Raw genomic sequence first — 72,089 nt, 5'->3', positions numbered from 1 at the left:
GCTCCTCCCAGCTGCCGCCCCTGGCCTCAGGCTCAGGGTGGCTCTCAAGGTCACTGCCACTGGCCTGGGACTCGGAGTAGCTCCTCCCGGCCCCCACCCTGACCTCGGACACAGGGTGTCTCCTCCCAGCCGCCACTGACCTAGGACGCAGGGTAGCTCCTCTCAGCTGTTCCTGCACCATTGCAGCCTGGCACTCTAGGCCACTGCCCCTGACCTCGGATAGTGTATATATACTTGAGGATGAGATGGCTGGATGGCATCACGGACTCAATGGACGTGAGTCTGAGTGAACTCCGGGAGTTGGTGATGGACAGGGAGGCCTGGTGTGCTGCGATTCATGGGGTCGCAAAGAGTCGGACATGACTGAGCGACTGAACTGAACTGATACATATTATATATATACTTACACATACATATACTTTAATATGTGTGGTGGGTAGGTGGGTGGGTGGGTGTGTGCTATTTTCTTTCTGTGGGCTTAATGTAAACTACCCCTTTGGTGTATTGTTACTTTATAAGGGAAAGCAGGTGGAATCTACACTAGCAGTAAGGTGTACCTTCCACCATAGTGAGGCCAAGCCAGGAGGGGAAGAAGCTGGAAACTTCTCCTATTTCATAGTTATGTACAAGCTAGACCAGGGCAAGACCCTAAGACCAATTGACTCCTTAAAGATACAAGTGATACCCTTCCTGTGCAGAAAATGTGCCCGAAGGAACAGGTTACAATGGGCAGGGCTGCCATGTTGCTCTTGGAGATATCATTCATGTTGTATTTTATGAGACCTGCTTTCCTTAAAGCTGTGTGACATGGCAGCTCTGCCCAGAAGTGACTGAGTCAAGGTCCAATGGGAAAGACTGCCAATGACCCACAACCTGGGAGAGCACATGGCCCCGGGAAGAGCCATCTCAGGCCAAGACCAATCTACCCAGTGATGAATAAAACAGCCATGTCTCCTGTTTAGCTGTCATTGCCCATGTGTCCTGCTCCCCAGACAGGGGAGGAAGTCAGGGAGGAGTCAGGCCCCCACCCCCCACCTGCAGCCTCAACAGATTCTGAAGCTTGACTGCAGGCAGAGAGGGGAGTTGCTGACTAGCCTGCAGACAGCCCTCTATTATCACTTCCCCACCCTGGGAGGACTGACAGCCCCACGCAGCCACAGCGTCACTCCCAGGCCAGCTGCTGATGTACGGTGTGGCTCGGATCCAACCATCAAAATGTCTTTTTTCCTTACGGCTGAGGTGGCAGACTGAGTCTTCCTGTCCTATGGGAGGTGAAATGGTGACTCAGTCACTGTTAACCCCGCGTTTAACCCGTCTGTGCTCCTGACACACAGAGCCAGCCCGTCTCTATTCATTGCAGCGCCACCTGCTCCCTAAGGTGACTGTGGTGTGCGAGCTCATCTGCTGCCACTTAGCCCTCCATTCCTCCCGTGGCTCCTCAGGGACATCCCTTCCCTCCCCTCACCCCCGCCTCCCTGCCTTGGAACTGGACCTGAAAAAAAAAAAAAAAAAAACCTCCAAGGACTTTGCAAGTTTCCATCCCATTTCATTCCCCGATTCTAGACCCAGCTCCTCTGGGCACTTGTTGATAGGATGAATCCCATGTCTTGGCTCTCCCTCTGGGTTGGGTGTCGAAAAAGTGATGAAAGGGGGAAGAGGGGTGTTTCTCTCCAGCACCTGGGCACCGTGTATTTTCTGCCCTTGGGGCAGGATCAAACTGCACAGAATGGAGCATCCTTCTTCAAGTCCCATTTGGCCTCTCACCGAGAAAGGTCCAAAGAGGTACTAGGCGAGGTCACGGCATGAGCAGTGCAAGGGGGCCACACCTGGAACTGGATCCCAGATAGAGAGCCTTTAGCATCTTACCAATATATTTTGGCTTTGATTTGTACCAATTAGGAACCACTGAAAGTTCTTGAAGAGTGAAGTAGATAAGCAGAGTGAAATTTTAAGAAGACATGCCAGAGAAAAGCCTGGAGCCAGAGGACCAATGAGGGGTTCCACATTAGCCCGGAAGAAAGGAGAAGAGGATCTGACCTACGGGAAAAGTCTAGAAAGCTCCAAGAGGCAGGAGCAAGCTGCAAGGCTGGGTAAGCAAAGAAGTCAAGACGGTGGTCTCCTTCTGAAGCCTACCCAGAATAAAACGTAGATGCGTGGTAGTGATGCACCCTTAGAGAGCATCCAGGCCAGTCACCTTGTCTCAGGGATGAGGAAACTGCCCAGAGCCTAGAAGTGACTCTGTTGAGTTCTGGGTCTGCGCCAGAATCCACTGAGCCATTTTTCTGGGATTGTGAAACTTGACACACAGAGGTTCACAAACTAGCCCTGGGCCAGAGCTAGAAGCCAGCCTGCACTTCACTCCACACCAGGCCATCTCTCTGAAGGAATAGGGTTCAATCTTCTGGAAACCAACAGTGTCTTGAGAGAAAGGGCCTTCAGTTTTAGATCAAAGGGCCATAGTGGGGGGCCAGAAGCCTGGTGCCCACCAGAGGTGGAGAATATAAAGGAGGACCCGGAGGCAGGATCATGAGAGCAACTACCAGTTGAAAGTCTGAAAAGAGTAGTGGCGTGATGAGTCACCAGAAAACCAGAAAGCTCAGTTCAGCTATGAACTCCTTTCATGAGTATGGGAGCCCCTGCCCGCAGCCCAAAGCACTTATTTGTGAAAACTGGCCAGCACTCAGAGGGTCAGGACCAGGGGCAAAGGGGTGGGGCTGGAGTGGGGGCGGAGCTTGTGCACATGATTTATTAAAGGCAGGCTCTCCGGAGAAACCCGTACAGGAGTGAGGGCAACAGGCGAAACAGAGATGTGCTTAGTTGAAGGTGGGGGCAATTAACTGTCCTGGTTTGCCCAGGAAGGAAGGTTTCCCGGGATGTGGATTTTCAGAGTGAAAATTGACAGTCCCAAGGAAACTGAGACAAACTGAGCTCCGTACCTCTCTCTCTTCCCACAGGGAGCTCAGGACCAGGAAAGTCACTATGGAGTTGTCCCCTCCCCTGAAACCTGAGTCCACACTTTTACATCCCTGGTAGAGGTCATCGGCTGTGCCTCTCCCCCACCCCCAGGTAGGGAGTAACCTCCCAGATACCGCTGGGAAAAGTGGATCCTATTGACTGAGAACAGTCCCCCAAGAAAGAGGCAATTGTGAACTGATGATAGCCGACACCGGCCCCTACCTATGGGCAGGTGCACCAACTACATAAAGGGGATCTGGGCAAGGCAACAACAGTGTCCACTATTTGAAGAACATGGCTTCTGAAAAACAACCTCTTCCCGTGGCCCCTCACCCCTTGAAGTCACAAGTCACCCCCCTTCTCCCTTGAGAGACAGCAAAGTTGACAGAGGTGCATGTCCTGGGGAGCTGCAGGGGGCATGTTTCCAGGTAGGCTGGTTCAGTCCCTTGCCTCCTGTGGGAGCTAACAGCATTGTTGGAGGCTTTCACCAATGCCTCTTTGATGCAGGTGACAAGGCTCCAGGTGAAATATGTGCTTCTGTGAACTGTCAACAACACGGATCAGAATAGCACACCAGCCACAATTCTACATTTAGCTGAACTTTAAGAAAATTGAGAAAATCTTCAATCATCAATAACCACCTATCACCTGTCATATTTTTTTTTTCATACTGCGAGGGTTCTTAGGACTCCTTAGCAGTGTATCAAGTTTGATGAAAGTTATTAATTAATCCCCTTAAAAATATAGCTTTTGTGGAATGAATAAAGATGCCAAATACAACATATTCCTAAGGTTCATATTAGATTTTTCCGGGAATTTGCTCAATAAGCATTTATGGAGCACCTACTATGCACAGCTGGCTCAGTGCTACATGCTGCGGGGAGAAGATGAATAGCGCAACGTCCCTACCCTCAGAGAGTTCACAGGCAAGATACAAAGACAGATAAATCCCAGAGAAAGTCCTGAGGAATTATAGAGTACAAAGCACCTGCGGGATGTGGGGCAGGGCATTAGGGGTAAGGGGTCTTGAAGGTTTTTTTTGAGAGTTGATCTTTAAAGATGAAGAGTTTCTCAGGTTGAAGCAGACACTGTGTACATCCTACCAATAATGGTCCTACACTTTTTCCTGACTTTTGGTTGAAAAAAAAAGTCATCTAGAATAAAATCTACATGTCCCAAACTCCTTTCCATCTAGGGCTGGCCATGTAACTAAATGTGTTGGTCAATGGGATTAAGTTGCCCTGTGTGGCTTCCAGGAGATGTCCTTAAATGGAAAAGCCACACCTTCTTCATCTCTCCCTCCTTCCTGTTGATTGTTGGACTGCAGAGCTAATGGCTGGCACTTTTGCCACCATCTTGAACCGTAAAGTGCACTTATACGCTAAAGAGGGTAGATCAAAAAGCTGGAAGAAGCGTGAGTCTCTGACAACTTTGTGAGACTACTTCAACAGCCTTGGGCTGTATAACTCCAGCTTCATTGACAGAAATCTACTTCTACTGTGTTGAAGCCACCATTATTTGGGGTTTTCTATCACTCTCTGCCAAACTGAATCCTAACAGGTAAAGTGAAGGTAGAGTACTTCTATTGCAAATGCAAAGGCTGTGGATGACCATGTTCCTGGCTATGGCTTGTGTGAGTTATTTTTCTTTCCCCTTCCAATTTCCCATTAGTACTTCTGCTTTTTCTCTCTTAACCCTTGCAGTGGGTTCCAGGGTATACTGACCAGAGCTCTTTTCAGGAGGGAAGGACTTGCTGCCCCAGCCTCTGAAAGTGGTGTCAGCAAATAGCCTTTGACTGTCAATCTTCTGGGGCTTCCCAGCTGGCGCTAGTGGTAAAGATCCTGCCTGCTAATGCGGGAGACCTAAGAAACGTGGGTTTGATCCTTGGGTCGGGAAGATCCCCTGGAGGAGAGCATGGCAACCCACTCCAATATTCTTGCCTGGAGAATCCCATGAACCTGGCAGGCTACAGTTCATAGGGTTGGAAAGAGTCAGACATGACTGAAGTGACTTAGCACACATATCAGTCTTTTAGGGGCCAGTGTCTCCCCTAAGGTCATGCTTCTTACCAGTGTGACTGACCAGTGCAGAAATAGGGAGGCCTCACCATCTCAGCCCAACTGAGGACCCGTCCAATGGACCATCCCTTAGCTCCAGAGCTCCCTGGGGCATTAGCCAAGGCTGTTTGGGAGTTTGCATTGCACATCAACTTCTGCCTACTCCTGTTTTCTCCACCTCCCTTCCAGGGGAGGAGAAAATCAAGGGTCAGTCTCAAGGGTCCTCCCTAGTTTTGTTGTTCTAAACTTTTAACTCCATCTCGGAGACTGATTCCTAGACCTAAGCTGCAACAACCCCGGTTTCTTGGCCGCTGGCCTCTGTCCCAATCCTTCAGCCTCTCCTTCCCACTCCATCTCTTAGTAGCAATTTAGGGCCAGTGACACCAACACCTGCCACTGGGTGCAATTAACACCTAACACAATTAGCTCTTAATATGAGCTTCCCGGGATGCTAATGGAAGCTTCTCAGCTGAGCGCTATGTTAGTATTTTCTCTGGCCTTCTCCAAGTGGCCCACAGGGGGGCAACTTGGGTAACCTGGGAAAATCAGGATATCTGGGTTCTTTACCCCACTTTGCCTCCAGCATGCTATGTGACCTCAGAACAGCCACTCAACTTCTCTGAGCTTCACATGTTTGAACCACACTTTGACTGTAGGGGGCATTTTTGTTGCTAAATCAGGGGTTGGCAAATTATGGGTCATGGGCCAAATCTGGCCTGTCAACCTGTTTTTATAATTAAAATTTTATTTGGACATAACCATGCCCATCTGTTTCAACATTAGTGGTGACTGTTTTTAGGCTATAATGGAATAGTTTAGTAGTTGTAGTGGAGATTGTATGGCTCACAAAAGCTAAAATTTACTATCTGGTCCTTTGCAGAAAAAGTTGGCTGCTCCCTGGTCTGTTGAATTAAGGTGCTGTTGTATGTCTTGCCTCAAGAGTTAGGGCTGGAATCTGCCCACTCATTCAATATTTATTGAACACCTACAAGGCGCAAGTCCCTGTTGTAGATACTGGGACTGCAGTAGTGAACAAACCTGCTCCCTCAGGGCCTATACTCCAGTGAAGGGGCTAGACAGTAAATAAACTAGTAAATATATGCCATATGTCAAGGGGCCATAAGGGCTATGGAGAAAATTAAAGCAGGGCATGGGAGAGAAGGATAGAGGTAAGACAGGCCTGAGATCTTAAGTTGAATGGTTGGGGAGGACTCCTCTGGTGGGATAGCATTGGAGCAAGACCTGAAGGAAGCATGAGAATGAGCCATGTAGATATCTAAGGTAAAAGCATTCCAGGCAGAAGGAACAGCCAGTGCAAAGGTCCTGAGGCAGAGGCACAGCTGGTTTGTTCATAGCACGTAAGAATCCCAGTGTGGTCACAGCAGCACTATGTACGATAGCCAGGACAGGGAAGCAACCTAAGTGTCCACCAACAGAGGAGTGGATAAAGAAGATGTGGTGCATATATATCGTGGAATATTACTCAGCCATAAAAAAGAACCAAATAATGTCACTTGCAGCAACATGGATGGACCTTCAGATTGTTATACTAAGTGAAGTAAGTCAGAAAGAGAAAGACAAATATATGGTATCACTTATATACATATGATATAAAAATGATACAATCTAAAAACTCTTTTTAAAAAATGGTACAAATGAACTTATCGACAAAACTGAAATATAGTCACAGATGTAAAAAGCAAACATAGTTACCATGGAGAAAAGAGGGAGAGATAAACTGGGAGATTGGGAATGACATACACACACGACTATATATAAAATAGACAGCTAATAAGGACCTGATGTATAGCACAGAGAACTCTAGTCAATACTCCATAATGACATATATGGGAAAGAATCTAAAAAGAGTGGTTATAGGTATATATGTATAACTGGTTCACTTTGTTGTACAGCAGAAACTAATACTACATTGTAAATCAACTATACTCCAATTAAAAAAAATTTTTTTTAAGGATCCCAGCTTTTCCCTTTCAGGCACTGGAGAAGGAAATGGTAACCCACTCCAGCGTTCTTGCCTGGAGAATCCCAAGGATGGCGGAGCCTGGTGGGCTCCTGTCTATGGGGTCGCACAGAGTCGGACATGACTAAAGCGACTTAGCAGCAGCAGCGGTGTGGTTGGAACAGAAAGAGGGCAGAGGGTGACAAGGAGGAAGTGAGGCCAAGGTGATCACAGGGGCTCACATCCCAGAGGGTCTTGCAGGGCATTGTAAGGGCTCTGGCTCTTACTCTGAGAGAGATATAGTGTCACAGCAGGGCCCTGAACAGAGGAGGAACATGTCTGACTTGGGCTGAGGGATCCTTCTTTCTGCTGTGTGGGAACCAGACTGTAGGGGTCACGGGGGAGCAGCAGGCAGCCCAGTAACAATTCAAGTGACAGATGATGGTGTCTCAGACCAGGCAGGAGGAAGCAGAGATGAGGAGAAGTGGTCAGACTTGGGCTGTTTTGAGCAAGATGTGGAGCCAAGAGGCAAGCATGCTGGTTCCAAGAATGGGGCTTAGAGTGCATTTACCCACTTTTGCCCTTTCCCTCGTTTTTCCTCCAATAGAAATATTGTGCTGGCAGGTCATTTTCGAGCTGCCTGGCATGGTAAGCACTTACTGACTCTGGAAGCCCACCTTGTCAGAAATTATGTACATGAGCGCCAGCCACGAGGGGGAAGGTCTGCCCCCACCAAAGGGGTTTTCAGCAGTGAGGGATGGTGGCAGAAGTTCCCCCTGGTTCCCCCTCCTTGCTTATTCACAGCAAAGTTCCTGTGGGGTTCAGAGCCAGTTCTGGAGCAAACAGGCAGATCGGGGAATCCTTAAATTGAAGTCAGACATGTCCTTCCTCGGCTCAGTACCCTCTTGTGACCCCCTAGGTCAGAAGGTAGGGCCTAGGCCCCTCTTTTTGGACTTGCACAAGCCTTAGTTACTCACCATAGCCCAGAGAATGGAGCAGAAGTAACATTACATGACATCCAAAGGCAGGTCAGAAAAGGCCACGTGGCTTCCACCCTGCTGTCAGAACGCTCACTCTGGGGGTTGCTAACTGCCATGAAGAAGTCAAACCACCCTGAGACTGTCATGCTGGAGGGTCCTCGCAGAGGTGCCCCCATCCACAAGGTCAACTGAGCTCCAGGCTGACATGCCAAGTCAACGCCAGCCCTGGGGGTGTGCCATCTTGAATGTCCAATATGGTCCAGCCTTCGGATGACTCCCAGCTGGCAGCTGAGTGTAACAGTATGAAAGACTCCAAGTGAGAACTGCTCAGCCAAGCCCTTCCTGATTTCCCAGCCCAGGAAACCATGAGCAAAGAAAAGCTGCAAAGTTGCAGGATGAATTGTTGCCCAATAGTAATAATTGAAACATCCTTGATTTTGGAGCCTCACCACCAAGGATCTGTAGGTAGACTAGGACTGGTCACATGACATCCCCAACACACGTGTTCGGGATAGAGGCCACAAGGGCAGCATCCATTGGGGGCTCTTCTCCTCCAGCTTAATCCCCATTGAGCACCCAGGGTGATGGGGCTTTGGCATTCTGTACCCCAAGAGACAGTAGAGATTGCTTGGTTTTGCCCCTTCCTTCAATCAACTCTTCTACAGGGGTGGTGGCATGGGAGGGGTGGGTCCCAAGCCCCAGAAAACTTCCCCCATGGGCTGAGCAGCGTCTGATGCAAAACAGAGAGTGGCGGGCCACAGAGTCCAACGAGCAAGAGATTTATGCCTCTTACTCTCCATCTGCAAAGCAAAACAAAAATAGCTGAAACGCCGGTTTTCTGCTTTATCGGCTCTGTGAATAAGCATATAAATTTCTATGACATTTCTGGAGGCTTGCTGAAGGGGAAAAAAGCCATCCCCCAGGACGTGGCCAGCAGCAGCGGCAGCATATGGTTTGCTGAGAGCGGAGGCAGAGTGCGTTGTGTGTCTGTGAGCACTAAAAAAGGTGACTTTGCGGGTAATTTCAGACTCAAGGCAGTGTTTTCACCTTTTTAAAGTAGTTTTTTTTCCCGTTTTTTCATTATCAAAAGTCTTGCTTAAGCTCAGGCAGTCGTTATGGCCAGTCAGTCCTCAGCTGGGAAGCCAGATTGTGCTGGGCCATAGGCTCCAGGGAGCCCAGGGTACCATGTTCAGCCTCTGGAACAGAGGGAGAGCATCCCATGAAGAAGCTCACATAAGAGAAAGGAGGGGGCAGTCTGCAGGACCCAAATAACTGAAGAACAGAACAGGAGTCTGGCTTTTTGCCTCACTTCAGTGATTCCTTCTACTGGTGAGGACTCAGGCAGGAAGTTCTGCAAAGATGTCTCCAAAATCAGCCTGGCAGGGAGACAGGTCCCACTGCTCCTGCCAGGAGGCAGAAAGGGCACAGTTGCATGGAGTTAGGGAAGTCCAACAAACTGTTCAGCTCATTCCGTTCTTAAATTCTACTATAAGATCGATTCTTATGGTTCAAACCAAACAAGGGACTTGTCCCCTTTTAGGTTGTAATTATGCTTTTTACCTGATGTACATTAATATGTTGGTTTCCTACCAGTCATTTACACTTTAGTATACACGTCTCTAGTAGAAACAACCCTAAAAGTAAATTGCATGGAAAGGAGGAAGAAAGAGAACATGAAGACATTGAGTGGAGGGAGGGAGTTATGACAAAGGATGAGCAGAGAGGTTCAAGGAAGGAATAGAAAAGGAAAAGGTATCCTGCAGACACACCTAGCTTTTGTCATAATTTTATCTAGGACTCCATCGTGCTGAAGGGAGAAAATGGCTAAAAATCCTCAGAAGAAGGAAGTAGGGCAAACAGAAGCAGTGTGTCAGGTGTAAAGAAACAGGCTGTCTTTTCTCTCTCTTTTCCAGGAGCACCAGCCAACAGTCGGAGAGCAGGCTCCATCCTACTCCTGCCTGGATACCCACTGCAGTCACCTAGACCCCACGTTCAGAATATTTGCAGGACAAAGTGAACACATTTGCACAATAAAATGAAAACTTCTTACCTTGTGATGGGCACGTGCCCATCACAACTTGGATTTGACCTTTTTTCCAGTCTTAATCCTACAGCCTCTCCTCACCTTCCCAGCTTTATGCACGTGCTCTGATCCCCACTTCCCTTCTCCCAATTCCCTGTCTATTTTGATATTTCCCCCATCTCTCTCTTTGCTGTCCCTGGACTTCTGCTCTCCCTGGACTTCCCTTCCCATCCTTGATGCCTGTCGAATTCCTACACCTCTCCCAAAACCCAGATCGAATCACACCTCCTCAAAGTTTTCCCAGATCTTCCCACAGACTTTCTTCCTCCACTTTCATCATTCCTTGGCAAGCTATTTGAAGGTCCCTTGTCATACTTTGCCTGAGTCATAGTTTGGCTCCTCCTCAAAAGCAGAGCCTGAGTCAGGATTTGGATGTAGGTCATTTATTTGAGAGATCGTCCCAGGGATTACAATGAGGGAGCAGGGAGAGTGAGATCAAAGAGAGAAGGAGGCCAATAAGAGATGACTCCTTATGATGGTTCATTACGTGTGCCAACTTGGCTGAGCCATCGGGTACCCAGATATTTAATCAAACATTAATCTGGGTGTATCTGTGAGGGTGTTTCTGGATGAGGTTAACATTTGAACCTGTAGGCTGAGTAAAGCAGTGGGCCTGTGGGTGGGCCTCATCCAATCAGCTGAAGGGCTGATGGACCAAAAAGGCTGAGTAAGAGGAAACTCTCCCTGCCTGTTTGAGCTGGGGACGTTGGTCTCTTCCTACTTTTGAGCTTGGATGGAAACATCTGCTCTTACTATGCTGCCAGCCTGCCAGTTCTCAGGCTGGAACTCACACTCTGAACTCTCCTGAGTCTGGCTTGCCGACTGAAGATCTTGGAACTTCTCAGCCTATGTAATCATGTGAGCCAATTTCTTACAGTAAATCTACCTTTATATTGAGAGAGCTGTCCTCTTGGTTCTGTTTGTCTGGAGAACCCTGACTAATACACCCCTGAAGGCAACTGGGGCTCAGTCCCCCTGGAAAGCCTCTAGGAAAATAAATGACACAGACCTCAGAATCAGCCCCTGCAGTGGATAGTTCCAGACACTTCAAGGGCTTCCTATCTTAGACATTCACCTCTCTGCCTCCAGGTTTTCTCTGGTGGCGGAAGTGTGCTCAGGCCACACGCAGGCAGCCCGGAAGTGCTGAGAAGCCATACCCAAGGAACAACCCTCAACCAATGGGAAGTCAGTACAGAGGAACTGCAGCTTCCTTGCCCGTCTGTGGAGGGCAACTGGGGCATGTTCCTCACAGTTCTCCCAAAGGTACCAGCCACCCTGAGCCCATCACCCACCAGCCCCTCAGCACACCTTGCCTCTCTTCCCTGGCTCGTTTCCACATGCCCTCACTGTGAACCCTGGGATCTCTTTGTCTCAGGGTCTGTTCTGAGAGAACACAGACTGGGCCACTCACTGTGTGCAATGTACTGTGCTTGGAGCTGGAGATTCAGAGCAGAGTAAGCCCTGGCAAGGTGCCCAGAGTCACAGAATGATGGTCCCAACCATCGAGGAATCTGCAAAGGCGGCTCCCTCGGAAACATGGCACTCTTTCTGGCAGTGGGTATCGGTGCTATGAACTCCAGGGCCGTGCTAGAGAGCTGACATATCACTCAACTATTTTCTGAAAACTTCTTCCAGGGCCATCAACCAGCCAAGCAAGAAAGTCAAGGTCATCCAGCTGTGGTAATTAATCACACCTCACTGTGGATCCTGGAAACGTTTGTTCATTCCTTGATCCCATAAACATCTCCTGGGAACAAGCCAGGCAGACCCAGATTCTAAGATCTGCCATCACTGAAGCCACATGGAAGCACATGGCATGGGCCCCAAAGGCACGTCCTCGAGTTGTTGTTTAGTCACTCACTCCTGTCCGACTCTTAGCAACCCTATAGCCTGTCGGGCTCCTCTGTCTATGGGATTCTCAAGGCACGAATACTGGAGCGGGCTGCTATTTCCGCCTCCAGGGGATCTTCCCAACCCAGGGATCAAATCCGTGCCTCCTTCATTCCAGGCGGATTCTTTACCACTGAGTCACCAGGGAAGTCCTCCAATTAGCTTGCCCTGGGCTAAATGCAACTACCACCAGGTGAGAGCCAATTCTCCCATCCATCCTTGCCCTTCCGTTCCTTCTCCTGCAGCTTCATCCTCCAAAGGGCTCCAGGTGACTCTAGGGAACTGTTACCTTCTGAGCCCCTTCACGTGAGCTGCAGGCAGAAGCTGTAAGGGGAGGCCCAAAATCTCCTCCTGGCTTTCTCCCAGCACCATGGTGGGTGCCTTCCTGCACTATTTGGACCACTTGACTTTCTTCTTGTAGAATCCCCAGCTTCTCACCTTTTGTTTAATTCATCAGGAGCCGGTGGCAGGAGAAAGGCTCCCAGAAGATCAAAGGAAGAGGGAAGAGCTCCCTGGAAGGAGCATCAGGCCTCTATAGGACAGAAACATGTTTTTAATCCAGAAAAGAAAAATCCTGCATTTTAGGCAGTGGTTAAAGACAGGATATTCTGTGTCTCCCAGGATTGGGGAGGAGGAAAGAGAGCAGTTATTTATTTTTTGAAATGCCACCCGGTGCAGAAGGGGGTATTCACACTCTGAAATTGGACAGCAAGGTCTGAGGAGACCCCGAGGCAAGCAGCCCTGTCTTGGAAATTCACGTCTTCTCCCTGGTGAGTAGGGAGGAGGAGAAAGGGGTGGGGAAGGTTCTTATGTAACAGCACAGATGTAAGATGCACTCCTGGGACTGACTGCCCAGTGCTCAAAGCTACTGGTTACTCCATGGAAAGGGAAGGGTCTTCCATGGGAGCCTTTCTGGGCCCCCTAGCAGCATCTCCTGTGAGCAGGCACGTGGTCCGCCTTTGGATGGACACTCCTGCTGCCCTCAGGAGTATCTTTCCCTCATAGATATGTGCGAGTGGTCCCCTTAGCCTCTAACAGAAGCCCTAGCCATAGTTTGGGTTTTCCCAGAAGACTCAGGGACAAGGACTCTGATGCAAGTCATTTATTAGGGAGGGGACCCCAGGAGTTATCATAGCCGAGGGAAGACAGCAAGTCCAGGTTGTGCTCTGAACAGGTCGCTGCTGTGGACAGCTGGGTTTATCCCCTGGAGGCAGTAGAGAACACACATCAGGGTGTCCCACCCGAGAGAAGGAAACTGGGAGTGAGGGCCCATCAGTTCCCACCTGGTCCAAGCGGAGCCCTGCTCCCAAGGGCCATGCACGCCATAGAACTTTGAGACCCCCCCAGCCAGGACCCAAGCACATTTCTAAGTGGAGAGAGTGCTTTCAGGTAGAAACGTCTAGGCTTCTAAGGGATGAGTGCTAAGGGGTTACCCGGAAAGACCAAGAACACCAATGCAGCCCTCCTAACTGAATCCCTCTTAGAGATGCATCTGGACCCTACCCAGGCTGGGTGCCTGCTGCCTGTGATTCACCCACCACTGATCCGCAGCACCACCAGCCCCCACTCGGGTAGAAATATTGACACGTGTGGGATTTTAGTCCACAGCTCCCAGATCACTGCTGGGGTCAAGTATCAGCATCACCAGGCACTCCACGTGGAGCACTTACGTCATTCTTTCTAGGCTCTTGGCTAACGCTCTTCCCCCATTGCCCTGTCCAGATATTTTTACCTTCTTTTTTTGGTGGGGGCTCCCAGCAAGAGACCAAAGAAATCTGCCCATGGAACATCCAGTGTACCCTCTCTTCCCCTATTACATTCTTTTCTGGGTTTGAAGTCCTTTAACTGGTTCTTTGATATTTCCTTTGAAGATATCTGCATTTTGGTCTCATGTTGAAATTTCTTAGCTATTGTCTTTGGCGCCACAGGTGAAATGTACAATTTAATGTTCTAACTGGGCAGCTCAGCTCTGGAGGCAGAAGGGTGCTGCCTACCCCCCTGTCTCCATCTCACACTGGGCTCTGGAAAGGGGGAGGGAACATGCCCTCCTCCCCACCTCTGGGCACCAGAGCCACTTGCCGGTGCCCCTCCTTGGGAGAATCAAACCTTTCAGGAGAACAGCTTCTCTCCCATCAACCTCAGTCCAAGCTCAAAGGGGCCAACATCAAAGACTGTGGTGGATTGAATGGTGCCCCAACCCCCATAAAAGATGTGTACACTCAGAACCTGTGAATGTGATCTTATTTGGGAAAAAAGGTCTTTACAGACCTAATCAAGTTAAGAATCACAAGATGAGATCATCCTGGATTAGGGTGGCCCCCAAATCCAATGACATGTGTCCTTAGGAAAGAAGGGCACAAGGACATGTCGTACAGCACAGGAAATTATAGCCATAATCTTGTAATAAGTTTTAATGGAGTGTAATCTGTAAAAATACTGAATCACAGTCCGTACCCCTAAAACTACTGTAACACTGTAAATCAACTGTACTTCAGGGAAAAGAGAGTGAAGAGAAGGCGAGACAACACAGAGGACAAGGTGACATGAAAAAGGAGGCAATTGAAGTGATGTGTCTAAAGCCAAGGAAATCTTTGGCTTTTTGTCTAAAGCCAAAAAAGAAAAAAAGATTGTCAACAGCTACCAGAAGCCTGAAGAGAGGCCTGGAATAGATTCTCCCTCAGAGCCTCCAGAAGAAACCAATCCTCCCAATATGTGAATTTCAGACTTCCAGCCCCCAGACCTGTGAGAGAATACATTTCTATTGTTTCAAACAACCTCGTTTGTGACATGCTACTGTAGCAGCCCTGGCAAGCGAATACAGGTGCAAATACCCACCCAGTATGATGGTTTGATGAGACAATAAAATTAAGGGGGCAGCTGGCCCAAGGCGACCACCAAAAGGCAAGGTGGTCAATGGAAGAAGATGTGAATCCCTGCGGTGGGCTACCTTGAAGGTCAGGAGTTTGTGGGCCCATTTGTCAGTGTTCCCACTCATGAGGACCAGCTTTTGATGCAGGTAGCCCTGCTTTCAAATCTGGACTGAACCAAGCCCCAGCTGTGGGACTCAGCTCAAGATTCTGTGCAGACCTTCCTAATCTGAGAAATGGGAACGCATTCCATTTCCCAGGGTTGGGAGGATTAAATGTAGCTAACACAGGTCTTGGTCCATAGGAAACCCTCTCTGTTAGCTGCCTTAGATTGTTTCTCCTAGAACTCTGGAGGAGATTGTGTTTCCTTGCCCTTTCCAGCTTCTAGAGACTGACCATATTCCTTGGCTTGTGACCCTGAATTATTCTGATCAACTCTTGTCACCCCTCCTCCTCTGCTTCTTTCATGACATCCCATTTTCTGACTCTGACCCTCCTGCCTCCCTCTTATAAGGACCCACCTGGATAAGCCAGGATAGTCCTCCCCATCACAAGATCCTTAACTTAATCACATCTGGAAACTCCCTCTTACTATGGTGGTGGTAGTGTTTAATCCCTAGTTGTGTCCAACTCTTTGCAACCCCATGGACTGTAGGCCTCCAGGTTCCTCTCTCCGTGGGATTTCTCGGGCAAGAATACTAGAATGGAGAGCCATTTCCTTCTCCAGGGGATCTTCCCGACCCAGGAATCAAACTTGAGTCTCCTGCTTGGCAGACAGATTCTTTACCATCTGAGCCATCTGGGAAGCCCCCCACTTCCTACCAAAAGGTATGGTAATCACAGATTCTCAGGATTAGGATGTGGGCATCTTTGGGAGCCTTCACTCAACCCACCATAAGGGGACTTTCTAGAGCTGCCTTCTGGGGCCAGTGTACAGACAAGCTCTCAGGTACAGACAAGCAGATACACTGAAAGTTTCAAGGAATACGAGCAGGGTACTGATCCTGAGAAACGTACCTGTCATTAACAGTAAACAGCAGAACAGAAAAGAGGCACAAGCAAAACCACTGAGTGGGCAGAGGTTGAGTAGGTGGCCATGGCAGCCTCAGAATTTCTTAGTCTGAAGGTGGTGAAGAGAAAACCAGTGGCCTGAACAATCAAAAAGGCCAAGCTCACACATAAATATCTTGGATCCTCCCAAGATTGTGTGCTGGGGAGGGCACCTACAATCTTTCCCATCATAGAACCAAAGAAACTGAGGTCCAGTGACTTGCTCCAGGTAGGGCTCTTGCTGCCCTACCTAGCTACAGCATGGCTTGGAATAATCTGGAATGAGCCAGGGAGATGCCAGCCCCTGGGGTGATTCAGCCCCTGGTGGGATCCCATGATGTCACATCGTCTTCTACCTCTGAGCCTTTGAGGGTCTGGCTGAGCTTCTGGAGTCAAGAGAAACCCAGCAGGACTGTTGATGAATGTGATCACTTTACCAGCACTTTTGAAACATAGCTACTATAGTTGAGCATTGTTTAGAATCGATCTCCAGTAATTTGCCTCCCACATGCATACATTCAAGATCAGATGCCAAATTCTGTGGAATCTCTCAGTCTCTCTCTCCCCATCTGTCGCCTCTTCTTCCTCCCCACTGTCCCAGCTCAGACCCCCAACGCTTCCCACCTGGACCACAGCCAAAGCCTTCTTGTGTGTCCCAGTCCCCTGAGTCTCCCTACCCCAATCCATCTCACTCCCTGCCTGCCTCTAACTTCAGTGGAGGAGGGGCTGACGGTGCTATTTCACATTGTTCCAGACTTTCCAGTTTACGTGTGTTCCAGCAAAGTTCCAGCCAATATCAGTATCTCTGATCCTGGCTAGCAGGCAAACTATTTACTCCACACAATAACCCCAAGAGGGAGCTGTTATTTTTACCTGCAACTTAACTGAGGCTCACAAAGATTAAGTGACAATCCCAAGGCCACACAGCCAGGAAATGGCAGATCTGGGAGAGAAAGCATGGCTGGCTGGCTGCTTCCTCATCCCTCTTCCCTCTACTGTAGGATCTCCTGGAAACTCTGTTTCTGGTTCTCTGAATGCATGAGAAGTCACCCCCCACCCAGATCTTCACTGCTTTCCCTGAAGAGGGCTTGGTGCTCACCTGAGCAACAGAATGCCAGGCCCGAAGTCTTTCTCTTCATAGTCACGGGGCTTGGCACCCAGGCCTCCCCAGCCCCACTGCCCCCCACCACACAACACCTGCAACCTGCAGCCTTCCCAGCTGGCCTCATCTGGCCGGGTGGATTCAGCTGCCCCCAGCATCCTCCGACCAGCCATTCCAGGCCACCTTGGGGCTGCAAAGGAGACCCACCAAGGGGTGCAGGTGGAGTCCCCTTGCTGGGTGCTTCTCCAACACTGCCCATCGCCTTCCCAAACCAGCTCTGCATTCTGCAGTAATAACACAAACCCATCAAGAGAAAAAGAGAACATGAGGTTGTGTGTGTGTGTGTGTGTGTGTGTGTGTGTGTGTGTGTGTGTGTGAAGGATTTGCTTGGAAACGCCAACCCCTCACCAAAGATGTTCCCAGCCCTCATTTGTACACACAGTCTTCAAACATCAAAGTGTTTGTTAAGTGTAAATATTTTTATTCGCTCCCCTTCTTCTCCTCCCTCTCCTCTCCCATCCCGGCTCTGAGCTCAGAGCCAGCAGGGATGGTTTTGAGAAAGGGCACTTCCAGGTCCCAGTGGGCTGCCGGGCAGCTGTGCCTGACAGCCGCCCAGGACTCGGCTCCCAGCCGCAGGCTCCTCTCTTGGCGCCTGTTACCATAGGAACGGGCAGGCCCGGGATTGGCGGCCGTGGGAGCGTTACCCACGCTGGCTGCTTTTCAAGTGGTCCCTCCATGTACCTCCCCTCGCCTCCCTTCCCTGCGCCCAGGTTTGCCCTGGGAAGGACCACAGGCCCAGAAACATGCCCAGGTATAGGGGAGCTTCAAGGCTCCCCCCAGTCCCCTGAATTCCTCCACAGGGTACTCAACAGCATGCCCAGGTTAGCTTTCCCAGCCTGGCCAAGAACAGAGAGCCGATCCAGAGAATCCTCAGGGCCAGGTTCAGAGGAGGTGGTGGCAGCCACTCATTCCCATCTAGGAAAACCCTCTTATTAGGCACCTCTCTGCTCCATGGCTTCCTGTGCCCTACAGGTCAAACTGCGTTCTGCCTCTTCGTTTAACTGCCAACCCAGTGCTGTGCATCTCACAGTATTAAACAGAAAGCCACAAACAGAGGACCTCCCTGGGTCTCCCACACCAGCACAATCATGGCTGTACCAGAGACCCCAGAGAATGAGCACACGGATTACTGCCTCACTCCCAAGGCTGAATCCCCACTGCCAGCACATCTCCTGTGCCCCTCCTTTGAGGATTCCCCATGGTGAGGGGTGGGGGGAACCTTCTTTGATGCTTGTTCCAGCTTCTGGCTGTCATCACACTTTGAACCCTAGTCCCCTGTTGTGGTGGATCTTCTCGTCATTATCAGCCTAGCCCACAGCCTTCTTAGGCCTCCCCCAGATGGGACCTCTCGAGGTAAGAGTTGATCTGAGCTCTGCAAAGTTCAAAGGGCACTCTGGGAGAAGCCTGGGGTTTTGCTGATGGGCTTGAAGAGTCTGAAAACTTCTGCGCCGAACTAGAGGTTGAAATGCCAGCCCATCAGCAAGGACTAAACAGCTCTTAAAGCAAGAGGACACTCAGAACTATCGATCAAGGATGCACAGACTCCATCTATAATTAGACCTAGAAAGCTGCTTGCGCATCAGAAAGAGCGAGAAAGACATGACCGTGGCTTCGCTGAAGCCAGATCTGCATCAGGATTGCACAAAACAAACAAAAGCCCCACAGCTGAAAGTGCCCGTGCTGTTAATTCCTCCCTCTAAAAGGTTCGCTGTGAGTCACACACTTCAGTCCTATAAAAGCAGGCAGATGTTATAAAGATCCTGTTGATGAGGCACCAACAGCTGACTCTAGCCTTCTCAGCTCCATGGTGGCCGTGACCTTCCAGACCAGGGCAGCCCAGCAGGTGGTGCCCTGGAAACCCCGGAAGCCGAGTTACTGTTGAGAAGTTTAGTCTGTTTGTTGTTTTTTTTTTTTTTTTTTTCCATTATTAAAAGTGGCAGGAAAAGGCTCAATTTCTGGGCATTTTGTGGCCTTCCTTTGCTCCTTTGTGTAATGAATCTGATTTGGGAACTGCAGCTAAAATTTGGAGGGGGAGAGTCCATTAGAAAGAAATACTGTTTGTTGGGGCCGGGGAATGCTGGTGGCAAATTGCCCTTCCTAAGTGCTGTTTTTTGAAAACTCATTCCTGCGGTAGGAAAATAAAGCAGATTTCCAACACTTAAGAGATCATTTTCGGAATGGTCTAGATGCGCGCTGCTATGCTGGTACATTTGCTTCTCATTGTTTTTTAATCACTATTTTGTCAAGTTTAATTGCTGCCATGCTAACAACCCAAACGGGAGTGAAACAAAATAGGGGATATCTATCACTGGTGAGAGCATTTTGATGGAATCTATATCTATTTGCATCTTCTCCCCAAATTAGGAAAAAGGAAAATAGAAAAGGTTATCTCCATTGCTGGTAGAAGGATTCTTTTCACTGGTCTGGGTGGGGAAATCCCCAGAGGAACAGGCGAACAGGGCAGCTTCCCCCCAAATCAGTTCAGCCTCGTCAGAGCTCCATCTGGGGCTTTCTTGCCTGGATTTCCCTTCTAAAGATATTATGAATTCTGACCAGTTCTACTGGGTGGTGAGAGCCTGGAAGGCAGGGAGGGACCTTGCCTTAATGATGCATGCATTTCCCAGGACTGCTTCTAATTTTCCACTGGGGTCTGCTGACAGACACCGAGGCATCACTCAGAGAGCCTTCAGGAAAGGATTCCGCCCAGCTGCCCTGAGTAGGGTGAGCTGACAGCCTCCAGCTGTTAGCTTGGGTAGGGTCAGCCTCAGCGGAGGCACTGAAAAATAAAGTGAAAATGTTTGTCTTTCAGTCGTGTCCAACTCTTTGCCACCCCATGGACTGTAGCCCACCAGGCTCCTCTGTCCATGGGATTCTCCAGGCAAGAATACTGGAGTGGGTTGTCATGCCCTTCTCCAGGGGATCTGAACCCAGGTCTCCTGCATTGCAGGCAGATTCTTTACCGTTCCATCTGCGCCACCAGGGACGCCCTTAGGAGGTGAAATGACCTCCTTTTTAGGGTGGCCCTTTCCAATGGCGACTTCTCTGGTGGCTCAGAGGGTAAAGTGTCTGTCTACAATGCAGGAGACCTGGGTTGGATCCCTGGGTCGGGAAGTTCCCTGGAGAAGGAAAAGGCAACCCACTCCAGTACTCTTGCCTAGAAAATCCCATGGACAGAGGAGCCTGGTGTCCATGGGGTCGCAAAGAGTTGGACACGACTGAGCGACTTCACTTTCACTTTCCAATGGCTGAGCAAGCTGGTGGCATTTGGGACTGGCCGTGTGCACCCAAATTGGGGCTCTAATGGGCACCCTTCACTGGGAACTCCTCCTGGGAGGGCAGAGGCTCTTTAGATGGCCTGCTGGCTCCCTTGCCTAATCTTGCTTCTCCTTTCAGGGGCGCTCCCCGTGTGTTATCATTCATGCCCAATTACATTCAATCCTTCCCAGAAGTCACCGAAGAATTAAAGCAGCTCCCACGATCACTCCATCTCCATGGAAAACCCAAACTGACGACTTTTTAGAGCTCAACCGGCAAGTCTGGGATGGCCTTTTCCCCCTATGTACTAAGAAAGGCCAAAGCTATTTTCTGAGTAAAGCCTTGGCTTGGCCTAGGACACTGCCTTAGGACCCCTCCCCATGGCTCGACTAATTCATGCAAATATATTATTAGGTACTTTGCTGGGTACCAGGAACACAAGGGGGGTTTGCCCACCAAGGGCCAGTGCCAGGCCAGATGTTTGGAATGATTGGAGGTGAAACCAGTGTGAAGTTGGGCCACTCTTTAAGGAATTTCCAGGATGGCCAGTGCAGGGCTTATATCTGATGAAGAAAAAGTGCCTCAGTACCCAGGGTCCACTCTGAGAAGGGGATTTTGGAATTAGGGTTTGTGTTCCCACCCACAGGGCTGGCGCTTATGATCACCTGAAGGTTTAGCAAGTCCTCGGCTCCCCAAGTAGACTGCTCATCAGCAACTTGAAGGCCAAGACTCGACAGTCTTATTCACCACCTTTTATCGGCAGGGTCTACAACTGTGCGTGGCTCACAGTTGCCGCTCAGTGAATACTTCATGAATAAATGAATGAAGTAATGATCAAAACTAGTACATATCACTTCATCACTACCACCCCAATGCTGCCCTGTGGCCTTGAGGATAAAGTCCAAGCTTTTCACGGAGTAGACAAGAATATTCTAGATCTGGCCTTCATGGACCATTCCTCCCTCCAGCCACAACTCGGAATTTGCAAATGTGGTTTCCTCTTACTTGGCCTCATTTGCCAGCAGCTGCCTCCCCTACACATTTTGGAGACGCTAATGCCTGTTCATGCTGAGACTTCCCTATGTCTTCTCTTTCTGTCCTCAGCCCCCTGCCCTCTGACCCCTGGACTTTGGGATTACCTAGGACAGTGCCAGTGTGGGAGGTTAAAAAATCCCAGGGCCCCAGGCAAAAAAAATAATAAACTGAATTCTTTCCCAGGCCACGTCCCAGGAAGTTCTTGGCCGAAAGCCCTCACCAGCACTCTCTCCCATGCTGAGCAGTAATAAAGCTTCACACTTTTATGGGGATTTACTCTCTCCCGTGCGGAGAAGGACATGGCAATCCACTCCAGTATTCTTGCCTAGAGAATCCCGTGGACAGAGGAGCCTGGTGGGCTGCTGTCCATGGGGTCTCACAGAGTCGGACATGACTGAAGCGACTTAGCAGCAGCAGCAGCACTCTCTACCTAATGTAGGTTAAGTCATTGCAGCCCTATAGCATTTCCACGCTGCTGCTGCTGCTAAGTCACTTCAGTCGTGTCTGACTCTGTGAGACCCCATAAATGGCAGCCCACCAGGCTCCTCTGTCCCTGGGATTCTTCAGGCAAGAACACTGGAGTGGGTTGCCATTTCCCTCTCCAATGCATGAAAGTGAAAAGTGAAAGGGAAGTCGCTCAGTCGTGTCCAACCCTCAGCGACCCCGTGGACTGCAGCCTTCCAGGCTCCTCCATCCATGGGATTTTCCAGGCAAGAGTACTGGAGTGGGGTGCCATTGCCTTCTCCGAGCGTTTCCATGAGGTAGGTCTTATTCTTACCTTCACTTGGCAGGTGAGGAAGCTAAAGCACAGAGGGGTTCAGTAACTTGCCCAAAACACACAGCTACTAAACAGTGGAGCTAGGATTTGGGTCTGGGCAATCTGATTCCCAAGTCTATGCTACAACCAGGTCCCCATCTCCACGCCTGTGTGGCTGGTGGCTGCACTGAGGCCTGGTTCACGGAAGGGACTCTGACCACACAGAGACAGTAGGATGAAACGAGCTTTCCAGACTGGCCTCCGACCAGACCCAGCTTCATCTGCCTTCATCCTGCCAGGCCTCCTCCTGGCCACACACACCTGGCACCCGGAAACCTAGGCCATCGACTGACACCTTCTGCCCTTAGGGAAAAGAGGCCAAAGAGGAAAGACGTGGGCTACGTGGGAGAAGTGTAATCAAGGATAACAGCCACCATGCTCCCCTTCTGCCCAGGGGTCCTGGTGTGAAGGAGAACTTGGGAGGAACGCCTGCTAGGCATCAAGCGTATGACCAAGCACATTTTCCCCTCACATCACCCCCCATGAGGGAGAAACTCTTAGCATCCTCTTTATCTCATGGATTTGCACTTAGGTGGTGGCAGGACTGAGGTTTGAGCCCTGGCAGGTCTGGCTCTGGGCTTCTCAGGTGGCACTAGTGGTGAAGAACTCGCCTGCCAGTGCAGGAGACACAGGAGATGCAGGTTCCATCCCTGGGTCGGGAAGATCCCCTGGAGGAGGGCATAGCAACCCACTCCAGTATTCTTGCCTAAAGAATCCCCATGGATAGAGGAGTCTGGTAGTTTACAGTCCATAGGGTTGCAGAGTCGGACACAAGTGACGTGACTTAACATACACGCACAGGTCTGGCTCCATTACACAACTGCTATTCACTGCGTTCTAACAATAGGGGTGACCAGCAGCAGCCCCAGCTGCCCTGTGAGACCAAGCCCAGCCCCCTCCCCTACTCGCTCCCATCTCCCTTCACACCTTTACCATCCTTGTTCCTGTCTAGCCAGTCTCTCTTGTTGCTCTCCTAGCCACCCCCCACGCCCATTCCACTGCATTTGAGTGTCCTCTGCTGACTTTGGGTCCCAGCTGGAGGCTGAGCACAGTCCCCCTAGTCCTCGTTGCCGCACAGCCTCCTAAGTGACAGCTGGCTGGCCCTGCTGCCCTGCTGCCCAGCACTCTGTGACAGTCTGGCAGGCGGACACACCCTGGCTCGAGCCTGGGGAAACATTTCGCCTCTGCCCTCAGATGAAAGGAGAACTAACATCTATTGGCTCTTCTGCACCTGGGGAGGCATGCGCCTTCCCAAGCTTTTGTAGATTTTGCAGATTTCATTCATTCTTTCAGAAGCAGGTGATGAGGCTCCTGCTGGGTGCGGACTAGGAATCCTAGGAGCTTGCAGAGAATCGCAAGTCCATTTAAATGTGCTGGCAGAACCCAGAATCAGAGACCAACACCCATAAACCCGAAAGAAGGCAGCATAAAGGCACAAAAGGCTCTGCTTCAAGAAGGGGGAGACCCCTACAGCAGCTCCTGCTGACACTCCAGCCCATTTCCTCTCTGGATGCCCAAGTTCACCTACATCTGTGATGGTGAATCTGCACTCTGGAAGCTTCCCACCTGTACTGCCTGCCTCCTCTGTCTCTGTCTCAGAGCTTCCTCCAGAATCAGGGGTGAGCCAGCTACATAATTTGTAAGACGCGGTACCAAAAGAAAATGTGGCCCCATGGCCTCATCTCCAAAAAGCATGACACAAACTTTTGATGAAGTGCACTCGCTCGCTCTCTCTCTCTCTCTCTCGACCTGTCATAGTGATTTTTAATTGCTATTTAATATTGCATTCCCTCTGGCACAAGTGTTATTCTCCAGACAAGATCAGACCTAAGTAAAGCCTTGCTTCACAACCTGGTGCAGCACAATCTTTCCCATGTCCACGCCAGGCTCCAGCCGAGGCAGAGAACAGCCAGAATGCCAGGGCCGGGTGATGGAGCAGGCGGCCAAGAACCCATTTCCATGAGGTAGGAGGTGGGGAGGCGGGGAAGCGGACAAGGTAGGATCACGATGAGCATGTAGGCTCTGTTGTCCCACCAGACTTCACTTACAAAACCTACTTTCAAAGGTAAAACTGTTAACAATTGCAAGATCGTGACTGCAAGGCTCAATCCCAAAGTGGAAGGAAATTGACAACCATGAGGGCAATCCACCACCCATGGGGGCAACAGTCAGCAGGTGAATGCCAACCTGCCGTCCAGGGGAGCAATTCTGAGGTACATTCTGCTTATTCTACTCCGCAGGTCGTGGTGGGATGGAGCCCAGCTGCCCACAGCAACAAATTGCTTATGAATAGATCCTGGTCTTCCCATCCTCATCGGTGCTTCCCCCAACCTGTGGCCGTTGTGCTTATTTCGGTGTCTTCTTTAGAGCAAACTCAAACTAAGCCCCCCAGCAGTTTGGGGACTTTTTTGGTTTCCTAGGGCTGCTGCACGACCTGATAGTCTATGTTTTTATCACACTCCTTTTTGTTGTTGTTGTTGGCTGCTCTGGGTCTTTGTTGCGAAATGTGAATTTTCTCTAGCTGCAGTTCTCTCAGGCTTCTCTAATTGCAGCACACAAGCTGCTCTTGTAGACTCTCAGATCTCAGAGAGTCTCAGACGCTCAGGTCCTGCCCAGACATCCCAAATGAGAATCTGCATGTGGGCACAATTCCCAGGTGCGTCACCTGCACAATAAAGAGAAATATTGCTTGGAGACATAGGTCAAGTTTTCCTCTTCCATGAAGACTTTTCTCATGACCTCCTGTTAGGAATGAATAAACAGAGAGGAGAGCAGCTGGGTTCTGTCCACTAAGAGACATAGATGAGCCTGACATCATTTTCCGCTGGGCATTCCAGAAGATGCCATGGTGAACCACTGGTGGCACCCCACTGGAAGGTGCTGGTCAAGGTGAGCACCCATGGACATCTTCTCCCTGTATGTCTCTGAGTCTCTTCTCCTCTCCTGGGGACATCAATCATATGGAATTGGGGCCCATCCTACTCCAGTAAGACCTCAACTGAACTAATGACATCAGGCAAAACCCTATTTCCAAATAAGGTCATGTTCTGAGGTACTGGGGTTAGGACTTAAATGTATCTTTTTGGGAGGACATATCATTGGAGATCATAATCCCAGTGGTATGCCCCATGGCATATATGATTTTAGTTCCCCCACCAGGGATCAAACCTGCATCCCCTGCATTGGAAGGCAGATAGATTCTTAACCACTGGACCACCAGGAAGGTCCCCTTTATCACACTCCTTGATGATGTCGATGCACCTTTCTTATAAGGCTCAGAGAGGGAAAATGGTAGACAGGCCTGTATTCATCTGCCCTGACTTAGTTCTAGTAAATATCACACTCGAGGGCTGCTACATCCTCCCCACTTGACAGGGGTAGGGAAGCTGTCGCTTGTCGAACCACGAACAGAAGACGCCTCTGTCCAGTACCACCTGCCCTTCCCACTCCCTGGCTCCTTCCTCTCTCTTGCAGTTTGAATGCTAGTAACCTACTAATACTGCTGGTCCCCCAAAGAACTAAAACCTCTAGAACCCCCATATTCACTGGGATTATTTAAGGCTCTAAGTGATCTCACGGCAATTCAGGCCAGGTTTTCCCATCAAATGAGTTTTTGCCAAAACTTCATGTTCGGGGCTATAGGGATTTTAGTTCTTTGGGGGACAAGTTGTATTAGTAGGTTACCAGCATTCAGACTGCAGGTGAGAGGAAGGAGCCAACGAGTGCGAAAAGCAGGTGGTGTTTGGCAGAGGCGTCTTCTGTCTGTGGCTCAACAAACACCCTTTTGGGGTAGAAGCTGAAGGAAAGTCAATGCGAAACTGACCGAGGGTGGTGGGAAAGGAGCACAGATTGTTCCTGCATTTTGAGTAGCATCATTTTGCCCCCCAGAGGCCTGGAAAGTATTCATTCCCAGACCCCTTCTATCAGCCACTGAATAGCTGAATAAATGGATGCAAGGCCATGAATAAATAAACAAACAGAGAGGACAGCGGCTGGGTTCTGTACCCTAAGAGACGTAGATGAGCCTGACACTCATTTTCCACTGGGCATTCCAGAAGCTGCCATGGTGAACCACTGGTGACACCCCACTGGAAGGTGTTGGTCAAGGTGAGCATCTCTGGATCACCAGCCCTGGGGCAGAAGGAAACAGAGCTGGGATGACTTCTCAGCCAAAGAAAACTGGCCTGGGGGAACTATCTGGCCCTGGAGTTTCATAAGCCCCAGGCACTAAATAATTCTATTATCCTGGGTTTTGTTCCCAGGTTCCTGATAACAGCCTCTGGTCGATTGTTAGTAGTGACTGTCTGTGCATGGTGCATGCATGTGTGTGTGTCTGTGTGTGTGTGTGCGTGTGGTGTGCCTGTGTAACAACAGAGACACACGGAGAAAAGAAAACAATGGTTTTTCTCTGAGCCCCAAAGGGAGCAGCCCCGGTGCTCCGGAGCTGAGCCAAGGGAGAGAGAGTTGCGTGTCCTCCTCTCCGTGTCTTTTCTTATTTTGCATTTCTCATTACATCCGCATGTCACGGGGCTGCTGGCTGATTTATAATTTATTGGTTTAGTGTCTCGCGGCAGGGAAAGGATGCTACGCTATATTTTTCAGGGACACTCAATTCAACTTTGCTGAAGCAGCCAGGGCCACAGCTGTGAGGGGCACGGGAGAAAGATGTGTGAGAAGAGGAAGACCGCGAGCCCAGGGCTGCCCAGGCTGTCCTGGTTAAGACCCGTTTGCCATCAGAGATGCTGACCTGCGTGCGGGTTTTATTTAAGTGGAGGTTTTCTAAGTGGGTTTGAGATATTCCATCTCAAGCAGGCCTGCAAATATGCATCTAGAATGCGGGGCACCGATGGAGCCCTGCTTTCCTGGGTTTCCCATGTCAGGTCCTGATGCAAGGATTCATGTAGGAGTGATTTTATTAAGAAATTCTGCCAGGAAAAGGAGTACGGGAGTGTTTTCATTTGCTAGGGCTGCCGCAACAAAATAGCACACACTGAGTGGCTTAAACAATAGAATGTATTGTCCCACGCTAACAGAAGTTAGAAGTCCAAGATCAACGTGTCAAGGTGTTGGCAGGACTGATTCCTCCTGAGGGTGAGAAGGAGAGTCTATCCCATGCCTTTCCCTTAGCTGCTGGTGGCTTGCTGGCAGTCTTTGGCATCCCTTGACTTGTATTGAGTTGGCCAATGAGTTCATTCGGATTTTTCTATCTGATGTGATGGAAAAACCAAAAAGAACGTTTGGGCCAACCCAGCAGAAGCGCTGCCTCCATCTCTGCCTTGGTCTTCACTTGACGTTTTCCCTGCACAAGTGTCTGTGTCCAGATTTCCCTTTTATAAAGATTGGATTAGGGTCCATCCTAATAAACTCTTTTTAACTTGATCACCACTGTAAAGACCCTACCTTCCAATGAAGTCACATTCTGAGGTACTGCAGGTAGGGACTTCAACATATGGATTATAAAGGGACACAATTCAATCCCTAGCAGCAAGTGAGGAAGTGATACAAAGAAAGGAGGGTGACCAAGTGAGGATGTGAAATCAAGCATAGCCCCTTAGAGGGGGACTGGGGCTTAACCTTGAACAGCATTCTGGGGCAGGGAAGGGAGGCCACCCTCAGAGGTGCCTGATGGGGGTACAAGGGAGCTGGAATAGCAGTTAGAGGAGGCCCCCAGAGGGACCTCGATTGCCAGGTACTTCTAGCCCTCCTAGGACATGGATAAAATGGGTGCTGGCTATTGGGAATGAAAGCATATAGGAAAGGATGCGCTAGAAAATGGAAGGGGAGTGGGCAGGGAGAGTGCTGACATTTGCTGTGAGCTTTCAAGTCCCATTTCTACCCAGAAGTGACTAGTTGCCTCTTTGGTGTGTTGACATGCCCACAACCAGGATACGAAGGGGAGGGGAAAACGAGGAGATGAGAGCATGAAGTCCCAGAAAAGCCCAGATTGATATTGAAAAACCAGTTGTTGTTCTGCTAGATTTTTGTCAGTGGTAGATTTTAATTGCAGGGAGGTGACCTCGGGTAGTAGGGGTGTGGGGGAGTGGGGGTGGAGGATGGGGAAACAATGTACAGAGAGGCAAGAGGGCCCGGCATTCTTGTGGGAAACGTGGAAAAGGAAATACACTTTGGGAAAAGTGGTCATGATCGACTGTTGGGGTTAGAATCACGGTCTTTTGATTGAATAACATGGCAGGGTTTTGATTCAATAGTAATCCGATTTGGGCGGCACACCAATCATAAATTCTCCACCAAACTGAAAAATTCTGTAGGGTAATGGAAAGTGTTCGAACCCCACGGTTTTCATTGAATTAAATATGAAAATGTATCATACAATCAATATTGCAATATTTGATTCAATCAGCATTTGGGGATGAGAACCGTTTTCTCCCATTTGTTTTTATGCTGTCGAAAAATATTTCAATTTGCTTCAGAATTTATTATTGACAAATCACCCTAACGGTGGTTGGTGGTTGAGGTGGGGAGCTTGTCACAGAGGATTGGCAGCTGAGAGATGGTGGGCCAAACCAGGCCCCTAGAAACAGCCAGGGACTGCTGAATGCTCAGCTGAAATTCTAGAAAGGAGCTGATTATGCACGACAAGAAGGGAGATGAGGACATTTGTCACTGGGAGAAAAGAGACAGGACAGGGGGCCTTGCCTTTCCTCTGGATGGGCCTGCTTTCAGCAGCAAGGGCCGGCCCTGAGCAAAATTTTGAGGCAGGCAGAAGAGGCACCCCCACCTCCTCTGCTCACTGTCACCCTGGCCCTCAAGAAGAAAGGGTTCTTCTCTGTAACCCTGCAGTAAGTAGCCTGGTGCTATGTTATAAACACCAGCATGGAGACTCAGAAACTTGGGTCTGATATGGGGTGGGGGGTGTCTTCCACTAATTAGCTGTGTAACCTTGGGTAAGTGACTTAACGGATAAAATCTGACCTTTATCATAGAACTCTTGTAATTATTAAATGAATGCATATTAAATGAACATGTATATGCTCAGGACTTCATAAGCAAACAGAAAATAGAAGTTATTGTTATTATTATTATTATTATATCAGTTATCCATTACTGTGTAATTCACTTACACTCCAAATGTAGCGCCTTCAAATAATAATGAATGTACCAGTCAGTTCTGGGCTGGGCCGGACTCTGCTGATCGTGGCTAGGCTCACATTCGTGTTTGTGGTAGGCGTGTCAGCTATGGGCTGCCTAGTTCAGAGCGGCCTCACATGTCAGGAGATTGACTGGCTGTTGGCAATAGTGGTGACGGGGCCAGGTATCTCTCAGCCTCCAGCAGACCCTACCCAGCTTGTAACATGGTAGAGTCAAGTGTAGCAAGAGGGCAAGCTTTGATGTGCAAATTTTATTCAAGTGGCACATTTGCTAATGTCCCCCAGTGGCCACGAGAGACACAAGGACAGCTCAGATTCAAGAAGTGGAGAAAACTTCTCCTCCTGATACGTGGATACACATTTCAAGAACATACATCCAAGGAGAAGAAGAATCTGTGGCCACTTTTGCACAGGGCATTATTATCATCATCATTTCTTTTGAAGTGCTTGTCATAGCCCACCCCTCCCCATGTAAACACCTCCCTCACTAGCGCAGAGCTCCTTGAGGGCAGCATCGTATCTTTGCACCTTTTGTACCCAGCAAGGTAGCAGGCACTTGAAAATGCATCCTGAATGGTTACGTAAGTATAATTATATAATCTTATGAGAATACTTTTGAAATGCATTCATACTAAAGAGTTGTCATCAGAATCACCTGCCTCACAGAAGTGTTTGAATTTTTAAGCTAATGGCAGGAAAGGGGCATGGCTTAATATAAATAGAAATTCTGGGTAAAATGTTAGGAGTCATTGATGGGTGGCTGTTTTAGAAAGAGTATGTCTCTCATATTCCTCACATTGAACCACTGGACAACTTTCAACTCCAGTTACAACTATGGCTGTCTGTTTGCATCTCCTAGGGAGAGGGGGTTAGGGTGGCTCAAGTGGTAAAGAATCCGCCTGCCACTGCAGGAGACGCAGGCAGAAGATGTGTGTTCAGTCCCTGGATAGGGAAGATCCCCTGGAGGAAGACATGTCAACCCACTCCAGTGTTCTTGCCTGGGAAATCCCACAGACAGAGGAGCCTGGTGGGCTGAAGTCCACGGGTCACAAAGAGCAAGGGTGGACCCCCAGCTACCCTCAGGCCTTGTCTTCTGCATAATCCTTGTTAAGGCTTCCTGTTCTGCCTGCCCAGTTGCCCATGGTTAATACACACACACACATACATACACACCAACAAACACACGTGCATGAACAATCACACTCCGTTTCCTAGGGGAAGATGAGTCAACCACTTCTCGGGGCCCTGTGACATCCAATGTTGCCTCTCTGCAGGCAGCCCTGCCAGTCTGCGGCTTCGCCTGACGTCTTTGTTTTAGGGGAAATGAACACGGAGTATTGCTGGGCTCCTGCCAAACTGGGTCAACCGTGTTCCCTCTTCTGTCCCCCAATGGGCTGAGACCCATCCGAGAGCTGCTTCCTCTCCCGCTTCTTGTTCTCATCCAGCTCGTCTGACTTATCCCTTTCCTTGGCTTTCTGCTTTGAAGATATCACCCTGACAGCATCTCCTCTCTACCATCTTCGCCAAGCAGCTACTAGAGTAATAGCTGAGATGCCCTAGGGGGTGTCCACAGCACAAAGGCCTCCCAGGAACACATATTGTTGGGGCCCCTTCTGGGTGTCATCACTACCATTCCATATGGTTTTAGCCTGGCTCTTGGTACCACCATCCTACGCCCCCTCTCCAACCCCACCCACCAGGCAACAAGAGACTTCATCCTGACCAATCAGCACAGCCCACTCCCCTGGACACAGGGCTCAGTTTGGGGCTGGGCCTGAGTTCCAAGCACGGGCAGTCACACTGACTTCCTGCAATGGTTTTGCAGACACCAAAGCAGCAGTGTGCTGGAGCCCTCCTTCCACCATCTTTTGAGAGCCAAAGATGTGCAACCCTTGGGTACCTTGAAATGGACCACAGTGGGAATATGTGTACTAGGGAGAATTCAGCAAATGCTACACATCAGAGCTTTTTCATTTGGAAAGTCAGTTGTTAAACATTTACTGATATACAACTGGATGGTAAAGAGAAGCTCTGTTTCCATGAAGTGGCAAAACTGGAAGGCTCTGAAGGCAGCAACAAGACAATGCAGAGAGAAGCAGAATCAAGAACAATGAAAGCGAGAAAGAAAGAGAGAGAAAGCTAACAATATGTATGCTCCTGGATCCAGCCATGCCTGAACTCCAACCTATTGTGATTATATTTTTTTTTTAAATTGCCTGGTTTGCATTTACTAATTTGAATTGGATTTTTCCCCTGGAAGTGATTTAGAAGGAGCCTCCCCCAAAGGTGCCCATGCCACTTTGGCATGTGGACTATTTAGAGTTAAATATAATTAAGGCCTAAAAGACTGAGGAAGAGCTTTTTACTCCCCTTTTTAACTACCTAGAAGAACATAGATAGGGGGTGCCTGGCTCAGAGAAAGAGCTATTACCAAAGGTAAGTTTTATCTGAATGACCCATCTGCATGGCCATGCAAACATCTAATTGCCAAACATCTGCTCTTATTATCATCCTATGAATGACCCTTCTGTCCTTGGAAACCCTGAGTGCCTGTCTCATTTTGTAGCTCAGGAGGGCATACAAGTCTCAACTGCCCTATTTGCCCTTGGGTCTTATATTGTTATGGGGATCCCATATGTACAAAATTAAATTTGTTTTTCTCCTGTTAATCTGTCTTGTGTTAATTTGACTATTAGACCAACAGAAGGGTAAAGGAAAATGTTTTCCTCCCCAACACCCCCAGGCAACTTTAAGATCCCTGACTGAAATGAAACTTCGGAGAAAATTATAATCTGCTTGGGCATTCCTAAAATTATCAGCACAAAAGGGTAAACAGTGCAAAAGAAGATCCATCTTCTCTTGGTTCTGGGGTGCAAGGAGATGGAGATTTGATGAACCCTTGCCAAGCAGGGTGCGGGGCATGTAGGGTATGGCTTGCCAGTGTCAGACCCACACTTTCAGCCATGGGCAGAGATCCCAACCTCGGGGCCCCAAGGCTTGGGTGATCAGCTTGGAGAATCCCCAGCACTGCCATCATCCCCCTTCTGAAGCTGAGGTTGAACCCCTCTGGTTTCTATTATTGTGAATCAGACACAATTGGCCCTGAAGGGGAGCCAAATCTGCTACCCCCAAAATATGCCATTTAGGCATAAAGATTATTTTAGGCTGATTGCTTTCAAGAAACAGCAGTCACTGGGGAAGCTCTGAAAACAGAAGTTTTGTAAGAGACATCTCCGTGTAAAGGAAAACCCCCTTCACCAGTTTGTCTCTTCTCTGTACCAGAAAGAAGATGAGTGGAAATCTCTAGACACTCCTATGAAGGAAACAGGCATGGACTTAAATCTGTATAAAAACCTTACCTTTGTTTACTGTGTTATTCCTAATACCGCCCACCCCCAGCATCTTCCTTTGTCTTTAGCTGGAGATAGGATTTAACGTGGTGGTTTGAGCCATTTCCAGGATTACTCATTTTTCTCGGGGCTCTCCCATGTACACAGACAGTATACAGGTTATTAAACTTCTGTTGATCTTTCTCCTGTTCACCTGCCTTCTATTACAGGTGGGGGGGTCTCAGCCAAGAACCTAAAAGGGTAGCAGGAAAAGTATGTTTCCTCCCCTATAGCCCCTTCCCGTGAGAAAATCTCCAAGGGCAGCAATCCTGCCCATGCCGCTGGCACAGAGCAGCTGTGCCCACCGGCCCTCTCAGAAGGAGCAGAGCCAGTGAGCCCCAGGAGACCCCCTATCACTGAACCTTGATTCTACATGGCCTAGAGAGGTCCTTCTAGTACCTTTGCCCTGGGACAATGACGATGAGCTCCAGGCTACTGGCAGCCTCAGTCCCAACGCAGGAAAGGCCACAGATTAAACCCCTCCATCAAGGGCATCCTGTGCAATCGGGCCTCAAAGGCGCCCAGTTTTTCTTATGATCCTGAGAAACCCTGAGTCTTTCTGAAGTGCCCACTCGTGTCATTTCTGAGCTACCACCCCCGATCAGGAATATCCCTCTCTTTGGCCACAAGGTAGTCACCCACCCCTCCTCCCCTATCTCCCCCCACCCCGCCAACTCCATGGTGATCAGCTCTGAAACCCTAACATCAGAGGTTTCTGTGAGTGTTCCTACTAGGAATGAGAAGAAAGAAGGGGAGAGATTGTGACTCCTCCCGCAGCCCAGCCTAGGTGGGGAAAGGAGGGTCCCCCACCACAGGCAGAGGGCAGTGGGCTGAGCCCCAGGTGCGTGGGAGAGGCAGGCAGGCCTGGTGTGGACAGCGAGGAGCCCTAGGCTAAGAGAGCAGCTAGCAGAGAGGGCCCCGGAAGATGGAGTCGGTTCAACCCTGAGCCAGAACCTGTCTGGCCTTGGCAGTCCAACACCCAGACACATTCCCACACGTTATATACACACCACTCAGAAACACACCCCATGCATGAACATAGACCATACATACCCACATACCCCACGCTCACTCCTGTGCAGATATGAACACACAAAGATACACACACACACTCACACATGCACTGACATGCCCATATATACACGCACACACTTACAATCATATATGCATAGACATACATACCCAAATATGCTTGTGCTCACAAACACACCTGTCTATTGTGAAATCCCAGCTCACAGAACACTCGCTAGGACACTTCCATGATCAAACTCCTTCCCTCCTTGCTGACCCCAGGTCATTTTTCCTCCCCCTGTTGCTGCCCCAATCCACCCCCTTCCTCTCAAGCTGGACCATTTTACCCACTCCTCCCCCCACCCCCAGCTTGTTTTCTTTTCCTGAGTGATTTTAAGTTTCTAGCTGTCATCTGAGGTCTTTAATCCCAAGACAGAAGGCCATAGAAGCCTACCCCACACAGCCAAGCCATTAACTAATTGCAAAAGGTGCGCACATCCCATCATATTAATCCCCCTACAGCAGTCCATCGCCTGAGCCTCCCTTCCAGAGTTGTGCTGATCAAAAGGACGAGTCACCTGCTACTGTCCTGGATGGCATTGCCATGATGGATGGCCCGTGTCCGGAAAGGGTGGAGGTCAGCCTCTGGGACTCACGTGTCAGGCTGAGAAGGGGCTGAGAGGTAGGCAGGCAGGAGCCAGTGGCCGGCTGCCAGGGTGAATTTTTCTTTTTTTTTTTTTCCGCCAGCTGAAAAGGAGCTAAGACTTCCTGTGTCCCCAGGCTGGCTGGCCTAGACCACTGTCCCAGGTTGGTTGGGCCTCCAACAGTCTTCTTGTCTTCTTATCTTCTCCAAGGACAAGCACATGTGAGAAGACCTGAAAGGTCCCCAACCCCCTCTTTCCAGCAACTCTGCTGTCTTGCTAAGTCAGCAAGTTCAGGGAGGCTGGCTTTCAATGGACTGCCCGCAATCTGCGGACACCAACCTTCTTCCTGACGGTGGTCCTGGAGGGTAGGTGGTCTCCCCGAGCTTCCTTTCGCCTCCACGGGGGACTGGCAGGCCCTGCCAGCAACGTGCAGGGACTGTCTGATGACCTATTTCCCAGCGGGAATTCTCAGCGAGTCTGTGAGCGTGCGTGCACATCCTGCTTTTCCACTTCTAGGGTGGGAATAAATTGCCTGATTGACAAACCTCCCCTGTAGTTCATGCACACTGTGCCCGTGGGTTGGCCGCGGCTACAGTTGCAGTCAGCTGACCTAATCCATTTATCTTATTTATACTGTGTTCCATTTTCCATATGCAGAGTCGGGGCCTCCTGGATCTGGTATGCAAATGAGACACAGAGATTTGCAAATGAGCAGAGGCCTGACACTTTTAAAAATTATCATTAAGAACCTTGCCACCCTGCCACTGGGTAGGAGGAGAGGGGCTGGAACTGAGGGTGGATGATATGCAGCATCCTTCCCTACGAGCTGGTCTGCACTCTCCGCCTCCTCCCAGCCTTCCTGAAGCCTCGTGGAGCCCTGTCCCCTTCCACAGCCACTCTATTGTTGGAGGGTGATTGGCACAGGCGTTGCTGGGGACAAAAAGGCTGGCAGGACATTCACAGGGCATTAAACGAGGCCAGACGGGGATTCCAACCGGCATTCCCTATCCACATGCCCCAGGCCCCAGAGTCCCACACCCCACTGCTGCAACAAACAAAAGAGAGGTTTGTCCACCCAGTTTTTCCTTTTGGGGGGTGGTCCGTGGATGAGCTTTCTTTAGAGCAAGCAGGAGGTACCTGTAAGTCACCAAATAAGATAATCATGAATCAAATAGCCCTCAGACAAGAACCACGACCATGTAACTTTACAGAATCTTCTTTCTCCTCTTTCTCTGCTCCAAACCCCCTTGAGGCAGATGTGTTTGTTCAAAATTACAGCCAGCGTGGTCTGCGCTGTGTGCTTAGTCGCCAGTTGTGTCCAACTCTTTGCGACCTCATGGGCAAGTCTTTATCGAATGCCCCCTGACTCAGAAGCCATCCCGTGAAGGAGGCCAAGTGGGAACAACAAATCTGAATCCTCCTCGGGAACTCCAAGTGGTATGTTGGCTGTGAGACACCCGATGTGGTCCAACAAGGCATCCTGAAGAGTGAGTCACCACTGGTGGGCCCAACGGAAGCCTCCCGGGGAACCCAAGTTTGAGAAACAGGAAAGCACAACCACCCAAAACTCCTCCCAACTCCAGCTTCCAGCAGCCTTCTCTGTTATTCTCTAGTGTGATATTCTAGAAAGGAACCTCATTTGAGTTCAAAGTTTGGTGGATTAATTTGAAGCCAACGTTTTACTTTTCTTTTAAGACACTGGAGGAAAGAACATGTAATCCCAGCTTTTCCAAAGGCGGAGCAAGAGACTTCAATAACAAAGCTGTATTTCACTTGGCAATCGGGGAAAGCTGCCCCCCCCTTTTTTTTTCAAGTGTTCTTGTTTTTTTGTTCTGCCTCTAAGAATATGCAGAAGAGACATCTCCAGGGCAGTAGGAACTCTTCTATCAGGAATTTCAAAAATGGCATTCCAAACATTTGGCCAGTGGTTAGGCATCTGGGAGCTGATTTCCAAAATGCAAATCATGGTACCCACCATCAGGAACATAGGGCAAGTTGTCTCTGATGAATAAGACAATATTCGCAGAGGCTTTAATAAAATGAAGCACAAGATCCTGAGAAGATAACGCCAGATTTAACCCCAAAGCCCCTGGCTTGCAAGAAGAATGGACTCCTCCCCATGCTAGCTCTCAAAGCAAACCTCCGTGTCCTCTGGATTTGTCTTAATGTAATTCATTAAGGACAAGCCACCACTGGTGACCAGGCGATGTTTTTAATTACTGTGTTCCCATTGACGTCTGCATGGCCTTGTTATCATTCCAGCAGATATTTACAAATATGACTTCTAGGGGGGTTCCCTGTGATCTCCACAAGGACTACAGCTGCTAATGAGAGCCAGGCAGGCCCCCAGCCAAGGGGGCTGTTCATTATCAAGCCAAGAAACATCCAGACTCAGAAACTAATGAGCTGGCAGAGAGACCAAAACAGACTAGGAATGTGTAGCCCAGCACTGGGGAGAGAGGTCACCGAGACAACCTCGGGAGAGAGACAGAGCCAAGAGAGAAACTTTCATGGAAGCCAAACCTTTGTGGTTGCTAACTGCCCTAATGAACAGCAGTTTTTTCACCAAACGTCTATTAACTTCCCTCTGTGTGCCACGCATTGGGCTAGGTGCTGGGGAGGTGATTCCATCATGCTTGCCGCCCCTAAAGAAGAGTTGGGAAGGCCAACAAGAGAAGATTACTCAAGGATGTGAGAGCCCCCCGTGGCTGTTCCACTCATGGAGAAAGTCATCGTGTTCTGCCTTGTGACCTGCTCTCACAGTATCGTCTGGATCTGAGATTTCACTCTGGAATGGCTTCAGACACACGCCTTGGGGCAGAGATGGGCCAGATGCTCGCCAAAACTGTTTCCTCTCCTGGGCACGCAGTTAAACTAATTCTGAAACCCCTTTTTATCTTGATGAGAGACTAGCTTCCAACAATCAACTGTGAGCAAAAAGGATGAGGTACTGAAGAAGGAGAGTGCCTTCTCTCTCCCTCCCTCACTCCTATCTGCTTGCTGGATGATGGCAGAGTGACTTTAAAGGCACATTTTGAAGATGGCAGTGCTAAAGCATGTTAGAAGCTAGGTCAGGTTCCCTAAAGGCAGAGCTTGAGATGGAGATTCTGATGCAAGGGACTATGTGACAGAATGCTCCCAGGTGAAACCTACAAAGAGAGAAGCAGGATAAGTTAAAGGAAGAATCTCAGCAAACAGGTAGTTTGGGATGACGGTTAGCTCTGATCCCCCAGGGAACTCAGGAAGATGAATGTCTCCACGGAGCTGTGTCCACCTGAGGCCATGGAGCCAGACATCTCTCTTCTGGGTCAGTCAATCTTTGGCTACGGGCTACCTCCGGGGGTTGCCTGCCCTCTCCAGCATTTCTGGGGGGAGTATCTGCCTGTCGACTCAGGACAAATAGCGATCAGCATCCAACTTTTACAACAGGTGCAAGATGGGCATACCAGACTGATAAAGGGGAAATTGAGAAAATACCTATTAGCATCTGCTACAATGAGCTCCCTGAATGACTGCCTGGGGCAGAGCCCCCACCCGCACTAGACTGTGACATGAACAGGAAGTAACCCTTTACTGTTATAACTGTTAAGCCACCAAGATCTTGGATTTGTTGCAGTAGCCAGTGTCAGACTAGTTGCACACCTAGCCTCCTAAACCAGAAGCTTAGGGGACTACATTGTAAATACTTTCAGCTTCTTGGGACACACTGATGTCTGTGGCTGCTGTTGGCCAGAGTTGTCTTGTAGATGCACCATAATCTGCCAGTGCGTGTGTGTGCTCTGTCGTGTCCAGCTCTTTTCGACCCTATGGACTGTAGCCTGCCAAGCTCCTCTGTTCATGGCATCTCCCAGGCAAGAATACTGGAGTGGCTTGCCAGTTCCTCCTCCAAGGGATCTTCCCAGCCCAGGGATCAAACCCACATTTCCTGAGCCTCCTGCATTGGCAGCTGGATTCTTTACCACTGAGCCACCTGGGAAGCCCATATTATACAATTGTTGTTCAGTCGCCCAGTTGTGTCCAACTCTTTGCGACGCCATGGACTGCAGCACGCCAGGCCTCTCTGTCCCTCACCTCCCGAAGTTTGCCCAAGTTCATGTCCATTGCATCGGTGACGCCATCCAGCCATCTTGTCCTCTGACACTCTCTTCTGATTCTGCCCTCAATCTTTCCCAGCATCAAGGACTTTTCCAATGAGTCAACTATTTGCATCAGATGACCAAAATACTGGAGTTTCAGCTTCAGCATCAGTCCTTCCAACGAGTATTCAGGGTTGATTTCCCTTAAGATTGACTGTTTTGATTTCCTTGCTGTCCAAGGGACTCTCAGGATTCTTCTCCAGCACCACAGTTTGAATGCATCAATTCTTTGGCACTCTGCCTTCTTTAGGGTTCAGCTCCTGCAACTGTATGTGACCACTAGGAAGGCCATAGCCTTGATGTTATGCAATATATTATTTTATACAATATATTATACAATAACATTAAGTAAAGCCCAGGTGATTGATTTGAAAATGAAAACAAATAAATGTAAGGTTTGTGTTATGATTGTTGCTTAATTTGATTTCATCTTCAGTGACCACAGAAGGGCTGACTTTTTGGGTCTGATGTAGATCATTCTAGATTCTGTGTGGGCTCCTTATGAGTTGCTATTGGAGATGACTGGCTGCAGCTCCCTATGCTTTGAAATCTCCTGTCTCAAGTCTCTCTCACCAGTGAGAACAGAATCAGCAAATTCTGGCTTACCAGCTGGGGCAGTGCTAACTGTGGAGGGCCCAGGTATGCTGATGGACCAGCATTACACATCCTAGAATCTTAAGGTTGATCCATCTAGTACTTAAGTCTCATTGGCTAAAATCTCTTTTTGGTGCTTCTACATCTAATTTTAATGGTAAATCGACAAATACGGCAGCCAAAGCCAGAGAAGAGCATAGTAACCAGAGGCCCAGACCCATATGTAATGAGAGTCTAACTCCTCATTTCCAGTGGGGAAACTGCCTAGAATTAGCAGAGGTGCTAGCCGAGTGTGAGGGAAGTCTTGAATGTGTGATAGAGGTGAGGGTGGTGAGCATCAGTTATGGCCACAAGATCAATCAACTCTTCTTTTCTAAGTTTCTCAGGAAATAATACCACTTAGAATCCTGGAGAAAGGCTTCCCAAATGGGGCAAACTCACCTAAGAAGCAAGTAAATCAGAAGAGCACAGGGGTAGACTTAGGGGATACTGTGGACTTGTGACACTCCACGTCAGGGCCAACATATCCATCCCCCACTGGCTGGGAATATCAGCTGTTGGTCACTCACAGCTGGGTTCTTCACTGGGCATTGCCCTCAGTCACAAGAAACTTCCCTGCCCAAGTTTATGCCCTCTCTCCCAGGAGATGCCCTCAGCCATCCCTGGCTGATACAGGGGTACGAAGGCCTGGCCCCCTCACCTCAATTTGGGACAATTCCGAAGGGCCACCCCAGCTCCAATGCTCCCATATCCGCTGAGGCCTCAGTTGCAACTGCTTCACCATCCTGCATCCCTCACTTCCTTGCAGGTGCCTCTCCCAAGACATTACCAATAAATCTATCGCATGCAGCAACTAACAAGTCAGTCCTGGTATGTATATGAAGATGTAAAGGAATCAGAACAGCCAAAACAATTTTGAAAAGAATAAAGTGGGAGGACTTACACTTTTTGGTTTAAAATACACTACAAAGCTATGGTGGCTCAGACCATAAAAATCTGCCTGCAATGCAGGAGACCCAGGTTCAGTCCCTGGGTCGGGAAGATCCCCTGGAGAAGGGAATGGTTACCCACTCCAGTATTCTTGCCTGGAGAATTTCATGGACAGAGGAGCCTGGAAGGCTACAGTCCATAGCGCTGCAGAGTCAGACACAACTGAGCAACTAACACTTTCACTTTTACAAAGCTATAGTAATCCAAATAGTGGGTTACTGGCGTAAGTATACATGGATACATGGAGCAGAACTGAACCAATGGAGCAGAAGCGAAAGTCCAGAAAAAAAATCCTTATATTTATGGTCAATTAACTTTCAACATAGGTACCAAGATTATTCACTAGGAAAGGACAATCTTTTCAATAAATGACGCGGGGACTACTGGATACCCATGCAAAAAGATGAATTTAGATCCTTATATCTTACCATCCATACACAAAAATTAACTCAAATGTTAGACCTAAAATTACAAAACTTTTTTAGAAGAAAACATATGACAAAATCTTTGTAGACTTCAATTAGTCTTTTCTTAAATATGACACGAGAAGCATAAAATTTTAAAAATTGTAAATTGGACTACATTAGATTTTAAAACATCTGCAATTCAAAAGATACCATTAAGTAAATAAAAAGACAAGCCACAGACTGGGAGAACATATTTGCAAATCATATATCTTACATACAAAAAATATTATTTTCAACTCTTAAAACTCAGTAATAGGAAAACAAAGAGCCCACTTTTTTTTTAATGATCCAACACATTTGAATAGCAGTTTCCTCAAAAAAGTGAAAGTGAAAGTGACTCAGTCATGTCCAACTCTTTGCGACCCCATGGATTATACACTCCTTGGAATTCTCTAGTCCAGAATACTGGAGTGGGTAGCCTTCCCCTTCTCCAGGGGATCTTCCCAACCCAGAGATTGAACTCAGGTCTCCCGCATTGCAGGTGGATTCTTTACCAGCTGAGCCACAAGGGAAGCCTGAAGAAGATATACAAATGTCTAATAAGCCACATGAAAAGATGTTCAACAGCATTAGTCACTAGGGAAGTGCAAATCAAACTGACAATGAGATACCACTTCACACCTACTAGGATGGCTGGAATCAAAAAGACAGACACTAGCAAGTGTTGATGAGGATATGAAGTAACTGGGACTCTCATGGTCTGCTGGTAGAAATGGAAATGGTGCAGCCACTTCCAAAAACAATTTGGCAGTTTCTTAAAGAGTTAAACATAAATTCATCATATAAGCCAGCAATTCCACTCCTTGGTAAATACCCAGGAGAAAACGAAAACTTATGTCTGTCCACACAGACTTGTGCACAAGTGTTCATAGAAGCATTATTCATAATAGCCAAAAAGTGGAAACAGCCCAAATGTCTAAACAGAGGAACAGATAAATAAAATGTGGTATATCCACACAATGGAATATTATTCAGCTATGAAAAGGAACAAAGCATGGATACATGTTACCACATGGATGATGGTTGAAAACATTATACGTAATAAAAGAAACCAGATGTGAAAACCACATACTGTGTAATCCTTTTCACGTGAAATATCCAGAAAAGGCCAATGTATAGAGACAGAAAGTAGATTAATGATTGCCTGGGACTGGGGATGAAAATGGACAATGACCACTAGGGGACATAAAGGGGTCTTCTTGGGGTGATTAGAAAAGTTTTAAAGTTAGATTGTGGTGATGGTTGCACAGCTGGTTAAATTTGCCAAAAACATCTTTGAAACATATGCTTCGAACAGGTGAATTTTATAGCATATAAACCATGGTTCGATAAAACCATGGTTCGATAAAACCATCTTGATTTTCAAAAAACAAAACCTTCAGCCTAGCTATCTTTAGCTCAAACTCCATTTCTAGGGAACCCAGTTGAAAACAACAGACATCACATTTTATTTATTTATTTTGGTTGCACTGGGTCTTTGTTGCTGTGCGTGGGCTTGCTCTAGGTGCAGAGAGTGGGGGCTACGCTCTAGCTGAAATGCACGGAGCTTCCCATTGTGGTGGCGTCTCTTGTTGCAGAGCACAGACTCTAGGTGCATGGGCTTCAGTATTTGAGGCTCTCAGACTCTAGAGCCTACAGGCTTCAGTAGTTGCAGCTTGCAGTCTCTAGAGCTCAGGCTCAGTAGTTGTAGCAAAGGGGCTTAATTGCGCCACAGCATGTAGAATCTTCCTGGTCCAGGTATCGAACTGTGTCCCCTCCATTGGCAGGTGGATTCTTAACCACTGAACCACCAGGGAAGTCCACATATATTGCATTTTAAAAGAAATGCCTATTTCTTTGTATCTCTGGCCGAATTTGAGAAAATTGGCCATTTCAAGATGAAAAAGCCCCAAAGTATGCCCAAGTACACACACACACACACACACACACACACATCTTTCAAGCTTTCTGCCTTGACATATCACCATCATCATCACCTTTCCTGACCTGAGGTCTAGAATGCAACATTGGAATCCCTTCCCATGAAGAAAATAACTCAACCCCTGCCCACACGAAGCAGAGCCACCGTGGCCCATCCTACCATTCCTCATTATTTATAATTGTGAAATCCTATTTTTAATAGCTGTTTCTGTTTTTGTGCTATTTGTCATAATTCTTTGGCCTTAAATGCCCAGCTACCCTGAGGTGTAAACAGTGGTGATATAAATTGCCTGTGTTTGGTGGCTAGTGAGGGTCAACAGATTGGCAGGAAGGAACCCATGAGACAGACTAGGAAACAGAGAAGGGAAGGGGAAAAAAAAAAAAAGACGAGTTGATAAATAAGGACTCTGAGTTCATCCCCACAAGGCTGACTGGTCATTGCTCAATGTTGCAAGACACTGACTTCTGAGAGGTTTGCAGAAACAGCTCCCTCGACTTGGAAACTGCTGTGAATGTGAGTTCCACCCGAGGCTGAGCCTGTAAAAAAGAGTTCTCAGGCATCTTCACCTGGCTGACAGGTCTGGGACGTCAGGTGTTCCTTTGGGTGTGGCTGAGCCAGTAACCCTGCCCCCAAGCTCTTGACCACCAGACCGATCAGCAAAGACCTTGTGCCATCTCACTCCCTCTGTCCCCTGGCTCTTGCTTCTGCCATAGGTTGCAGCACTGCCCACTGCCTAGAATGCCAGACACCCACTCAGTCACTCCCGAAACATTCATGGGACATCTACCATGGCCCTGTGGAACTACCTCTGGGCTAAGTTCCAGATCAAACAAGCCATGAATAGCACAGCCTCTACCCACAGGAAGTTTGCAGGTGTCAGAATCAGGTATTTTTTGCACTGTGATAAATATGGAAGGGGGAAATATCAGAAACAGAGAGGTGGCTTTGGGCAAGTCCACCTAGAAGGAGATGCCTGGGGAGACTTCCAAGAAGAGAAGACACTTAGATGGTCTCTTCAAAGAAGGGTGTCCTCTAGCACACAAGGCATTAGATTTCATTCAAAGGAGAGCGTATCAACTGAAGCAAAACTCCAGAACCATGCTGTCCATTAGAATTTTCTTCAGTGATGAAAATATTCTGTATCTGTGCCATCCAAAATGGTAGGCAGTCACAACTGAACACTCAAAATGTGGCTAGTGAGGCTGAGGAATGAAATTTTATTTTATTTTGTTTCGATTCCCTGTAACTTAAATATGCACGTGTGGCTGCAGGCTAGCCAAGTAGACAGCACAGCTTCTGGGATACAAAACAGCAGGGTCCATTCCCAGAAGTGCCAGTGGTCATAGGAGACAGAAGATTCGGGTGCTTGGGAGCGACTACTAGAAACAGCCAGAAAAAAGGGGGCCAGGTCACTGAGGAGCTCGTGGACCTGAGTCAAGCACCTGGGACAATGACGCATGGATATTGCCCTACCTAGAGAAGGAATTCGTCCCTTTCTGCCCCTCCATTCGAACACTGCTGGCTGCCAGAGGGAGATGGGCTGAGAAAGGGCACAGATGAACGGTGTGGGCACCCTGGTCACTCTGAGTAGCTGGACAAGTGCAAGTCCCATCAAAAGGGGGCAGCCAGTACTCAGCGTCACTTGTGCTCTTGTTGTCTCCAAATGCAAGCCCCCAGTTGCCCGATCTTCAGATGATTCAAGAGAAGCCAAAGTCATGATCTATTTGGGAAAATTGTTCAGTATATCCAAATGCTGGCTACATTTTTGTCAAGGCTCCACAGTCCAAGGAAAACCAATCTGGGGCTGGGATTTAGTCATTGAACTACAGATTTGCAACCAAGACTTCTCTCCAGCTGTGGCACCCACCATGCTTCTAGTATGAACCTTGTGCTTATAATGCTCATCTCTCCCCACCAGGCACCCCATTCCTCAAGGGCAGAGATGGAAGTCTTATTCATTCATCACCCCCAGAACCTAGTCCAATGCCTGTACATGGTCTCTGCTTCATAGATGTTTGTTGAATGAATGCATGACCTCATTCATGGGTGAAATGATCCTGCCAGCCAAGGTAGTGGTTCAAAGAGACAGCAGCAAAGGAGTTAAAAGGCAAGAAATGAACTAGGCTTGGGGATAAAATCCCATTAATTGCCATCTTACCAGAAATCTTCCCTGCAAATCCGCAGGCTGTAAATTAAAATCTGAATAGTTGTTTTGAGCGCAGCTTTCTCCAAACCACAGATTTGCAAACACGTCTCTTCCCGGTAGCTTGAGGCCTCACAATCGTCTTGTGCTATTAAATCTTGCTGAAAAGTGGGCTGAGACCACTAGGTCTCTTGTGAACATTACCAGACGTGTCGACGGTTGGTGTGGGATTCAGTGAGATGCCTCTGCCCTTGTCACCAGGGAGAGTCCAGCCACGAAGAGGCACCTTGGGAGAAGGATCTCTGACCTCAGGTGACCCCCAGAGCTAGGGGGAGGGGCGGAGATGGCATCCCAAAGTGGCGAATCCAGGTCCAAAGGCCCTGGCTTTTTCCGCTCCAAATTCCTGTAGCACATCAGGGGAAGTTACGCTTCAGCTGTTCCAAGCCATGCCTGGGAATGTGTGCTCTGCACCACAGCAGCTTCCTAAGGCCAGGTGGATCTTTGCGCAGCGACGTCAAACTTGTGGCAGGGACAGTGAAAGCCCAGCCAAGAAAATGCACGGGGAACTTCCGAAAGAGGTGAGAGGGTGCACCATCCCGACAACCCCACACCCAGACTCCCATGAGAAGCAAGAGACTACGTTCCTGTGATTTTTTTCCTTTTCGGGCAATTTTGGAGAGATTTTTTAATGCCTGCAATTCATCTTGGTAAAATCAAGGCTAAAAAGCACCCAAAGGGCTTTGAGTGGACCCCCTCCCCTGCTTACTGTACAGATGAGGAAACCAAGGCTCCCCCATTCTCAAGGACATGCAGATGGACTCTCAGAGCCGAGCCCAGCACTCTCTTATCTTTTACGGCACCACAGGTGCCCCTTGCTAATCCATACATCTGCGCACACTGCGGTGTCCTCTCGCGGTCACTGATGACAAAGGCCATTTTTCACAGGAGGATATAATCTGCTAAAATCTTCTCCCACATTCCAGGGCAAGAGTGCCCATATTTCACCAAGCAGGTTAATCACAAACATCAAGTGATGAAGCAGGAGGAACAAGAGAAGAAAAGAAGCCCTCACAGTTTGTGGAAACTTCTGAAATGGGACATGTTTTCCTTCCCCTCCTCATACCACAATGCAAACCTCCTAAAAGCCTGTAACATTTAGCAAAACTCTTTGCCATACCTGGATACAAAATCATATTCTCTTTAAACCTATAGACACTTAGGAAAGATAATTGATGAGTTTTTTATATTAGTCTCCAGTGTCCAGAGCCACCATCATTGAGATGAAGTGCTCAGGACAGAGTGAAATCCCTTAATTAGTCTCACATGTGTTGCGTGTTGCAGAGAAAGAAAACAGAATGCAAAGTGCTTATATATTTCAGCCGCATAATAGCTTGATGAAGATTTCTAAATTTTTCAAAATGTCATTTCTTTCCAAAAGATGGATTATTTCTGTTGGGGTTTAGTCTACCTAATTACTCCTGCCTTGATTACTTAACTACTCCAGATATTTCATCCCTCCATGCTCTTATCATGTTCGGCATGTTAGAAGAACCAAGGCAGCTTATTAGCACAAAGTAGACAGTCGAGTTTCCTGGCAGTAGTGTGGGAGCATGGGGGACAAAATTGAACACAAGGAACGGCTCCTGTGAAGCAGTGGCCTTTCTGCAGCTTCCGCCCATTTGCTGCAACCCAAGCTAGTCTGCACAGGGCATCTTTGAAACCCAAGTACCCCCGCCCCACCAGCCCAGGAGGCAGCATGTTGATTCCCCTCTGCTCTCCACCTCTCTGCCCCATCCATTATGGAGACCTTGGGTCTGGGCTCCCTATTTCTTTCTTTAGAGGAGTGCTTCTCAAACTTCCACCTGGAGGACTCCTTAAAACAGAGAGGGCCCAGCCCCACCACAAGGTGGCTAGATTCGGCAGGTCTGGGGTAAGGATCAGACAACCTACCTGTGTCTCTAACAAGTTCCCAGGCCATGTTAATGCTGCTGCTCCTGGGGCCACACTTGGAGAACACCGCTTTAAGACAATTTCTGTCTTTCTTTAAAAGAAATTTTTTTTAACCACTCAAATCTGTGATTAGTGCCTGTAATTAGGTCAGAAATTGGGACCCCATGGCATCTATCTGACTTTAAAAATATAAGAACCTGCCTGCCAATGCAGGAGATGTAAGAGATGCAAGAACCATGAGTTCAACCCCTGGGTCGGAAAGACTCCCTGAAGAAGGGAATGGCAACCCACTCTGGTATTCTTGCCTGGAGAATCCCATGGACAGAGGAGCTTGGCGGTCTACAGTCCATGGGGTTGCAAAGAGTCAGACACGACTGAGCAACTTAGCATGTCAGGTATCTAGCTCTGGATTCAATGAGCAAAATAACTATTTAGGTTAAAGGGAAGGGCCTCAAAATAAAAGAGAGAGGACAGAATGGAGGGAGGAAGAAAGGATGGATGGAAGGAAGATAGTTGAACAGGGCAGGACATCTCCGGAAAGTGTGATTCTACAGCTATACTCTGAAGAGTCAGGGAGCAGGCACAGCTCCATGGCTGGACTGAAAGGAATATGGCTTTTCTCTGTGTTTTCCTATTACGTGGGGATCGCAGGGTGTGTTACCCTACCAGACGCAGGACCTTTTTCACTCTCACGGGACGCTGGGCCATGGGCAAGCCTGGATCCCAGAGCCTGCCTCCGGCGCACCCGTCACGCTGAGGGAAGGAGGCCCGCGCCCTTTGGCTGATCCCACAACCTGGAAAAAAGCCAGACTCCCCTGCCTTTGAAAGCCTGTTCCTTGGAGCAATCCTGACTCGCTAGGTTTAATTGTTTCGTCTCTTTTCCTCTGGTTTATGAAGCCGCCCCGCCTGGAGTCCGCCCTTTGCGCAGCGGCCCGGAAAGGTGGGAGGAACGCGCTCAGCGTTCCCCGCTCGGCCAGAGAGGGTTTCTATTTCCCGATTATAAAGAAGCATTTGTTGGGAGCTGATGAATTGCGGCGGGGCCGGAGCCGGCCCGGATGTGCACCTGTGATGCTCTGCGCCTGCCGGGTTCTGTTTATGCATCAAATGTGGGCGCAGGTTTTCCCTGGCGCTTGGGGTGGTGGGGCGAAGAGGGAGCAGGCTTCAAGTGCAGCGCCAATCCATCCACCCTATCCCCCACCACCTACAATCTTGAAATCCCCCGAGACCTGGCAACTCAAAATGTGGTCCAGGGAGCAGCAGCAGAGCCCGGGAGCTGGTTAGAAATGCAAATCTCGGCCCCACCCAGACCTGCTGAATCAATCTGCGTTTTAAGGAGAGCCTGCAGTAATTCCCAATTCCGGTTAAGAAGGACACAGGGGTGCATAGCACGAAAAAGGTTAAGCGCTCCTTCTTTTAGAGGAGGAAGGGCAGGGGAGGGAGGTAAAGGTCAGCCCCTGATGTGAAAAGGAGTAGGGGGGTTAACCCTGAGGTTTGCCCACTGGAGTGGAAGACAAATTAACATAGGGAGTGAGTTACGGGAAAAGTGGCAGAAGCTGGGGGTGAACATGAGTTGGGGAGGCTGGCAGCCCAATTCGTCTGGGGGGAGTGGTGGAAAGAAAAGAGATGAGGTAAGTGGATGCCACCCACACTCCCAGAAAAGTTGGGTATGTTTCATCCTGAGACCTTTTCCTCTGCCTGCTGCGCATTTTCTGAGACCCAACTGAGGTGGTTCAGCACGTACAATGCGTAATAGATGAGAAAACAGTAGCGGCCAGAGCTGATGGCAGGCACGCAGCTGAGGTAAGAGCACCTGGGAACTTCTTAATAAGCAAGTTGACATGTGGTGAATAAAATTTTAATGCTGGAAGAAAGAGAAAACACACAGTCATAAAAAGTATGCCCAGCATCGCTGCATCATAACCAAGAGAACGCACCAGCCAGGGAGCGCCTGTGGAGCGGAAGTGATGAGGACCACCTCAGCCTCTCAGCCTAGCAATAACTCGTGTCTGGGCCCAAGAACCAGCCTGTTCTCCAGAAGGTACTGAGTGTATTCAAGAGGAGGTCATCCAAAAAGAAATGATTTGGATTTGGTATGAGGACAAGAAGTGACATGCCCAAGCCTCTCTGGGTCCCCCTCTGACCATCTCTTGCCCTCACTTATAGGCAGCCCTGCTGAAACCAGGTGGTAGGGCCCAGGGGCGAGAGGGACGGAGGCTTCAGTTAAATCTCATAAAATCCAAAGTAGCTGATTCACTTTCAGATTCCCCTCCAGGCCTCTTTCGTCAGGCCCGTTCAACAATTTTATGCATGGAGCAGGTGGACCGGTGGAAAACACACACCCATCAAATTCCTGGTTGCCCGCAAGCTGGTAGAGTAGTTAATCTACCAAGCAGATAATTTACTTGGACTTCAATTATGTTTCAACAGACTGTAACAATAAAGTGAGTCTATCAAGATGGTACTTATTTATTTATTTATTAATATATGCCTTCTCCTCCTCTTCCATAAAGGTATTGAAGTGATTTGCAGAAATTGTAGTAAATTAAATCAAAATATTAAAATAACAATGTAAAAGTCAGGTTCAGTTCTGGTGTAAAGTAGCATTGGACATCAGGACTGGTGCGAATGGTGACATTAAATAGGAAAAAAATCTAAAGTTCTATCCTTGTTCCAGAAAGCAAAAGTTGGGGTATAGGATGTGAGCAATGTGGTTTAGCAACATCTCAGATTTAAAAAAAAAAAAAAAAAGACTGTAATGAATAGTGAGCTCAGTCTGAGTAAAGAGTAGGATACAGTGACTGGAAAAATTAAAAAGACAGATGGAAATGTCTCTAAAAAGGGAAGGGATGGTCCCACACTGCCCTACTCTTATCAAGACCACTCCTGAAACATTCAGCTCACTTCTGAAAGTCACACTTTGAAAAAGTCATTTGGCAAACTGGACACACTCTGAAGAAAATGATCTGGAGCGTGAAAGATCGTGAAACACAGAAGTGGGCTATATGCCGGCCCCTGTGTGAGATACCAAAGGGACAAAGTCATGGAAGACATGGTCTTGTCCTTCAGAAACTTACAGCCCAGTGAGAAACTCAGATAAGTAAACTACAGAAAGAAAGAAGGCTAAATCAGGCAGTGGAATGTTGGAAGAAATTATGGAAATTATGAAATATTTGGACTGGGTGACATCCGGCACTCAATACTCTCAACAGCTGCAGAAATGAGTGCCTCCGTGTTAAAGGGAAAATCCAAGCGGTACATGTGTGCAGTGCTAAATGTATCAAAAAAACCTTGACTACAGAGGCTTCAACAAATAAGATGGATTTTACTCACACCACAAGAAGAGAGGAGGTAAGCAAATATCAGTCCAAGAATGTCAGCACCTTAGACTGTGACTCTCTTGGCCCTTCCCTCATGATTACAATATGACTGCAACTGCTCTTGCCTTTTCGTCTACATTCCAGCAGGAAGAAGGGGAAAGGGCAACATGTGTATCAGGAAGACAAAAACCTTCCCAGGAACCCACAGCAGAGATGCCTGCTTACAGCTCATCAGCCAGAACTATGGCCCCTGTTCCCCATGATGTGATTCATTATCAGGAATGCAGTTTGGGTCAGGCAACCAACAGTGTCTGACATGAATGGGTTTTTGGTTTGTTTTTTGTTTTAATTTCAGCCAAACACTGCTTCAGGCCATTCACGGTGTTCAAGGCCTTCTTCAGCCCCTGTAGCACCATGTTGAGGCCTGGCTTCAGAAGCCCTCAGGAAAACACCTCCTGCAACTCTATCTGTGACAAGAGAGTCATCAGAATCAGAGTCCGAAACTCGGGGCGGCGGGGGGGTTGTCGATCTCGCCGTGTGCAAGTCCACACCCAAAGGAGGAAGTCAAGGAGCCCAGGACCCCCGCACCTGGAAAAGGGTGCTCCTGGCCACCGCCGGCTTTCAGCCCCTTGCCCTCCAGCTGTGATCCACGTGGACTCCACGAATGGGTTTTGAATTTCAGACTTGGGAGACTGAAGGGATGATGGTGCCATTCACAGACCAGAAATACAGAGGAGGAACAGGTTTGCTGGAAGCGAGGGTGGCAGTTAATCAGTTCAGTCTGGCATGTACGTTGAAAAGCCTGTGAAGTATCCCAGAACAGAGATGCCAAGTGGAGAAATTCATTGTGAAGGGTTGGATTGTAACTGAAAGTGTTCTGTACTTCAGACATGGATTTGGGAGTCAGCAGCAAAGAAGTGAGGATTGCAGCCCTAGATGTAAGGTTAGGGTTTGAGTTCCCTCAGGGAGGAAGTGTGGAGTGAGAGGTCTAACCAGGCTCAGCTGGCTACCAGTTTCACATTTAGGCATGAAGTTGGGGGGAAGAGAGGAATCTGAAAAGAGTGCTGGGAAGAAACAGTCAGCTAGATGGGAAACCAGAAGAGAGTGGTTCACAGAGGTGGTGGGAAGAGAGATTTTGAAGGAGGGGAAGAGAAACAGGTGCTGTCCACACTGTCGATGCCCCTCCCTTTATACCTTCTCTGAGCACACCTGCGGCTGGGAGCCTCTGGGCACGTGGCCAGCTTCTGCCTTGAGTGCCTGTCTCCCCGTGTCGTGGGACTTTCTCTGGCCCCATAGGAGATTGTTTAGCCAAGTACAGGCACAGGTTGGAAGGCAGAAACTGAAACCCCCAAGTTTGGGGAGGTGGTTGCGGGGAGCAGCAACCATCAGGTAAATCCCTCAGCCTTCTCAGTTCTGAGCTGGATCTCACACAGGTTCTTTGAGGGCCCAGAGGGGACTGAGCTCCAGTTGCCCGCTGCAGTGAGTCACTTTACTGGTTCTCTTCCCTTCTCCATTCACTCTCCCTACCCATCCAAGGGTGCCCATGGCTTGGGAGCCCCCATGGAGGTGCAGGGAACCACCCACCCACTGGTATCAGCATCTTGTTTTGATCCTTTGTATAGTTTGGTTGCTGCTTTAGAAGGAAACCAAACTAAAAACAACCTTGAACCAGATCAAGTTGTCATTTTCTCCCATCCTTGAACTAAGACCAGACTCTAAACTAGGGTCAAAATACACAGGAGAAGGAGAGAAAAGGGAAGCTTGGCTTTGGCAAAGAGGGTCAACTTTGAGCTTGGACCAAGCAGTTTCAGAGATGTGGCAGTGCTTGGGACTAGATGTCAGTGAGATGAGAAGTAAATAAAAGAGAAGGAAATTGTGGACTACACATTCAAGACTCTTGACTCCAAGAGGCAGGAGGACCAGAATCATAGCTAGCGTGTGATATAGTCAAGGGAAGTTGTTAAGCCATCTCTCACCAATCTAAACTTAAAAAAAAAAACTTTGAGATGTATGAAGTGATTAAACTTGGAACACTGACTAGATACTTGAAAATATTAACAAGTAATTGTTAAATAACATAGTTACATTAGGAAAAGAGCCTTTAACTTTTAGAGATATGTACAGAGATCCCTGGGCTTCCCTGGTGGCTCAGAGGTTAAAGCGTCTGGCTGGAATGCAGGAGACCTGGGTTCGATCCCTGGGTTGGGAAGATTCCCTGGAGAAGGAAATGGCAACCCACTCCAGTATTCTTGCCTGGAGAATCCCATGGAGGGAGGAGCCTAGTAGGCTACAGTCTACGGGGTCGAAAAGAGTCAGACACGACTGAGCGACTTCACTTTCACAGAGATCCCCTGGAGAAGGGCATGGCAACCCACTCCAGTATTCTTGCCTGGAGAGTTCCATGGACAGAGGAGCCTGGTGGGCTACAGTCCATGGGGTCGCAAAGAGTCAGGCACGACTGAGCAACTAACACTCACACACACACACACACAGATAGTTAGATATAAGTAATAGGATGTTTGGGATTTGCTTCAGAACAGTGCAATAGATAGAAATGAAACCAAATTGGCATCAATTCATCATTGTCAAAAAGTTAAAAAAAAAAAAAAAGCCGGTGGCACGGGGTGCACTCCTGCATGGGGGGGAAACTATTCCAAGCCACTGCAGCCTTGGAAGGCTCACAGCTTCACTTGGTTTCACCGCTAACTCACTGCCCCACAGCCCCTGATGTTCTCCAGACCTTTTCAAATGCCCCCTTGTTAAGCTTTCTCTCTCCATCCTGTTACTTGGGCTGGAAAGTGACACCTCGCACCAGAATTGAAAATAAGGGAAATAAGTTTGCCCACAGGAAGCCTGTCTTCCTGGTGGCTCAGATGGTAAAAATCTGCCTGCACTGTGGGAGATCCGGTTTCGATCCCTGGGTCGGAAAGATCCCCTGGAGAAAGAAATGGCAACCCACTCCGGTATTTAGGAAGCAATATAAACCATCAACACTGAATGTGTCAGAGCGAAGTCACCCTGAAGGAGTGGAATGCCCAGGCCAGTGAGACTTGGCAGCAGTCTGATTTAAGTCGTTAGGAAATTAGTATGTGTCCATCAAGATGGGGGTGGGGGATGGGATCGGGTGGACGCCTGGCTTTTTTCTCTCTGGAGTCATTCTCCTCCCTCCCTTGCTGGTGCTGGCCCCGGCAGGCTGATCTATATGGCTTCCAACGTGCTTTGGTGGAGTTCAACCAATGAGCAGCCCCAGAAGGTGGTTGGGGGGAGAGGATTGGGGTCTACTTACTTCTTCCCCCGGCTCTCCCACTGCCACCAAGGATGCCCCAGTGCTCCTCATGAGGTTCCTTCTCCAACTAGGTTTTGCTAACCATACAGTAATTTGGGGCTGAGGGATGCTTCAAGCCCATTCCTCTGCAAACAGCACCTTTGAAATAAGCCTTTCTTAAAAGATCCCACCTAGAGGAGAAACTGGCAACCCACTCCAGTATTCCTGCCTGGAAAACCCCATGGACATAGGAGCTTGACAGGCTCCAGTCCATGGGGTCCCAAAGAGTCGGACATGACTCAAGCAACTGAGCAGGCAAGCAGGCAGAGTATCCAAATGTGGGTGTTGCCCACCCTTTGCTGTTTGAACCCTGAGGGGAACTGAGGCAGAAACTGGAGTTGGGTTACCCACTTAAGCACTATCGATCAGTGAAGGACATGGTGTCACCTCTGACACGTGGAGCCTTAGGGACGGGCTATCCCAGCCTGCTCCCAGTAAACTCACAAGTCCTGGCAATCCTTACCCTTCCACCCTGGGCCACCCTGCCAGCCTTAGTCAATGAGGCAGTCCTATGACCAACCTGCAGGGCCCAGGCTAGCGAATGGCAGCAGCCATTCAACCAGTTTCTGACTGCAAATGATGGCTTTAACCTTCTGGCTCCTTCTAGCAGCCTTGCTTTAACTTGGTTCCAGAGTTGACTAGCATGGACCGTGGTGAGACTGAGTTTCTGAGCCTACAAAGCTGAGAGCCACACTAGGCTGTGGACAGGCCACCAAGGTAATTGTCCCTCTGACGGGAGTTGTCTGAGGCCTAGTCAGCCCTGTCCGGGGTCAGTGTTGTGCACCGCTGAGCCTCACATGCCATTTGAATTATATGCAGTCCTGAAGCCACTCCAGCCTTTGTGAAGGACACCGTGAAGCAGAAAAGAATAGCCTTATCACTTTGAGAGGAAGGCGGGAGGCCACAGCGGGTTAATGTCCTCAAAAGCTGCGTGTCCGCACCTGGAGGGGGTAGTAAGGAGTTTTATAGTAATGGTTCAAAGAGAAGGGCGTGATCCGCTCATGGACATTCTTCTGATTAGTTGGTGGTGAGGTAATTGAGAATCAGCATTATCAGCCTCTGGTTCCAACTGGCCTAGGGTGTACGTGCCTGGGAGCAGCATACCTTTAACTTCTCCCACCTGGTGGGAGCTTCAGTATCTGCAAAAAGCTATTGTGTGTATGCCTTCTGGGGGAACCAGGACCCTGCCCCAAAGGCTATATTATTATTTCCTGGCTGCTCCTCCCTTATCTCCACATCTCCTCCCTTCTCTAATTAGCATCTGTTTGAACCTGCCTGTTGGAACTCCTGGAAGGTCACGGAGGTTGAATGAAGCCTATTTCCTGTAATCTAGAAATGGGGGACACAGAAAGGCTTTTGTGCCCCAGAGCCCCACAGGGCCCTGCTCAGTATCGGTATCGCTCTGAACATCACATAAAATCATAGACTTGTGGAGCTGGAATGGCCTTAGACGTGAGGGCCTGGTCTCGGCTCATTTGAAGGGTAAGAGATTTCGAGATCAGAGAGGCTGAATAATTTGCCCAGGGGTATTCAGAGAGTGAATTGGTCACGGCAAGCCCCGTCCTAGGGCAGTGTCCTTTTTATTTTTTAATTTCAGTTTTATTATTAACTATGTGCGTGTGCAGGTGCATGTGTGCTCAGGCATGTCTGACCCTTTGTGACCCCATGGACTGTAGCCCACCCTAAGTTCCTCTGTCCATGGAGTTCTCCAGGCAGGAATACTGGAGTGGATTGCCATGCCCTCCTCCAGGTAATCTTCCCCACCCAGGGATCAAACCTGTGTCTCCTACCATCTTCTACATTGGCAGGTGGGTTCTTTAGCACTAGGGCCACCTGGGAAGCCCATTATTGAGTATGAACGTGAACGTGAAGTCGCTCAGTCACGTCCGACTCTTTGCGACCCCATGGACTGTAGCCTACCAGGCTCCTCTGTCCATGGGATTTTCCAGGCAATAGTACTGGAGTGGATTGCCATTTCCTTCTCCAAGGGATCTTCCCAACCCAGGGATCGAACTCGGGTCTCCCACATCTTAGACGCTTTACCATCTGAGTATACTGACAAACTTTGAATTAACATACCCATCATCTCACATATCTATCTCTTCCTCTTTTTTATTTTGGTGAAAACATCTGAGTTCCATCCTTCCCCCAAACCTCAACCACACTGTCAGTGTTACCAACCGTAGTCACCATGCTTTATAACAGACCCTCCAACTTTATTCATCTTATAACTGAAAGTTGGCATCCTTTTACCAGCCTCTTCCCTTCACCCTTCTTCCTAGGCCCTGGCAACTACTTCTCTACTCTGTAAGAGTTAGGCTTTTTTTCCCCTTCAGATTCCACTTATACAGGATACCAGTGGTATTTGTCTTTCTCTGTCTTATTTCGCTTAGCATAATGCCCTCAAGGTGCATGTTGTCACCAATGGCAAGATTTCCTTCTTTTTTTCTGGCTAGATAATGTTCCATTGTATGCATATATGCCACATCTTCTTTATCCATTCATTCATTGATGGACTTCCTGGTGGCTCAGATGGTAAAATGTCTGTCTACAATTTGGGAGACCTGGGTTTGATCCCTAGGTAGGGAAGATCTCTTGGAGAAGGAAATGGCAACCCACTCCAGTATTCTTGCCTGGAAAATCCCATGGATGGAGGAGCCTGATAGGCTACAGTCCATGGGGTCACAAAGAATCAGACATGACTGAGTGAGTTCACTTCACTTTCTATTAATGGGACACTTAGGTTGCTTCCCTATCTTGGCTATTGTGAATAATACTGCGGTGATCATGGGTAGTAGAGATCAGTACCGCTTTGAGACCCAGTTTTCATTTCCTTTAGATAAATATCCAGACGTGGAATTGCTGGACCCTTGAGAGTCCCTTGGACTGCAAGGAGATCCAACCAGTCCATTCTAAAGGAGATCAGTCCTGGGTGTTCTTTGGAAGGAATGATGCTAAAGCTGAAACTCCAGTACTTTGGCCTCCTCATGTGAAGAGTTGACTCATTGCAAAAGACTCTGATGCTGGGAGGGATTAGGGGCAGGAGGATAAGGGGACAACCGAGGATGAGATGGCTGGATGGCATCACTGACTCGATGGATGTGAGTTTGGATGAACTCCGGGAGTTAGTGATGGACAGGGAGGCCTGGGTGCTGCAATTCATGGGGTCACAGAGTCAGACACGACTGAGTGACTGAACTGAACTGATGGTAGTTCTATTCTTAAGTTTTTAAAGAACCTTTGTACTGTTTCCATAGTGGCTGTACCAATTTACTGCCCTGAGGGCAGTGTCCTTTGACCACACCCAGCACTGCCCATTTATAACAGCATATCTGGATTTAGGGGTCCTGGGGCCTAAAGGACTTCCCACCCCTCCCGGTTCTGAGCCATCCTCAGCACTGGTAAAGGGTGAGTTTGTTGAGGGGGTGGTGGAACCCTAGACTCACTAAGACAAGCAGTACTGGGCCTGTGTGACCCTCTGGAAGCATCTTAACCTCTCTGAATCTTTTCCTTATTGCAAAATTGCACCTAATAATACCTACACCTTCCTCCAGATCAACTTTCCCAGCACGCTTTGAAGTTAAGGCAAATGTCATGGATGCTGTCAGCACCTCGCCTGCATCCCCTCCGCTTACGGGGTGGCGGGTCGGGGGTGGGGGGCGGTCAACACAGCAGCTGCTTTTTCCATCCCTCTGCCTGAGGGCCACCTCTGGCCGCAGCACAGGCTGAGCCCAGGTTTGGGAAGGGTGGAGGTGCCAGGGACTTAGCATCATCCAGGGCAGCCCTCCAACAACACAGGCCAGGAGGAGTTGGAGACATGCCCAGCCCTCTCAACACTTAGGGCTCCCCAGGTGGTGCTCATGGTAAAAAATCTGCCTGCCAATGCAGGAGACATAAGAGACACAGGTTCGATCCCTGGGTGGGGAAGATCCCCTGGAGGAGGGCATGGCAACCCACTCCAGTATTCTTGCCTGGAGAATTCCATGGACAGAGGAATCTGGTGGGCTACAGCCCATGGGGTCACAAAGAGTTGGACACAACTGAGAGTTAGCATGCATGCATGCTCACTTCTGAATGGAACCATTTTGAGCCACATTTCAGACAGTCTCTGAGAAGGTCACCAATGGACCCGCACCCCCCTGCCCAAGTGGAAATCTGCACTTTGAAATGCCCATCACTGGCTTTCCCTCCTTCCTTGTCTCATTTCTGTGCTTCTTGGACTCACCTCGCACTGAATAAACAACTCGCACCGAAACCCTTATCTCGAGTCTGCTTTGCGGGGAACCCAAGGTAAGACCAAAAACAGCAGGTGAAAGAAAATCTCACTGAGCTTAGTTGGGTCCAGCCCAGTGCTCCCTGTGTCGGAGCAGCCCAGGAGGTTGGAGAATTCACCCCCAGGTGTTGGAGTGCTTCCTGAGGAGAATCAGCCTCGGAAAAGAGAATGGACTAAGCAGCTGGCTGGCCCCATGCCAGAGCACAGAGCAGCATCTAGGCTACAGCACCCAGGACCAAAGAGAAGAAAGCCAACTGGTACAAAAACTGCCTTAGGAATTCCCTGGTGGTCCAGTGGTTAAAAATCTGCCTTCCAATGAAGGGGGTATAGGTTCAATCCCTGGTTGGGGAAGTAAGAGCCCACATGCCATGCAGCATAGCTGAAACATTTTTTTTTAATGACTACCTTGTAAGGTTGTTCTGAGGATTAAATGAGGCAATATCTGCACAGAGAGGTGCCTAATAATGGTCATTGTCATTTGCCAAAGAGAAAAAGGGGTGCAAGTTACTTCCTCTGTCATGAGTGAATGACTATTCATGGGACACCCGAAGCCATGAGCAGACATCTTTTTCTCTTTACCCTCCTATCCAGAATTTAACTTAGAAAGTCCTTGTGGATGCCCTGGCATGGCTTCAGCCTCAGTTCGCTCTTTAGCCTTCCTGACACCACTCGTACTGTCCCCTGCAATTGTTTTTATGCTTGTCGTTGGCTATCCACCAGCTCTTCGGCATGAGCAACAAAACTGAGGTCCCCAGGGCTCCTGGCATAGCAGCAGCTTAGTCAAGTCCATCATTTTATCTTCCTTAAGCTCCTTTGTAGTGGTTGATATGGAATTTCATTTTTGCATCCTTCCAACTTTCGGAGCGGCTGCTGTGGCATCTCAAGCTGTGAGTTGAGGAAAACCTCTGTTTCCCTCAAAGAGCCCTCTGCCCCCCACCCCCACAATGAGAACAGAGATTCCTGACCCCCGCTCCCAACAGACCCAATCAGAATCTTGGAGGCAGAGCCTGGTGGGTTGGAGGTGGGGGTTGTATCAGCCCTTGATGTTGTCTATGACCCTCAAGCCTGAGAACCACGGCTCTGAGCCTTTCAAAGTCTGAGCAGCCCATTCCCCATGGCTCTTAATAATCTGCCTTTAATGCAGGAGACGCCAGTTTGATCTCCAGGTCAGGAAGATCCCCTGGAGGAGGAAATGGCAACCCACTTCAGTATTCTTGCCTGGAAAAATCCAATGGACAGAGGAGCCTAGCAGGCTACAGTCCAAAGGCTCTCAAAGAGTCGGACTGAGCATGCACACACTTATTCTGAGAAGACCTACTCACCTTCTCCCAAGGTCTCGTCCCGCTCCCTCACCAAACAGTTCCTCCTTCTTGGTTTGAATTAACTCAAGAGTAGCAATCCTCCTTGTCAATGCTCAGTCTTAACAGGAGGTGAAACTGTCAGTAAGGTAAGTGAAGAGTGTTCAGACGCTCTGCTTCCAGCTGATGGTGACTCTGAGCAGCTGTCCAGCTAGTTCGCGCACCACCCTCCCCCCCATCAGTAGGTGTCTCAACTCCAGGCCAGTTGTGTGGTCTGTCAGGAACCTTTCATCAATTACCCCCATCTGGTCTGGCAGCCTGTAACATGCTCCGACAACAATATGACTTCTGTTCCCCTTGCCTTTGATCTCCACCCACATGGTTTCCAACACAGCCCCACCCTCAGGACTATGGATTTCCATGTGGGTGTAAATCTTTTTATCATGTGCTCACTCTCCACCTCCTCTTCTAAAGATTTCTTTTTCACAAGATCAACCATCCAATCACATCGTTGGTTCCCCTGGCAGCCCCCAACTTTTGGTGCTTTCCAAAAGTCCCTCATTAACATAATCTTAGTTGTGATGGAGAAGGGTTTGTTATGAATAACAAGACACCCATTTCGCCTTTATGGCTTTGAAGGGATTTTGGGAACTGAGGACAGGAGACCAAATATTAACAAAAGATGCTCCCATTGCTCTTATCACTCAAGAAATTCTAAGAGTTTGGGGAGCTGTAGGCCAGGAACCGTGGATGAAACCAAATAGATATGAGAAATGTACTTTGGTCATCTAAACGATGAAACATATATTTCTTATAAATCAGAGTATCCAAGCACCCTAAGCAAAGACACTCATCACATTATGTATTGTATGTGAGAAATCCATTTGAACCCTGATCCTGGAATTTTTCCATGGCCTGAATTGAAGGTCAGTTTCCCACTGCGTCTTTGCAGCAAGTGTGTTACAGGCAGGCTGATGGCATGATCTTATGATGACTGATGCCTTATGTTCCTGTAGTTAGACGGACCCCAGGAGAACCGGGGAGAGCCCTAGAGACTCAGAGTCAGAGAGTTTCCCTCGGGCTCTTTACTCCATTGGTTTGATGGATCCTGGGACTCAAAAGCAAAGGTGTCACTGCAGCCTATGGGCAACCAGGACCGAGTAACCAGCTTTGTGTCTGAATGCCAACTATCTAAGGCCTGGGTCTTATTCATTCTGGTGAAAGGTCTTCATCTCCTCGTTCAGACACCCTGATTTTAGGGTTTTTTTTTTTCCTTTTCTACTCTTTATTATTATTATTATTAATTTTATTGAAGTATAGTTGATTTACAGTGTTGTGTTAATTTCTGCTGTACAGCAAAGTGATTCAGATATATATGTGTGTGTGTGTGTGTGTGTATGTGTAAGTCACTTTAGTCATGTCAGACTCCTTGCAACTCCATGGACTGTAGCCCACCAAGGTCCTCTGTCCATGGGTTTCTCCAAGCAAGAAGACTGGAGTGAGTTGCCATGCCCTCCTCCAAGAATATATATATGCTTTCCTGGTGGCTCAGACGGTAAAGAATCGGCATGCAGTGCGGGAGACCTGGGTTTGATCCCTGCGTTGGAAAATCCGCTGGAGGAGGGCATGGCAACCCACTCCAGTATTCTTGCCTGGAGAATCCCATGGGCAGAGGAGCCTAGTGGGCTACAGTCCATGGGGTCGTAAAGAGTTGGACACGACTGAGCAACTAAGTACAGCACATATATGTTCTTTTACATATTCTTTTCCATTATAGTTTATCACAGGATATTGGACATAGTTCCCTGTACTATACAGTAGGATCTTTTTGTTAATTCGATCCTAGTCTTAACTCAAACTCTACTCAGTGGGTCTGAGCCGGGAACCTTCAAAGAAGTCAGATTCTTGTGGTGCTTTATTTTTCCAACTTGCAAATGTAGCGCTATGGTAATACAAGGTCTTTTATTTAGCCAGAAATTCTGCCTTAACAGCATTTAATTAACACGTTACCTTAGGAGTTTCAAATATTTCTTGGAAGTAGGTGAGAAATTAATACAAAACTAAATAAATAAGCATTTTCTTTCTTTAAAGCCAGTATTTTTGACATGCAGCAAATGCTTACCAGATTAAAAACTCAATTCACTGACGCCTACGCTGATGAAAATCCTGAAATAATGGGATGTACTTTGGACACTGAGCTTTTAAGAAAAAAAAAAGTACAAATGAAACAAACAAGACAGTTCTCGAGCTAGGCTGGTACTCTTGAACCATTTGGTGATGGACTTCTATTTTTTTAATTTCAGTATCTTTAAAATTATAAAGTTAGCAGGTGATCATGCTAAAAAATTCAAAATATAAACAAAAAAAGTTCTTCCAATCCCTATCCTAGGCCCAGAGATATTTTCGACTAACAGTTTCTTCAGTGTTCATTTAGAATTTTCCATGTATATTGTTGTTGTTCAGTCCCCAAATTATGTCCGACTCTTTGTGACCCCATTGACTGTAGCACGCCAGGCTTCCCTGTCCTTCACTATCTCCATGTGTATACATACAGCATAAATTTAATCTAATAGAATCATACTTAGCATACTATTCTAATATTTGCATTTTAAACTTAATAATATGTAGATTAGCTCTTTTTTTTAGAAAAACAAATAAGGTATATATTGGACTAGGTATAAATCTAGGCTCTGTCTTTTAAACCCACAGTTTTAAAGAATCAGTGTTCAGTGTATGACCCCTAGAATTACAAAATGCCAATTCCCAAAACATTCCATTATGTTTAGTATCCTGTAGCAGTTAGCTTTTTCTGTGTAACAAATTACCCCATAACTCAGTAGCTTAAAACAATAACCATTCATTTAGCTCAAGAATCGGAGCTTCAACTGGTAGCTCAGCTGGTAAAGAATCCACCTGTAATGCAGGAGACTCAGGTTCGATTCCTGGGTTGGGAAGTTCCCCTGGAGAAGAAATAGGCTACCTACTCCAGAATTCTTGGACTGCCCTGTTTGCTCAGCTGGTAAAGAATCCACTTGCAATGCAGGAGACCTGGGTTCAATCCCTGGGTTGGGAAGATCCCCTGGAGGAGGGCATGGCAACCCACTCCCACATTCTTGCCTGGAGAATTTCATGGATAGAGGAGCCTAGTGGGCTACAGTCCATGGGGGTCACAAAGAGCTGAACACAACCGAGAGACTAAGCACAGCACAGCTCAAGAATCAGTGGACTAGCAATTTGGGCTGGGCTTGACCGAGCAGTTCTGCTTGTCTCAGGCTGATTTATTTATGAATCTGTGGTGAGCTACCAGGTCAGCCGAGGCCACAAAGGTGACTAGACCACAGGTCTGCCATCATCCAGCCCAACTAGCCCAGGGCTTACTCACATGCTGGTGGGGCAGGGCCCTCAAGACCACCTCAAGCGGGTGAGCCCCAGGGCACAAGCACTGTGTCAGTCCCATCGGCTAAAGCGAGTCACACAGCCAAGGTCAGGGTCACGAAGTGAAGTGAAGTGAGGTGAAGTGAAGTCATTCAGTCGTGTCCGACTCTGCGACCCCATGGACTGTAGCCTACCGGGCTCCTCTGTCCATGGGATTTTCCAGGCAATAGTCCTGGAGTGGATTGCCATTTCCTTCTCCAGGGGATCTTCCCGACCCAGGGATTTTTGTGACCCCATGGCCTTTACATCGGAGAAGGCGATGGCACCCCACTCCAGTACTCTTGCCTGGAAAATCCCATGGACGGAGAAGCCTGGTGGGCTACAGTCCATGGGGTCGTGAATAGTCGGACACGACTGAGCAACTTCACTTTCACTTTTCACTTTCATGCATTGGAGAAGGAAATGGCAACCCACTCCAGTGTTCTTGCCTGGAGAACCCCAGGGATGGGGGAGCCTGGTGGGCTGCCGTCTCAGGGGTTGCACAGAGTCGGACACGACTGAAGTGACTTAGCAGCATGGCCTTTACAGTCCATGGAATTCTCCAGACTACAATACTGGAATGGGTAGCCTTTCCCTTCTGGAGTATTCTGGAGTATATTACTGGAGTATTCCCTTCTCCAGGGGATCTTCCGAACCCAGGGATCGAACCCAGGTCTCCCACATTAGTGGGCAGATTCTTTACCAGCTGAGCCACAAGAGAAGCCCAAGAATACTCAGGGTCACGAGGTGAAGCAAATGGCTCCACGTCTTGATGGAAAGGGAAGCATCTGTGGCCATTTCTGGAATCTACTTGATATATTATGGGGTCAAGGAGGGAAGCAGGACCTCATTTAGAAATAAATTAGGCCCGGCGGCCCGGCCGCCTCCATGGCGGAGGGGACGACCTTTCCTGAGGGCCTCGCCCCAGTCGCCCCGGCGGAGCCCCTTCGCCGCCCGCGTGGCCGTGCGCGGGGCGGCGGTTTCGCGGCGGCCGCCCCGGCCTGGGCCCCCACCCCGCGCGGCGCGCGCCGCCCTCCGGGCCTCCCCCCTCCCCACCCCGGGCCCCGGCCCGATGGTCTCGCCGGCGGCGCGCGCGGGAGCCTGGGGGCGGGCGGCGCCTATAAGGGCGGCTGGGGGCGGGGCGCGCGGCAGTCGGCGCCGCGCGGAGAGGAGCCCGCGCCCCCGGAGCCCCGAGCCCGCTCGCCGCGTCGCCATGGCCTACAGGCCGCGCAGCCCCGCCGGCTACGAGAGCCGCCGCGGCAACGACGCCAGCCCTCCACCCCCCGCGCGTTGGAGCCTCGGACGCAAGCGCACGGCCGACGGGAGGCGCCGGAAGCCCGAAGACGCCGAGGGCCTCGCCAGGCCGCGCAGCGCTCAGAGACCCGACAGCTTCACCACTCCTGAAGGCCCTAAGCCCCGTTCTCGATGTTCAGACTGGGCAAGTGCGGTGGAAGAAGATGAAATGAGGACCAGGGTTAACAAAGAAATCGCAAGATATAAAAGGAAACTCCTCATCAATGATTTTGGAAGAGAGAGAAAATTGAAAGCATTTCCCCTAAAGTCAGGAACAAGACAAGGGTGCCCACTTTCACCACTACTATTCAACATAGTTCTGGAAGTTTTAGCCACAGCAATCAGAGCAGAAAAAGAAATAAAAGGAATCCAAATTGGAAAAGAAGAAGTAAAACTCTCACTGTTTGCAGATGACATGATCCTCTACATAGAAAACACTAAAGACTCTACCAGAAAATTACTAGAGCTAATTAATGAATATAGTAAAGTTGCAGGATATAAAATCAACACACAGAAATCCCTTGCATTCGTATACACTAATAATGAGAAAGTAGAAGAAGAAATTAAGAAAACAATTCCATTCACCATTGCAACAAAAAGAATAAAATACTTAGGAATATATCTACCTAAAGAAACTAAAGACCTATATACAGAAAACTTTAAAACACTGATGAAAGAAATCAAAGAGGACACTAATAGATGGAGAAATATACCATGCTCATGGATCGGAAGAATCAATATAGTGAAAATGAGTATATTACCCAAAGCAATCTACAAATTCAATGCAATCCCTATCAAGATACCGGCGATATTTTTCACAGAACTAGAACAAATAATTTCAAGATTTGTATGGAAATACAAAAAACCACGAATAGCCAAAGCAATCTTGAGAAAGAAGGATGGAACTGGAGGAATCAATTTGCCTGACTTCAGGCTCTACTACAAAGCCACAGTCATCAAGACAGTATGGTATTGGCACAAAGACAGACATATAGATCAATGGAACAAAATAGAAAGCCCAGAGATAAATCCACATACATATGGACACCTTATCTTTGACAAAGGAGGCAAGAATATACAATGGAGTAAAGACAATCTCTTTAACAAGTGGTGCTGGGAAAACTGGTCAACCACTTGTAAAAGAATGAAGCTAGATCACTTTCTAACACCACACACAAAGATAAACTCAAAATGGATTAAAGATCTAAATGTAAGACCAGAAACTATAAAACTCTTAGAGGAGAACATAGGCAAAACACTCTCTGACATAAACCACAGCAGGATCCTCTATGATCCACCTCCCAGAATTCTGGAAATAAAAGCAAAAATAAACAAATGGGATCTAATTAAAATTAAAAGCTTCTGCACAACAAAGGAAAACATAAGCAAAGTGAAAAGACAGCCTTCCGAATGGGAGAAAATAATAGCAAATGAAGCAACTGACAAACAACTAATCTCAAAAATATACAAGCAACTCCTGCAGCTCAATTCCAGAAAAATAAACGACCCAATAAAAAAATGGGCCAAAGAACTAAATAGACATTTCTCCAAAGAAGACATACGGATGGCTAACAAACACATGAAAAGATGCTCAACATCACTCATTATAAGAGAAATGCAAATCAAAACCACAATGAGGTACCACTTCACACCAGTCAGAATGTCTGCGATCCAAAAATCTGCAAGCAATAAATGCTGGAGAGGGTGTGGAGAGAAGGGAACCCTCCTACACTGTTGGTGGGAGTGCAAACTAGTACAGCCACTATGGAGAACAGTGTGGAGATTCCTTAAAAAATTGCAAATAGAAATGCCTTATGACCCAGCAATCCCACTGTTGGGCATACACACAGAGGAAACCAGAATTGAAAGAAACACATGTACCCCAATGTTCATCGCAGCACTGTTTATAATAGCTAGGACATGGAAACAACCTAGATGTCCATCAGTAGATGAATGGATAAGAAAGCTGTGGTACATATACACAATGGAGTATTACTCAGCCATTAAAAAGAATACATTTGAATCAGTTCTGATGAGATGGATGAAACTGGAGCCGATTATACAGAGTGAAGTGAGCCAGAAAGAAAAACACCAATACAGTATACTAACACATATATATGGAATTTAGGAAGATGGCAATGATGACCCTGTATGCAGGACAGCAAAAGAGACACAGATGTGTATAGCGGACTTTTGGACTCAGAGGGAGAGGGAGAGGGTGTGATGATTTGGGAGAATGGCATTGAAACATGTATAATAACATGTAAGAATCGAAATACCAGTCTATGTCTGATGCAGGATATGACACGCTTGGGGCTGACGCGCGGGGATGACCCAGAGAGATGTTGTGGGGAGGGGGGTGGGAGGGGGGTTCATGTTTGGGAACGCATGTACACCTGTGGTGGATTCATGTCAATCTATGCCAAAACCAATACAGAATTGTAAAGTAAAAATTAAAAATAAATAAATAAATTAAAAAAAAAAAAAAAAAAAAGAAATAAATTAAACACTGCTATATGTAAAATAGATAAACAGCAAGGACCTACTGTATAGCACAAAGAACTATTTCAATTCAATAACCTTTAATGGAAAAGAATCTGAAAAAGTATGTATATATGTATACATACGTGTGTATATATATGTATACATCTTCAGGGTGTGAACCATTGCCAAGGGCAAGGGCTGGGGCCATGGAATTAAGCCTGGCTAGGTTTTGTGAGGAGGTGGAATTCATATGCTAATGAGTGGGAGGATCATCCCTACCATTGGGGAACCACCCACTCCTCCCTCTTTTGACCGTGGAGAAGGAAATGGCAACCCACTCCAGTATTCTTGCCTGGAGAATCCCATGGATGGAGGAGCTTCGTGGGCTACAGTCCACGGGTCACAAAGAGTCGGTCACGACTGAGCGACTTCACTTTCACTTTCACATATATATATATAAAACTGAATCACTTTGCTATACACCTGAAACTAACACAGCATTGTAAATCAACTATACTTCAATTAAAAAAAAAGAAATTCACATTAATCAAAATCTCACCCTCACCCTACATACTTTGAATTCTTCAAATGTCATGTGAGAAGTAAGAATAAGAATGCAGCCTATTACTCAGAGCTTCTCCAGTGCAGCACCAGAGTGAGCTATGCTCTCATTTGTGCTAGCAACCATAGGTGATGTACACATTAGAAACAGGAAAGGCAGCAAAGCACTGGTGTCTTTTAGCAGATTCTTCCTGATGATGTGCACAGAGAAAGGGGTACGATAAACAGAGGCCACCTAGAAGCAGTGCCCACAAGCCACTTTCTTTGGAGATATGGTCTTGTGGTTGATAACTAAAAAAGAACCCCATTGCCATGGTACAATATCTTGAAATAATAACAGAACTTTCTTTCCTACATTTTTCCTCTTGCCTCTACAAACCTTCAGTGCATGGTGTCAGTGGCATTCATGGAGTTGGGGAGGGAAGGAGGGGTGAGAATACAGCTGAAAACAAAGAAGTCATTTGAGTTTCCGCACCGATTTTTAGAAAACTCAGAGCAGAGGCCAAAGTTTGAAAGACAGGGCTTTCAGTGACAAGCACGGAGCTCTTGAGAGAGCAAACGTTTCTGAGTGTCAAGAGAATAAGAAGCTAAGGGGCCGGGAACAGACACTGCAGCTGCAAATAACAGAGCAAGAAAGAATTTCAAAGTAGATCAAGGATAGGCTAGCTGGGCAGAGGAGAGAATTAGAGAGGAGGCAATTCAAACTTAGATGCTCAGATGCTGGCGAGTCCACCAAACAAAGGAATCCTCTAGCCCATCCCCAACTAAGCCTGGCTGGTCCCTGGGCCAAGACAAGAAGAATTCCAGAGGAAAGGGCAGATGAGTTTGGGTGAATCCCTGAGCAGAAACACCTTTCAAAGGAGCTCTTGATCAAGCCAAGACAATGCCCAAGGGGCAAAGTGCACATAATTGGTAGCTTGTCTTGGGGCTTAAAATGAAAAGGATCTCAGAGAGGTGATCACAGCTTAGCTTGGTCCAGAGTGGCTGAGAGGAGACTACAAAGGTGTGGAGTGGTTCCACAGCCAGACTAGGCAGCAGCCAGGTAATAGCATATACCTTGTGAGCTGGATACAGGTGTTTTCCAGGCACAGGCAGTATGGTGGGTGCTAATGACCAAATAAGCATCAAGCCCACATCTGGGCCAACAAGCAGGGGAGGACAGAAATCAATCTCATACAAGAGACCTCACTCCCAGGCCTGGACCACCACCAGCCCACCAGAGCTTAGAAGCACTGGAAACTGGGGGCAAGACTCTGAACTGGATGAGATTTTTACAATCTCTGACTCTGTTTATGTGGAGGTATAGGTCAAGTTTTCTGCAATTTGGTAGAATGGAGTGTCAGGCCAATTTCAGTTGAATCTCATAGAAATAAAAGATGTTATACACCTAACTCAGTGATTGTGAAATTTGTACTAACATTCCTTCATTCCCTAATCCCCCATCCTCTATTAGACTTGGGTGAGGGCCCATTTGCTAACTCCTGGGGGATAAACAGGTATTTGTTAAGTATAATTACAGTTATAAACAATTGAAATAGAACGCATTCTGATTACTAGCATGTTGGGCATGTTTGACCATTGATTCCAGAAGAAGACTCATGCAGACAGTATCCTTACACGCCAGGCAAAATCTAGCATCTTATAATTTGGTATGCTGACCCATCCAGCAGGACCTTGGAAACCAGATGGCCACAGCAAAGCAGTAACTCAGGAGTGGGGCACACTTGTACAACTGAGTTTGTTCTTATGTATCTGCCATCTCCGTGAGAAGAATGTTCTGGTCCTAGGAGGAGATGAGAAACGTATGACATGGACTGAATGGCCCTGGCTAAGCCTAGCTTAAATCAGTTGACCCCAGAAATATGAATCCAGTCAAGATCAGCAAGATTGTCCCCCCAAGCCCAGCCTCAATAAGCTGGGCTCCAGCTGCTCCAGAGATTCATGAGCTAAATAAGTGCTTATTGTTGTACGCAGATGGGAGTTTTGGGGTTGGTTGTTACACAGCACTAGCTAACTGAAATAAGAACTGTGTGCAGTTCTGAGAGTCATACTTGATGAGGGACTTTGACAAACTAGAATGAATCTATAAGAGGGCAGCAGGAACCATGAAGGGTCACAAGAACATGGGCTATAAAGAGCAATTGATGACACTGGTATCATTTATGCTGAAAATGAGGAGTTGCGTGGAGAATGTAAAGATAGCCACCAAACATGTGATAAGCTGTCACATGAAACAGGGGGTGGATTTACTCTTCATCACACTTAGAATCCTAAGACCGGTTGAGAGAAACTACAGAGATAAATCCCTCCATCAGAACTGTCTGGGATTGGGCAGTTTTCAGAAGTCGTGACTTTCTCTTTGCTAAAATATTCAAGTAGAAAACAATAGAATCCCTTTGCAAGTTTATCGTGGAGGATACTTAACAATAGAGAGACCTCTGAGGGTCCTTCCAGTCTTCTAGTACTTTGAGACCGCCACCTGGTCCACAAAACCTTTGTCTTACTACTGACCTCAAGGGTTCATGCTGCCATCGTTCTCCCTGCTGGTCCCTGACTTCCTGTCTGCTCCCTAGCACCCCTCCTCAGCCTCTGCTTAGGCTGTTTCACTTCTTCATCGGCCCCTCCCGGCTGCTGCATTCGAGGCTTATGTTCTCAGTTTCAATGATGAAAGCAGAATGCTGCTCACCATAGTTGGGTCCACATGAAGGAATGGCTCCTGTGGTTTTCCTGAGCCGGTATTCACCCCAGAGAGGACCCCAGCTTTGTGCCAGCTTCTCTCCCATGGCCGAAGAAGTGAGGCTCTCTCTCCCAACATGACTCCCCACCCTTGGTCAGCCAGAACCATCACGGTGGCCTTCCTTCTTCAATCAAAACCTGGTTGAGAATAACTTTCTAATATTAGTGATTTACAACTTAGCATGAATTGAAGCCCAGGTCTTCCCTCCCTTCCAGGAGCACTTGGATTTGAAGTGTTATCTCTTGCTGTGGAATGAAGCGCGGTCGACCTTGCATCTTGTTCAAGGAATTTACAATAGCCTTGTGGTTTTCCTTTGGGAACCAGCCTCACCTGGGCCCCTCCAGCCCCTGTCTTTACGTTCATAAATAAGGATTTAAATAAAGTGAGACTCGCCTTGGGTAAGATACTGCCTCTGACACCAGCTCAAACAGGCGGCTGAAAACAGAAAGGATTAGTCAACAATCTGATATTTCCAAGTAATCCCACCTACTTAGTGGTCGGTAGAAATCGTCTTCAGCCTGGGTCTTGTCAAAGGTCATTTTTTTTTTCAGAATGCACTAACAGTGGGAAAAGTCAGGGTAGAGAGACAGGCTTAGTGCCCCAAATTAGCGGCATAGTTCCTGTCAAGTATGCGGTGTGAGAAGCAAAACCCAGTGGTCACGGGCAAGTGTGTGGCCCCAGCTTGTCAGAACTATTGATTGACTGCTCACAATATTGCAGGTGACTTAAAGAGTTCCCCGCCACCTTGTTTGTTTAATGTCACCTCCACATGAGAATGTCAGCCTCTGACATGTTTGACTTCTCCACAGGACAAATGCCACGTGAGGTGGTCCCACCGACATAGATTGCTCCTTACTCTCTGTAACCACAATGATGACACTTGAAATGCTTAATTTTAAAGAAGCACCGACTAAATCCTTGGCCCTTTCCGGATCGGGTGGCATAATGGGGATTATGGCATTGGGCTGAGGAAAGCTATCCCATTCGCTTTTCTTATCTATATGTCTTTATCGTCCCAATCCTGTCACACTTTAGTGCTCCAAGGGAGCCGTCCGCTGCTAGCTGATGCGGCTGGTGGGGGCAGGGAGCGGGTGCAGAGACGAGCCGAGACTGTCTGGGGCCAGAGGCCAAACTTGGCCAGGCCAAGACAAACACGGACTGCAGATAAAAGAGGGAAAAGCTGGAAACGGAGCCAGAGGTGACAGAGACAACAGCAATAGAAAATGAACAGCACACGGGGCTGGGAATCTGTGCGGTGGGGTGAGGAGGGATGTGGCGGAGAGGGAAGGCAGGGAGGGGGGCGGAGAGGCTTGGGCTAGGGAGAGAAATGGACAGAAGAGAGAAAGATGGAGACCAGAAGCCCAGCGAGGAAGTAGGGAAGAGCTTGGAAGAGAGAAAGGAAGACCGGGAAGGAAAGGAGAAAGACTAGGAGGGAGAAAATAGGTGGGGGGAAGGAAGGAAGGGAGTAAGTAAGTGAAGTCGCTCAGGCTTGTCTGACTCTTTGTGACCCCGTGGACTGTAGCGCACCAGGCTTCTCTGTCCATGGGATTCTCCAGGCAAGAATCCTGGAGTGGGTTGCCATTTCCTTCTCCAGGGGATCTTCCTGACACAGGGATCGAACCCAGGTCTCCCGTATTGCAGGCAGACACTTTAACCTCTGAGCCACCAGTGGGGAAGGAGAGAAGAAGGGAAAAGTGGGGACAGCCCAAACATTTCCCACCCAGTGAATACCCAGCCAGAGACCCACTGATTATTTTTGATGGAAAAAAAAAGAAATCCAACCTAGGCTGGTATGTTGTTGAAACATAGTAAGTTTTTTTGGTACTTTTAGAGCAAATGTAAGGAGAGATTCAGTTCAGATTTAAATTCAAGATGGTTTTTTTAATGTAAAAAAAAAAAACTCTGATTGAAAAAAAAGTTTTTTGTGTATGTCTGGAGTAGTGGTTCTTAATCGAGGGGGTGGATTTTGCTCCCCAGGGGACATTGACCATGTCTGGAGACACATGTGGTTATCACGGCTGATGATGGGGAGGTATGGGTGCTATGGCATGGAGTAGGTAGAGGCCAGGAGGCTACTAACAATCTACAATGCACAGGACAGTTCTCACAACAAAAAATGTACCCGGCCCCCCATGGCCAGTGTTGAGGCTGAGAATGGACTGGCAACATCAGCATCAGCTGGGCCTACCTTGGAGCTATGGGAGTAGAAACTCTGGGGGTACCCAGCACTCTGTGCTTTAAGCAGCCCTCCATGTGATTCAGATGCCTGCTAAAGGTTAAAGAATTCTGCCCTAGGGCTACACTCTCCAGTATACTAGTTACGAATTATTTTAATTAATTAAAACAAAATAAAATTAAAAATTCAGATTGTCAGTCCCACTAAGACAATTTCAAGCACTCAGCAGCTACATGTGGCTAATGGTGGCCATACTGGACAGTGCAGACATAGACTATGCCTATCCCCACAGAAGGTTCTGGAGCTCTGTTCAACAAGCTTTACTCAATGTCAGGAAAAGCTGACAAACACTTAGGCTGAGGAAGATTGTTCACCACACCATCTCTACACAGAAGCATTCTGAGGCTGAGCTACAGAAAAGGTAGGACCATATGGGATGTCTGAAAGGGCCCTGGACTGAGGTTAAGAAGACAAGATTTGAATCTCAGTGTCACATGTGAGCTTCAGTCCTCCGTTCACACAATGAGATACTATGCCATCCTGCCTGGTAGATGAGTCAGAGGAGGGAATGCTAGATGCCTGAACAAACACCTCCTAAATGTCTCTGGCACAGCCCAGTAAATGATTTTTCACTTATTCACATCAGGATCATGGTGTCAGGGTCATGGTGCTCCTTTGGCAGTCTGGTGAAATCTAAGGGGTGCTTCTCAGAAAAAGGCTTGTAAATGCATAAAATAAAATTATAA

Source organism: Oryx dammah, unplaced genomic scaffold (assembly GCF_014754425.2).
Source record: "Oryx dammah isolate SB20612 unplaced genomic scaffold, SCBI_Odam_1.1 HiC_scaffold_23, whole genome shotgun sequence".
NCBI classification, from domain to species: domain Eukaryota; kingdom Metazoa; phylum Chordata; class Mammalia; order Artiodactyla; family Bovidae; genus Oryx; species Oryx dammah.
The sequence above is the reverse complement of the archived record's forward strand: the minus strand, read 5'-3'. Positions refer to the sequence as shown.